The sequence below is a fragment of the Watersipora subatra genome, chromosome 5, assembly GCF_963576615.1.
Source record: "Watersipora subatra chromosome 5, tzWatSuba1.1, whole genome shotgun sequence".
NCBI classification, from domain to species: Eukaryota; Metazoa; Bryozoa; class Gymnolaemata; order Cheilostomatida; family Watersiporidae; genus Watersipora; species Watersipora subatra.
The window spans coordinates 58885194-58954053 of NC_088712.1; the positions used below are offsets into that span (position 1 = coordinate 58885194).

Consider the following 68860-nt stretch of genomic DNA (forward strand, 5'->3'; position numbering starts at 1 on the left):
CTGGCAGACTTTCGGTGTACGCACAGTACTTTTAATTCACATAATTCTGCACAGAAAATTGTGCACAAAAAACACGGTACAACAGTATAACCTGAGCAGTTGAAAAATACATAGTGATGCTGTTCTCATAAAACACCTCCGGCATACTTGGCAACTGACTCAAGTGCTCGTATCTCAAACATGGCTCGTATGTTAGGGCTAAAACTTGCTTGAAAGCTGGCTCGTATCTCAAGTTTCTCGTACGTTGGAGCACTCGTAAGTTGAAGTATTACTGTAATCTACCATGGCTTTACTTATCATCAGTTGGTAGAGAGCGCAGAACTTGCTTTGTAATTCAAGATGAGGAAGTACATGATGACATGGTTCTTAACATAACATATGTATATTTTTCGCTTGTATAAGAAAATCATTGAGAATACCTGTCCTCTAGCACCTCTCCTTAAGTTCCTGCGCCTTGTATCCTCATCCGCTGGCTCTAGTTGAAACCCTACCTGTACCTCGTCATTAGTTCTGTAAGTCATTAACACATTAAAATATTAACATATATCAATATATGTTAATATATTAACATATATTAATATATGTTAATATATTAACGTATATTAAATATTAGCATTTATTAACATACTATAATGTATCAATGTGTGTTAACATATACATGTATTGGTATAATAACATTGATTAACATATGTTAACATATATCAATATATGTTAGCGTAATATTATCCACATATTAGCATATATTAATATACTAATGTGTTAATATGTGTTAACATATGTTAATATGTTAACATATATATTAATATTTTAACACATTAATGTATTAACATATTAGTGTTATATTAAAATAAATATATTAGTATATAATATTTTAACACATTAATGTATTAACATATTAGTGTTATATTAAAATAAATATATTAGTATATCAATATATTTTTTAATAATATCATATTAATATATTAATACTATATCAATACATTACCATATTGTAGGAGAAATCGGATAAGAATTAGTATCAACAAGAGCAATACAAACCAGACAATAAGAACTCTGTCAATAGTCCCTAAGAAGGGGTAAAAATATACCCAGCAACTAGACGTAAAGCTTAGCTACAAATCTATAGTTTAAAAAAACAAAAGGCAATAATGAACAGCTAATGTTTACTAGAACTATTGGACTGTTTGAAGGCACAATTGGAGGTTGGAGTTAAATAAAGTTTGATATGGGATTTGAACTCAACCTTCAACTTGGTGGCTAGACACTTTATCCCCTTTGCTGATCAACCACCTTACAGATTGTATGAATGATTGAATGGACAATTATTGTCTATGCTTTATCGGTACACCTGAAAATCTCTCACAGCATACTACATAGACTGGCAGGGTACTATGTGCTATAAAAATATAAACTAAAGAAATGATAAAACGAAAACCTATAAATATTAATCTAACAGCTAACCCCAATATTTAAAAATAGCTTAAGCTATATATATATATATATATATATATATATATATATATATATATATATATATATATATAATATATATATATATATATATATCTCTGCATTCTGGCTATAGCTTTTAAAATCTTGGAATAAAGAATCTCTATTGAGGAAAATTTGATCTTGGGCCTTGCCCTTTGCCTGTTCGACGCTCTACCCAGTGGGCCACAGAGATTGAGTTTTCTGGTTGCCAATATAACTCGCTATATGGAAGCGCATACCCACCGGCTTTGTATACCGCGCAGAGTGATTGCGTAAATAAGTGATCGTCATTAGTTAGCTTACTAAAACTTTCCATAGGCAATCTGCCAGGCTAATAGCAAGTGGCAGGCAACTCTCATTACTTTTCATTGTTTATAAGCTGATCTATAATACCCAGGCAACGCCGGGTACCACAGGTAGTACATGTACATAGCTAAGCGCATTTATGATTTAATGTTCAAATAAAATGTGTTGTAAGGTTTCTGCTTGTGCACCAACTTTTCAAACTTACAGCTAAAACAAGTGTTTAACTTGATACCCTCAAATATCGGTACCGAGTTATATTGAATGTACCTGTGAAGAGGAATGAACGGGTACCAAGGCTCAAAGCTAGGTGCAGCATGGGCATGATCTGCAGAATTGGATCTGGAAGTAATTCTGCTGTTGAGTGGGGTTGTCTAAAGTAGAACATAAACACTTCACAAACATTCACTCAAAAATGGCAAATCAAAAGTTTTATTCCGTGTTGTTAAAAAGAAACAAATGTAGTTTTGTCTCTTTAACTCAGACTAAAGACTTTGTATTCTTGTTGATAAGTTGCCTGATTATTCTTCTGTATCGGCCGATTGCCAAGCCTAGAGCTGAGCAAGAGAAGAAGAGCAAATAACCTGGGACCGACACCAGGACTCAGTCGAGCCCCAACTGGGCAGAAGACAGTACCCTCGCTAGAGCCTAAGTCGGTCAGATGGTCAGTTACTGAATCAGCCCTATGACCAAGAGGCAGAGCTTGCCATTCAAGTAAAAACTATATTAGTGAGAGAAGCCAAGTCAAGAACTCGAGGTTAACATGCCAATCAAGTTGATGAAAGCGCGTGTGAATTGAAAAGCTTGTATTATCATAAACTACATATCTGTATCTATATAGTGATTAAAGCCTAAGAGCAAGCGGATTATTTATTATTCATGTTGTCCGTGTATTAACTTATAAAGGTAACGCATAAAATTAAAATGTATGATTAGGAATTATCTCCCTTTGATTCATAAAAATATCCTGAAGTAATCTAGACTAGAAGTTATCACCCTTGAGGAGCAGAGATATCCTGAAGCACTCTAGACTGGAAGTTATCACCTTTGAGTAGTAAAGATATAGAAAGCAGTCTAGAATGGGAGTTATCACCCTTGGACAGTAGACTTATTCAAAAGTAATCTAAACTGGAACAATTTGCGAGCCCTTTTTTAAGTTCTCTCATTATTGCTGTTAGACTTGAATGAATTTGAAGTTCAAACCAAAAGTGGCAGACAAGTTGTTTGTATTTATGAATAATATTTTTTGCTTAAATTTGCTGGTGCTTTTTTCAACCTGTAAGTAAATTGGAGAATTTGAAAGAAAAAGCAAACATTGGGTCAAAGCTCAAAAGCAAAAAAGAACATCTTTACTTTCTATTGCATCCTTCATAACAAAAACAAACTTGATTACCTTATTATACATAAGTGTGTTCCTATTGATCAACGCATATCCCCTATTGATAGGCAATGCATAGCCTTGTGATTACTATTACTATTATCAGCATTGTAGTTATTATTATTTCTTACAGTTATTATTGGAGAAGAAGCCCCACGTGGATGTTGTCGATGAGCTGTTGCATATTCCTCCTCTACACGTGCTGGCAGCGGCAACAGGCTGATCAGACCTGTGGCAGCCCTTACAGGTATAAGAAACTCGCTCTCTCCCTGAGGTCCTCCAGTACTCGGTCGCAAGCCAGTTACCAACTACAATATATCGGTAAGTGAACTTCGTCATTAGGCTAATCCCGGTGTTTATTTTCATACCTAATGTGAGTAGTAGCTCCTTGATCATCAATTATAATTTTGCTTTCGAAAATATTTTGGCAGAATTTTCTCCCGACTAAACACAAGCGAAGCGAATGTTTGGGAGCTTTATGATAAATGCATATGCGCACACAACTCCCGAAAAACTATCTGTCAACGACCGTTACAAACCCTTGTACAATAAAACAATCAAAATATTTAACCATTTTTGCGTAAAGTCGTTTAAGTATAATAATGGTACATAACATATATAAACATATTTAAATATGTTACCAAGTCTTTTAAAGGTTGCTGCAATATTCTAAAACTAACCCATCTGATCGGATTATATACATAAATAGACAGATCAATTCAGCCTAAAATCGAGATAAAAACTTGACGAGCCTTTTTTAATCAAAATCAAGACCGGCCAACAAAACGCCGATAAGGCCGTGCGACAAATAGTACAACCATTAAGTCGTGCACATTTCACGAGAAAAATGCGCACATATCACCAGGCTATGGCATTATCCAATTGCCGAAGGTTTCTGTAATTAACGTAAAAGTACAAAAAAATAATCGTTTTTTTTGCCGATTCTACCGGACTCTGACATTTTGGACACTTATAATGAGTACTTTGGTATTCCAACTGATGTCCAAAGCAGTGAAAGTAAAGGAAATGACAGTGATATTTTTCTAACGATTCTAACAATATTTAATTATAAGAATAATTATTCGGTTTTATAGGATTATTATAAGATTCAATTATAAGAATATTCATTCGAATTTACAAGATCGAAGTATATAGTGACCGATGGTGGGCAATATTTTACTGTTATTATTTTTCTAAAGATTTTGTTGAGGATACTGCGGCTGTGCCCAATGTCGCGGTATTGCCAAGCTGTTTTTAATATCTGCAAATATAAGTAATAGGCCTATATTTTCTTATAGATATACATCTATTTCTATGATGACCAGCTAAAATCTGTTTAGATTTTTAAGTTCAGCATAAATTTTTAGATATAACTAAATTTAGATAAATATCACAACTTCTTGATATTGGTTGCTATGACCAATGATATACAGCCCTCCCAGCCTGTGTATATATATTACACAGCAGCTTGCCATTTGACTTCTAATATTGCATTTCTCAACCGGCAGTACCCTTTCTTTTTCCATTATCACTTTGGTCGTGGGCTGTATGACAAGGGGATTTCTAGTATATTTTTTGTTGTTAGCCAGAATTTTACCAAATGTAGAAATTAATAAAACCCATTTTTTAATTCACACCAAGTAAAAAGCAATAAATTTCTAGTAGTCAGTATAGCCTAAATGTTTATTTGTTTCATGTTTGTGTGGGATAGCATGTGATTGTTTGAGGATTTTCCATGAAAGCCAGTGATACAACACTGGCTTTTATGGAAACTCAGGGCTTTTGAAAAACTAGCTTTTATTAAAAGCCAAACGACTAGCTAACTGGTCTCATTATATAAACAGGTATGAATCAGTGATTAGCTGGAAAAGCCTCGGTGAGGAGAGCGAAGGAAGTGAGCTGAGCTACTGCATTACCATGCCTTTGCTGACAAGGAACCCTCAGCGTGTGGTTGTCTGGGCATATGAGACCATTGTATAGCAATGAGCCTGCTGATTGGCTTTTGTACTTTGAGATATCCTAGGAAAAATCGGATTAGCATTTACACTCTGCATCAAGTGTCCTTAAAGATATATATATATATATATATAATTTACACACGATTTTAGTGAATTTTCATCAGAAAATATTGGTATTTTTTATAATTTGTGATTGTTTTTTATGTTTGAAGTGATCTGACTACCAGGATGTTTCAAGATTACAATCAACCCGATGGCGACTACAACACTCATAAATAATTCATGCAAAATGATGTCACTGATTGATATCCTTGCTATACATGTACAATGTAGTTAATATTGGCTATTGCGTTCAAGTTGCAATGCTATGCGTCTGTGTTCCTTTGATCTCTTTGCAACTATAAACGTCATAACCCACTTTGGCTTGATTTGATGCATTTTAACCGCGATCAAATTTTTTCAATTTTAAACATGAAACACCCTGGCAGTCAGATCCCACAAACACCAACAACAATCGCAAATGCTGATAGAAATGTGCCGACACTTTTTGATAAAATCTGCTAAAACTTTGTGCGAGTTCACCAAGTATGCACCTGGAATATACATCTAAGTTTCTATTGGTTAGTAGAAGCACCTGGAATATACATCTAAGTTTCTATTGGTTGGTAGAAGCACCTGGAATATACATCTAAGTTTTTATTGGTTGGTAAAAGCACCTGGAATATACATCTAAGTTTCTATTGGTTGGTAAAAGCACCTGGAATATACATCTAAGTTTCTATTGGTTGGTAGAAGCACCTGGAATATACATCTAAGTTTCTATTGGTTGGTAGAAGCACCTGGAATATACATCTAAGTTTCTATTGGTTGGTAGAAGCACCTGGAATATACATCTAAGTTTCTATTGGTTGGTAGAAGCACCTGGAATATACATCTAAGTTTCTATTGGTTGGTAGAAACAGTATGTACCCAGTCATTAAATTCCTCTTCGCTCATTAGTTAAACCTCTAATTGTTAAATAATAATCCACAGATTCAAACGAATCAAAGAGACTTATTTACCATGTTTACCATTAGGACTATTTACCATATTGTCTCGAGCGTCTCAAAATATCTTAGCAAATACCCAACATCTAAACTATTCATTGCTGGTTAATCATTCAATTATCTCGACACTCGCATAGTCATGAACATTCTGCCATTAAAGCAAATAGCTGGCTTTTCCAAAAAAAGTACAATGCTTTATTTTATTGTCACCAATAGAGTAGAGTACAATAAATTCTGTAATGGAATTGTGAACAAAAATACAAAATAAAATTTTTTTCAGTTTATCTGTGTTCCCTAACATAAGAATAAAAAGGGTGTTGATGAGCACTGAAATGAAGTCGGGTACGATGGCTAACACTCTGGTAACCTTCGGCTGCTTTTCAAGTAAGCAAAGTACGGATGCCAGTTTGTTGGTTACTGACCTTTCTTCTCTCATCTGAGTCTTCGCTCTTAGCAAAACATTCAATAAAATACTTATTTAAAGCAAATGTCATTAAGGAAAGTACAACAAAAAACAAACATCATACCAACAAAAAAGTGTAGACAAACTGCAACTATAAAGTGGTCTAATTATTTTTGTTTTTTGCACACATATTTTCTTTTGTGTCATGATTTACGTTTTTAGTTTGTAACGCAAACATCTGAGCTGGCTTCACGCTTTGCATCATATAGCTGTGAGTATACCCCTGGAATGTTTATGGTTTAAGTTACGATCGTGTCGACTAACGACTAACTGGTCATAACAAATCAAGATAGTAACACGGATAATTTTTGTATAATCAAGTTAGTGGTCTCTAGGCTACGCTAATGTCTGAGATCACGGCAGCTACAGGCAGTGACGAGAAGTTAAACGAGAAGTCGGTGACGCAATAGTGATAGCGTAGAGGAAAGGTTATAAAAGCAAATGCAAGACAGGTGGGTACCTTCTTCGATTCAGTTCATGTAATTCTACCTGTTCACACAACAATTATAATAGGTGTAATATTATGTTTTTTTTACTTTGTATATACAAACGCTCTTCATAAAATTTCACTATTCACAGATGTTTTACTGGTTTATAATTTATATGTGTAACGCTAAAAGAGGTTCGTTTACTAAAATGTTAGCAATGAATAAAAAATGCATGCAATTGGTTTTTTTAGCAGAGTTATTGCCTCTTACCTGATAAACATTCTGAGGTTCATGCTCAATGCTATGCCTGCTGATCTCCTCCTGCAAGTGATTATTACCCTGTGGTATCTGGGCTCCAGGAGTTGTTCTAAATATGGCAGTAAGTCTATTGATTAGTTTCAAAAAATATTGCTGTACCCAAGTTTTGAGTGACTTATGGACCAATAAGCCTTGACCTTGTTGGAAACACTGAAAGTGGCATATAACCTACCTCATCAAGCCTTTCATGCCAGAACATTTAACTTAAGTAAATAAAATTATTATAAATAATTAAAAAACAAAGGTTATACTTAAATCCAAAATGGAGGCATATATTGGTGTACATCGTAATTAGCGTATAACATGGTATAAACAAAAAACTGCTTTGAGTGTCCCAATAGACGTTCTGCTGTGATTTTTTACCACAACTTTTGCCACACTCCCGGAAACTGGCTCACTAAACACCTCGGGTTCAACATAACACTTTTCAAGATGAACTTACACAAAAATTCAGTAGATTTTATGAGAAATCGTTGATATTTTCTACCATTTGCAATCTTTTTTGATGATTGAGGTGATCTGACTGCCAGGATGTTTCAAGATTAAAATCGATAGAACTTGAACCCGGTTCAAACACTCAGAAGAAAAACATGTGCAAAAAAACGCCACTAGCTGTTATTGTTGCTATAGTTGATATCAGCTATTGTGTTCAAGTTGAAGCGTTTTACGTCTCTATATACACTCTCAAGCTATATGCTATATACACTTCCATGCTATATGCTATATACACTCTCAAGCTATATGCTATATAAAGTTCCATGCTATATGCTATATACACTCTCATGTTATATGCTATACACACTTTCATGCTATATGCTATATACATTCTCATGTTATATGCTATACACACTCTCATGCTATATGCTATATGCACTTCCATGCTATATGCTATATACACTCTCATGCTATATGCTATATACACTCTCATGTTATATGCTATACACACTTTCATGCTATATGCTATATACATTCTCATGTTATATGCTATACACACTCTCATGCTATATGCTATATGCACTCTCATGCTATATCTACTATATAAACGACAATCATTGTCTGTCCGCCATATAGAGTACCGTACTTTTTGTACTATTAGCGGCTACTAGGTATCTAGGGCGCATTAACGAGAATCTCCGGTTAGTGCGCCTCTATACATAACCTATTCATCATTTGCCGTTTTCACACAAAAATGACATAATAATTACAACTCTATGGCTTTCCTTTAGCTTAATGACATGCGATGCTTTTTTGTCCTCGACGTATTAGGGCTAATTTTTTTCGACAAAACGATATCGATAATAGACCCTCGCGATATTAGAATTTGGCGATTAAATTTTATTAACTCTATGAAACACGATGCCGTTTTTGTGAACCTCTATTTCTGGCTCAATTTCTAAATCGCTGTTAAGGTCACAATTTCTCACGCGGACAATTGTATTATCTCAAGCAGGAACAGCATCTACATGTAGATTCTCTCACCTTCGATCAGACAAAGACACTACATTATTTTATTTTTGCATAACATATCAACGTACCAGTATCGTCGTATTCAGAGTTTTGATGGATAGCTGTTGGTGGAACAGTAACTTTTTTATACGCACACGCACGCGCGCACACACGCACGCACACACACACTTCTATGCAAGAATTGTTATTATTAATTCAACATATCCACAAATTTTATTTTGTTTTCTCAGTTCGTATTAATTGTATCATTACCGAATCATCTCATATTGTAATCGTAGCAAAACAGACTCAATTTAGCTATTACGTGCTAATTATTTCACTGATACATCCAAGCCATTTTGTAGTCGTTTTATTTTTAAAATTTATTTGACCTGCACAAAACATTTTTCTCATGATATGAAGTTTAAAAGTTGTTTGACAAAGCAAGTTTGAAAACCTTTACAGTTGTTTTAGGTAGACTGGCAAATGTTGTTATATGTTAAATACAAATCAATTTTCTGTTCAGTTTTTTTATTACCTGGACAATGCTGAGTTGTACAGCTAAATACATTAGCTTACACATCTTTCCTGTTAAACCTAATCAGTTAGTTTTTCATAATTAATTTCACATTTTACAACAAACATTTGTAAGATTTATCATGTAAGATTGCAAGTATCAGTTATTCTCCACTCTCTTATATTTACATACATTTACATACTTTGAGAAATATATATATATATAGATATATATATAAATTTAAATTCTCTTATTACATTTATAAACTTCTTATGACTTTTGAAGTTTATAATATAAGTTTGTTTCATTGCTGTTATTATTTCAACTTGCATTCTTTTAAACATAAATTGAGTATCACGTTTGAAGTTTAAACATTATTCATTTTCCTATCACTGTTATTATTACTTGATTAGTTTCCATTCTTTATTATTAATATTATTCTTTGATTCAACCATTTTTGGCAGTCATTGTTTTAATAAAATTTGAACTACAAAATACTATGATATTCTGTCATATTTTTTAGTATCGCCGTATTCAAAGAATTTATGGGTAGTTTCTGGTGGGACAGTAACCTTTTTATACCCACACACTTTTATGCAAGAATTGCTACTATTAATTCAACATATTCATGATTTTTATTTTGTTTTTTCAGTTTGTATTAATTTTGTCATTACCGTATCATCCTTTATTGTAATTGTTGCAAAACCGACTTAATTTAGCTATTACTTGCTAATTATTTGAAATTTACATCTAATCCCTTTTACAATTGTTTTATTTTTTTTAATTTACTAGACTGGCAGAAAACTTTTTCCTCATGATATGAAGTTTGAAAGTTAGTTGTTTGACAAAGTTTGATAAACTTTACAGTTGTTTTTATTTTCTCTCAAATTATTTCAACTACACAAAACACTTTTCTCATGATACATGTAGGTTATCTATCATGTTTTCTCATGTTACCTATGTAGTTTGAATGTTAGAATGGCAAATGTTGTTATATATGTTAAAAATACAAATAGATTTTTTGTGCAAAGACTTTTTTATTACTCGGGTACAAGTACAGCTTATGGTGTAAAATGTTGAAAAAATACTTTACCGAAGTTGTTTTCTCGCCTTGAAATGGATTAAAATTTACATTATTTTATTTTAATGGGAAATATCGTTTCGGATCTCGAACTTCTAGAACTGATTATGTTCGAGAACTAAGGTTCCACTATACGTTATCAAAAGATATAGGTCGCTGAAAGTTATGAAATTTTAAATTTACATTGGTTTGAAAACCTTTACAGTTGTTTTGTTTATTTTTAAATCAGTTGTCCTGCACAAAACCTTTTCCTCATGATATGAAGTTTAAAAGTTGTAGTTGTTTGAAAAAGTTTGAAAACCTTTACAGTTGTTATATTTTCTCTCTTAATTTATTTCAACTACACAAAACACTTCTTTCATGATATGTAGTTTGAAAGTTAGAATAACAAATGTTATTATATGTTAAATACAAATCAATTTTCTGTGCAGACTCTTTTTACTACCCGGGCAACGCCGGGTAGCACAGCTAGGCTTGGGGCCGTGGCGTCAATTGGGTATGCGCGGGAGACCTTTTTCAGCCCGAGTACAGCGAGAGTCTCCAGGCGCGGCTTTCCGGATGAATGAGTTGGCGAGTGCGAGGCGATTGATTGCAAAGCGATTGAGTGCTAGGCGATTGATTGCGAGTGCGAGGCGATTGGTTGCGAGACGATTGGTTGCGAGTGCGAGGTGATTGATTGCAAGGCGAGTGCGAGAGGATTGATTGCTAGGCAAGTGCGAGGTGATTGATTGCGAGGCGATTGATTGAGAGGCGAGGTGATTGAGTGCGAAGCGGTTGATTGCGAGGCGAGTGGGAGGTGATTGCAAGGCGAGTGCGAGGCGATTGATTGCGAGGCGATTGATTGTGAGGAGAGTGCAAGGCGATTGATTGCGAGGCGGGTGCGGGCTGATTGATTACAAGGCGATTGATTGCGAGTGCGAAGTGATTGATTGCGAGGCAAGTGCAAGAGCGCAATTGTCAACTGCGAGGCGGGTAAAGACTGGTCAGCCGAGGCGGGGGCTCAGCGGCAGAAGTGAGCGATCGTCAACTGCAAATATAGACGGGTATGAACGGATGCGTGAATCTAGACACATGAATCTAGAATATTTATTAGATTTTACATGCATATAGCTGTAAAACACATTGCAGATTTCCATTGTTCTCCCCAACATTGACATGTATACGTGCATGCATACTCTGATCAAGACAACTTCAGTAGACTGCATATTTGGAGTTGTTTTGAAGTATGAAAGACAACTCTCAATAAACCTTATGCTGGACGTGAATCTGTTCCTGTAGGCGGGTAATGCAGATAGTGCAATATACACGCTCATGCTATATGCTATATACACTCTCATGCTATATGATATATACACTCTCATGCTATATGCCATATACACTCTCATGCTATATGCTATATACCCGCTCATGATATATGCTATATACATTATCATGCCATATGCTATATACACTCTCATGCTATATGCTATATACACTCTCATGCTATATGCTATATACCCGCTCATGATATATGCTATATACACTCTCATGCTATAATAATTATGCTATACACACTCTCATGCTATATGCTATATACACTCTCATGTTGTATGCTATACACCCGCTCATGATATATGCTATATACACTCTCATGCTATATGCTATACACACTCTCATGCTATATGCTATATACACTCTCATGCTATATGCTATACTGTATATACTGTCATGTAATGATGTAAGAGGTTAATATTTTAACACAGTTTATATAGGTCTGTCACATTAGAACTTGATGAAAATAGACCAAGTTGACTGTAAGTTTTACCTGCTGCGCATAATCCAGATTTTTTATGAAAAAAAAATATAATAGCTAAACATTAAAATGAGTAGCATAATAATAATAGCTTTTTGTAAAAAGCTTGTTTTTACATAATTGTCACAGTGTGCTCACACTGAAAGCTAATGACTTTAACCAGCCCTACAGTTAGCTGAGTCAGCTTATCCATAGATTATTATATTACTTATGCTAGCTATGCTTGTGCTAGCTATGTTGTATCTGTCACTTACACGCATCCTATGCATGCAGTTGACACTCAATATAACATTATTACACTGACAAATGCTGGCTTTATGATAATAATGTAATTATCAAACTTCTAAAAACAAGTTTATATCCCCAATTATTAAAGTTAATCACCTACAACCATCATTTTACAGTATTTACTGCATCAATAAAAATATTTTTCTGTGAGTCTTAGTGCATGGTTTTCAATAGCTCACATACCTTGTACGAGCAAATCGGGGTGAGCGTTGGTTTTCTGTAGACCGCTCCGGATGAAGCATAGACTCCATTGACCTTTGAGTATGTTCCAGCTCATGAACCATACCAACACGGTAGAGATTATCAGATCCTGGCATTTCCTTAGGCTACAGACATGCAGATGGTCTTTAAAATATGCAACATGCTTGCACTTGCCAATACGCTTGCACCTGTCAACATGCTTACACCTGTCAACCTGCCTGCACCTGTCAACATGCTTGTACCTATAAACATGCTTGCACCTGCCAACATGCTTGCACGTGTCAACACGCTCGTGCCTGTCAACATGCTTGCACCTGTCAACACGCTCATACCTGTCAACATGCTTGAACTTGTCAAGACTCTTGAGCCTCCCAACATGCTTGCTCTTGTCAATATGCCTAGGCTATCCAACAAAGATTACCTTAGAGGGCCTTTCACATGCTTTACGCATCTCATCCTTCTTATTAACAATAGCCTCAGCACCTTCACTCTCCAGCATGAGGTCTTTCAGTGTCATGTCATATAAGAGCTCTGGTGATGTCTGTGTAGTCCTTCTTATTCTCTTCAGTTTTTTAGACTTATTTGAATCAATTGAACTCGTTGTGAAAGGTTTCTGAGGCGGTGTTAGATAAACTTCACTGCTTGGAGTGTTTGCTAAAGCAGTATAGTCATTGCTCTTCACTCTTCCAGGCTTTGAGTGTTTATTTACCGTTTCAATAATTGTGTTCAGAGTTGCGTTCTCCCTCTCTTCATGAGACTCGCCAAGGATGCCCGAGCTTTCCATTTCACTCTCCTCTCCTTCCGTCTGGGCGGCACAGCTTTCCATAAATATTTGGTTTCTCTCGCAATTGCTGCTTTTTTTCTTCACTCCATTTTCTTCCAGGTTTGTCTTGTCTTTGACAATTTTAAGGCCGCTTTCATTAAGAATATCTTGCAACTGGTTGACGCAGCATCGTATGGAGCTCGGTGACATCATCGCTGCTTCGTGATAACACTTGGAGTCTGGTTCGCTTTCACAGGGTGCCATGTGATAGACTTGGTCTGACTCCTCATTCAAAATGGGCAGAGACATGTCCGTCCTTGAAAAAATACTGCTAACTAAACACTGTTTTCAATTTTAATGACCTAATTTGTTTCCATTTGCCGGTAAAATCTTTTTATATATTTCAACTTTGGGCTGAAAGCTGCTTGAGAATATTGGGATTTATCAAATCTTGCAATTAAATTTCAAGTTAGCTTAGCCAATCAGCTTTCATTGTACAAATATTAACAATACTTACTGCAGGTCCAATAGAGCATTGAACATGCAATAAGCTATTATTAACAACAATGAGGTTTGTTTTACAGACTCCGCAATTAGTTGGTCTAATGATCATATTTATAAAATTTAGTTTGAATAGGATATTGAGTAAAGTTAGAAAAGTTAGAAACATTCAATATGTTGAAATACTGGGAGTCAAACTGGATGATCCATGAAGGCAGTTGCGAATATCAATTATAGTAACACTGCAAAGTCATATTGATTATAACCTATCTTGGGTTATGATTAATTTACAATACAATCATTGGAAAATGTGAAAGGTCAGATCATTTTCGCTACAAATGAGGCATTTCATATAATGCACAATAGGCTCCCAAAGTGAAACTTGCCAACGTGGCTTAGATTTTTGTGAAGCCAATTCATACCCAAGATTCATAAAAATGTAATGTCTGTAGCGCGCACAAACAGTTTCGAAAACATTTTAAAAAAGCTGAAAAATTTACATAGGGCCAAAAAACAATTTTGTGATCAGACCTCATTTGTATTGAACATGATATGAACTGTCACAAATGTGGTAAAAGAGAAAAAGACAATATAGACTATATATCTGCTGCTCATTTGAAAGTAGAAAGTCTCTACCTTTTAGGAAAATGAATGATGTCATGGCTGCGAGAGGTCGCTGCTGAAGCAGCAGTTGGCCGATCAAAACAATCATTGCCATGACTAGAGCAGTATTCAGTGTTGCTCAATCTGTTCTCTACCTTTGCATCTTTTTGCAAGGGCAACCTGCGTACAAACACAACGTGTTTATTCAGCCAAAATTCATATTTGAGCTAAATTTGCCCAATGGATGCAAACAAGCTATCGCCATGGAAACGCTTGTTAGAAATCTTAGTAAATACTAGACTTTAGTAGCATCAAGTGTTTACAATCAAGTACAGTACCCCTACATATATGCCTTTGAGCAATGATATACATCCCCCAACGATAGGCGATGGCTACCATATGGGCGGGGTTTAATGATCGTGCTTTGTTAGGATTGTGCTAGCCTGGGTTTCAGAGCTAACACAATTCTCGTGGGGGGAGGGTCGGTCGCATTGCCTTGTTAGATTTTGGAAAACACGACTCGCTGTTATCGTGTCATTAGCTCATTCAGTCAGTAGACCCGCTGTTCACAATAGCAAACCTTGAATTTCTACAATGTAAGGGAAACACCTAACTAAAATGAATCCATGGAAAATAAAGCATTTCAAATTTTCTACTTTTACAAATTTTGAAATTAGTAGCTGTCGTAGTATATGCTTAAAGCTAAATATAATTTACCCAAAATCACCTGAACAACGGCCTTTTTTCCCTAGTTTTTGATTAATACTTTGCCACCCATCAGTAACATAAAATAACAAAGCCTTTCTTCATTGTCACATTGTTCTACCTGGCCAATAAAATGGAACAGCAGGTAAAGCTGTGGAATGTAGTTTTCATACTGAAAATCTACAGTCATGTGCAAAAGTATGGAGCCGCCCCTAAAGTATTTACAATTTCAAAATTCAAGCTGTTGTTACTCAGCTTAGGATATAGCTACAGCAAATATATTAGTATCATTTTAATGCTGAGAGTGTTCTCTATCTGATTATTTTAATTATTAACTTGCTAAATTAATAATTAAACCAACAGGCAGCCCTTTAATGTTTAATGCATGGATTTATGCAATCTACTAAATGATTTTCAAATGTGAACAACTTTTTAACAAGTTGGTGGCCCTGAAAAAGTCCAGTGGTGGTATAAATATTCTCTATAAGGATGTGGAAGTGATTTCTGAAATCTTGTAGCCTCAGTACTTGATTGGTCAGCCTTTGTGACAAGACAACAGCGGTTGGGCATTGATGCGACCGACTTTTCATGTTCTGATGGCTCAATTACGCTGTGCCAAGCTCTCACAAGGCCCTCCACCAGCTCGTTTTCAGTCTTGGGTTAAGTCTAGTTTAGTATAGCTGTTATATGCTGTCACACAGTTTCCAAGGGATTCAGATCTGGGCTCTGGGCTGGCCATGGCTTGGGCCGACTTTTTCTTATTGCAATCATTTTTTGACTTTCTTGACACAGTGGCAGAGGGCATTGTCATCTTGGAACCACCAGTCAGTAGAACCTTTACCAAACAACGCCGTAGAACTTGGTAGCACCTTACTTTGCATGGTTTTGATATATTTTTCTCTGTTCATCATGCCAAGTACAAAGTCGACCCGTCCAACCCCTGATGCCGACATTCTGGCCCAAACCATTACTGATGCAACGTGCTTTACCTTGGGAGAAATACACCATAGCTTGAAATCTTCTCCTGGTTTTCTTCTAACATACTGCAAACGAGAGTGGTTAGTAACAGAAAAGATTCATCAGAGAAAATCGCCCCCTTCCGCTGGTCCACACTCCATGTCTTGTGCTGGCATGCCCACGTTAACTGATTGTGCCGTTGTTTCTCTTTCACCATTGGCTTCTTTCTCGCTTTACAACCCTTCAACCTAGCAGCAATAAGGCGTCTTTTAACGATAGATGGTTGCACTCTGATATTGTTTGTGTCCTGCCAGTCTCTGATTAGTTCACTGCTAGACTTTTTGCGGTCTGTTAAGGTAATCTTCGCTGGAGTTCTGTCTTCTCTGCAAGTCCTATTTTTGGGCGATCAGAGCGTGGTTTATCTTCAGTATTGCTAGTCTTGTAGAATCTCTGAATGACACCAGACACTGTTTTTTTAACAACCAACTCTTTTGGCAATTTCTTGCATAGACATTCCTTCTTGATGAAGTCAAATAATGGTTGCTCGCTGTTCTGCAATGGTTTTCATAGTGAGGATGTTACTAATGAAAATATTTCACAACGAATGCACAGAATGGTAAAAATTCTCACTTTGATATCCTCATGTACACAAAAATAGCAAAACTACAAAGATTTTGAGACAATGGCTTTAAGAAATTGAATTATGATAATTACTTGTACTCGCTTCCTATTATTATTAAATACTGAACTTATTTGAGTGAGAGTGCCATGTTCTTTAAGAGATTACACAAGTGAAGTAAATTGTCTAATTATATTTAAACAGTACCATCTTGTAGAAGAGATTGTGAGGATTAAAATGATATCTTGTTTTGTTATGTTTGAAATTGTTCTCTTTATTCTATTTGAAATTGAACTTTGAGTACACGCAAATTCACAGGGCGGCTTCATACTTTTGCTCATGACTGTAAATATAAAACCGAATTTGCGCTGTTTTACAATTGTGACTATTAATATTGCAAATGCTTGTGTATGGCAACTGACTGGTCATACCGGTGACAATATCGGGCAACTATATTTGTTTGACAACAAAATGAAACAAACAGATCAGTAAAATAACCACTATTGTTCATAATATTTGTAAATTGACAAGGGGCGTTATTCAGCATTATTTGTTTGTTCGGGTGTCATGTTCGAGTTCATCCAAACAGAGCTCGATCATTAAGCCCCCCCACATGATGCCCGTTGCCTATCCTTGTGGGGGCTGTATATCATTGCTTTGAGGTAACTTTTAAGATGTATATTAGTTAATGATCTATCTGTCTGTTTGATTGTCTGGATAACATTTATGCTAGACTTTTGTCTTCAAAAAGTTTCAAAATATTTTTCTAGACTGTGTAGTTCAAAAGCTATGACGATTTATACGGGCCTCTCTCAAATATTAGGTTTTATATTAGGAATATCTTTCCAAAAATTTGACGAGCCATTTGAAAAATACACAGCCATCCTCTATTTAAACGCCGCCTTCAATTGACAGCCACTATAGAGAAAGGGTTGAAAATAGTACACCATTGCATTCACTTAAAGGTTTTGCGGTAGTTAGGTTTTTAGGCACTTGTATCACATTAAAAAGCTACTCGCTGAGTTTTGACTGCATCCTAAATCAAATTTAATAAACAAAAGTTAACAGATTAAAAGAACAATATAAATATAGACATAGACCAACATCGCGCCAGCAAACATGAACAGATATCAGATCTGTGTAATTATATTGGTTCGATTTGAAAGATCGATACAGTCAAAAATGTGGCTCTGCAAATCGACCTTATTGTGCCAAAAAAGTAAAGACTACGTAACAAAGTTATAAAATTGGCACACAATTTGTACGAATATAAGGCTGAGTTACCGACGATTGTCATCACTGTTACCGACCTTGACACATAGTTAGCAGTAATTGCTACTGTTATTACTTCAACATTTATTGATGCACAGAAAGAGACATCAGGAATTTCATTTGTCAAAAAATTGATTTTGTAAATTATCATAGACCTACTGACAAATCTCATAACTTGACATATTACAGTGACTGATCTTTCAGAAGATCAATAAAATATTAATCAAGGTTTTGACTGTGTCATGGAAGAAACAGAATTCTCTATTAACGATTGACTGTGTAATTTAAATCCTACAACACAACTGCTGGGTCTATTGTACGAGATTTACAAAAACTTAAAGAACTTAAATCCTTTACAGAACTTCAACTCAATTTTTTTAAGTTATTTACTTTTTTGGTTGCACGGTGTTATCTTCCCATTCTTCCTCATCAATCCTTATACTCATGTAATGCAGAGGCTCCTGCAGGCTGCTCATGCTAGAAGAGCCAGGTCGCAATTCTCTTGCCAGGTGAACGGCTGAGTTCGGTGTTGTAACAGAATTCCGCCGTTTATCTTTTTTGGTTGAAGGCTCTGCTACCTATTAAAAATAATTGCACGTGTTTCCTTGTTTAGGCATTGTTCAGATTTAAAACATCTTCGCAAGCGGAGCAAGCAGCAGTAAAACAGTGTGCATTTTTGAAATATTATCATCTTAAATGTAGTTATTTATTCAGATAGCCTAGCCCATATAATGCATTATTAAGATAAGATTTCAAGAGAAGTGTTATTCAGACGATTTACTCTCTGAATATAGGAAAGTGGTTAAAAATTTAGTGCCGCTCTCTAATTGAGTGCCACCCTTTATTTGAACACCACCTCTATTTGACCACCCCTATAGGATAGCGGTTAAAAGGTGAAGCGCGATCCTTTAATTGAATGCCATCTCTATTTGACCGTCAATTTTACATTTTTGATCTTTACGAAGCAATAGGAGCTGAAGGAGTGATCCTTAAAAAGTGTCCACAAAATCATATAAATAATGATTCAGCTAAAACAAAAACAAATAATTCTTTCATTGTTTCTGTTCATATCGAATTCTGCTTTCCAACTTCGAAGCTTGTCAGCTATTTCTTTAAAACTTTGAAAGCACTACCATTGAAATAACTAACAACTGTACCAGGCTAATAATAAGTCCTTGATCAACGCTGTTCTGATACTTTGACCGATGTATGTGAACAACCGTTTACATTTACGATGGTGTATAAATGACTAGTTTTAGGCTAAAACTTGTGCTTAGTGCCAAGTGGCTAAAAACAGTATACATATTACAAAAAACCTCACGATAGGAATTTCAATTTATTGGATCGATCAGTACAGTAGTTGTTAGAGTGTCAGTCTACCGAGCTGAATATCAGGAGTTGTGCTCTCATTAAAACCAGTTTTTTATTCTAACCTCTAACCCTGACTTTGGACAAGCGAACTACAGACAGACAGACATTGCTCCTACTATAGTAAATAATATGTTGTTGTGCTTTACTTTAGACATACACGTACTTTCCTTGCAACAGATCTTGCTGTCTCAAAAAACAGACAAATATTAATTAAAATTAACGTTGAGGGTGTGCTTATTTTAACATAAAATCACCATAAACCAAGCAAAAGTGATAGGAAAAAGAGAAAAGTTGTTAATAAAAGCCAATAATGTCACAGTTACTGACAGCCATTAAATTAAAAATTTACGTGTAGTTTTTTCTTTTTTGAAGGGCCAGAATAGTGAGTTTGAAAAGACCTTGGAACGGATCATGCTATTTACATGTATTCTACTGTTAGCATAACTCAAACTCTTAGCAAAATCGCTATTTCAAAAATGCTCTTGGAATGGGTTATTGACGCTGTAGGAGCGTCTACTGTATTATACAAAAATGTTATTAAACTTTCTTATTAAACAAAAGTGATAGCAATTATAATATGACAAACACATGATATATAGTTTATTTTATTTGCTGGGTGCATCAACCAGGGTCAGTTCCCCCAAAATAGCAGCTATCTCACATTTCAACACATGTAACCAAAAAAATTTAGTTCAGGTTTTGGATCGTAGTGGAAAAAATTCTGTACTGGTTTAGGCTAGATTTACTGAATTTGTATGAGCTGTCATTTTTTGCATAAGGATTTAGTTACAAAAAATATATTATTTAATAATATAATAAATATATAGTAAATAATATAAATAATATGTTTCTATATTATTAATATATAAACTTATATCTGTTATTATATAAATATTGTATTTATATAAATAGGTAAATATATTATACATAAATATTATATTTATACAATATTTAATAATATATATTAACTTATAAATATTATATTTATATATTGATATATAAAAATATAAATATATAGCAAATATATAATTTTGATTTATAAAAATATATAAACGTAATTTATTGTACACGCAATGCTAATGATATGAATGGGTTTTGTTAATATATGCCAAATAGTGGTATCACGTTATCATGTCTTGCCAGATATGAGAACTTACAAACCTATCAACACTAAAGCTATATTGTCACCTTTGGAGTTTCATGTACATTGTAGTCTGTTTTTAGAGAGAGACCAGACTTTGAGTGAGAATGGCACTTTGAGCAGCCAACTTCTTTGTGGATGACAAGACTCTCTACTGTTTGAAAGTTGGTTGTACAGAAAGGGCACCTGCAAAGATATCATGCCAATTGTCTATATATAATTGATAAAACAATTGCTTTTGTTACTTCTGCTCGTTTATTAATTAGGCGTTTTTTACCTGAGGCAAATCCCTCAGGTTATAACCTTCTCAAATTGGTTTGATTGCACATTTGATAAATTTTCTAGAGGGTTACTGAGGTTGTTTCCCATTCCTGCCTCAAATTTTCTGTCAGGGTTGTCGTTTCTAGCCGTGCAGAATAGGTTGGATGACCTTCCTGCTGCCACTAAAAGTGCATTTGTATTTAAACCATCAACCTAATGATCATATGTAGTGTTCTAATTGCAGAACCAGGCTGCCTAAGTACTGTAAAATTAATTTTCCTAAAACAAGGTGTAGGACTAAAAATATTTTTGAAAAAGTAAGAAGTTTGTTTTAGTGTTTATGTGTCAGTTTAGCTTATACATTAGAATCTTTTTGTTACTGGTAAAAAAGTACCAAGAGGTATTCTTTTTCATAAAATCTGTTGTCATAAAAATGTTCAGAATATGCAGAATGTTCACAATCAGAGTTCTGTTCAGATTATAGTGAAAAAACATATATATATATATATATATATATATCATCCCCACTGTCGGTTAAATATCGGATTGTGTAGTTTATATACCACTTACTGTCTGTATCATGGCACAAATATGCCTAAAATTGTATTGTTTAACAATCAAATTAGTCATGGTTGTTTTTAAGAAAGCTGGAACTAACTCTAAATCTCAAATCATTTTTGTTAGTGGAGATGGTGCTATTAAAAGTATGTTGGTTTTTTCCTTCCAAGGTTTTCATTTCAAACAAGCCTTGAAACTGGTCAGATTTACATTAGTGATCAACACAGGGAGAGATATGTGGGCTTCTATTTGCTGATTATTCAAATATAAACTCATGAGAAAGCTAGATAAAGTGTTTGAAGACAGCTTGAAGCGGTAATGTACCTTTGAGAATATTTACGTTGTAAAAGTTTTTGTAAAGATGTTCTGGACTCATTTGTGATTTGTGTACAACAACATGCCACACAGAGCACTTTCAGCAGTTGGATGAGTTTAGCATATATCTGGTCATTCAATGACCAGATATAAATAAATAAAATAATAACTAAAACAGACTATAATAATAACTTGGTATCCGTGAAGATCTCTGCTAAAGCTACTCAGCAACAATTAACTATAAATTGGAAAAATGGTTTTTAATTTCCTATATGACACGTCGATTAAAATTATGTTCATAAATAGTAAAACAGCAATGGGTAAGCCGATTAATAAATCTTTGATATTTGATCCTAATTTAATTTCACCAGCCAATGCCAATAAAATCAAGTAAGTCCATGTGTGCAAAAATGAACAAAATAAACAAACAAAATGATAAAATCTAATACAATAACATTTAAAATGGAACGAAGTTTAAACTTTGTCAAAAGTTTTAGCACAACCAAGCAGAATCGCTGTGTTAAATCAAATTTTTTGAGGTGATAATTGAGTTGTGATGGAATAATACATTTGCTGTTTCCATAGCAGTTTGTTTGCTTTAATAACCATAAGGTCTGAAAAAAGCTTTCTATTCACAAAATTTTCAAAAGTATGATTGCTTTTTCAACAAGTCCAGATTTTTATTTTACTTCAAAATGTTGTTGAAATATATTTAGGAAGTGCTTGATAAAGTAAAGGAAAAACTGTAACTAGCCATGATTGTGTGTAGTTTCCAAACAGGACAGTACATCTATATGGACCAGCGAGAAGATTAATAGTTAATTAGCTACTAACTGACGTAAAACAACCCTGATGGAACTGTAGCAGTTGCTAATCTAATGTGCAGGACATGTACTTTTGCAATGCCAACAACATCGTGTTTGGAAATAAAACAACTAGAACTTGTGCTCTAAATAACAATATTTTAATTAACACAGACCACCAACCATATGATCTGACTGATCAGGCCATCCTGGTTGACTGCCAGGTGTGCCAACAGTTTTAGTTATGATAAAATTCTTATAACAAATAATCCATGATGCGCTAGCACAAAGATTGACTGCATTTAAATCGCAACATGCCCTACAAAACAAAAGATAACCATGTTAAGTAAACCTGTGCCCCTTATAAAGATATGGCAGTGGCTCCAAAAAGGTGGGGAAAGAAACTGAGTTGCTATACTAATAGGCATCCCAGAACATCAATGCCTGAATTAGCAGCATGCCGAATGTGAACAAAATTGGAAATCTGCTACATGAACTACCTCGACAAATTTGGTTGAAAAGTGAGGCACAAACTGGTACTATCGAGTGACAGTGAAGATTAGCATGCAGTAGCTGTGATTGGGCAAGCAAGTGATAGTGTCAGCAGCCTCACCCCATCACCTACAGAGCTAGTTCATACAAACTAGTTAGTAAAAGCTGTATAGGCTTGTACAAACTAGTTAGATGTACTTACAGAACTGCTAAGTACAAGCTATGTACTTGCTTTACAAAACTGAGCAAAATACTCAAAAGAACTATGGTGAAGTTATCAACTCAGTGGTAGAAAATAAATGGTTAAACGTAAACTTCACGCATGAAAGCAAATAATTAATCATTAGAGACTACCAATTGATATTTTGCTTGTGATTATTAGTACTTGTACTTTTAACAATTGCTGTATTACTACACATGAGAGAAGGAACAAAAACAGTGCATTATAGGTAAACAAAAAAAACAAGAGTAGACAACTTCCATAAAAACTAAGGCTACGCTAGGTTGCGCAGTACATTTCTCACATATCTAGAATTAAAGGGCATTGCTACTATCTAGAAATTTATGTAATTATTTCAAACTTGTGTAGTTCAATACTTGTTGATGCAACAAAAATAATTGTAGCATATATAATATTTAGTGTTAACTTCACTACTTATAATTTTCTGATGGTTCTCAGCTAAATTGTATTCATGTATATTTTGTACTGCATTTGTTTCCTTCACTTAAATAATTTGTGTTGGATGTTAGTTGGCCCTCTGATGATGATGAATTGCATAAAACTCTTTCAAAAAATTAACTGACATTTAATCATAATGACCCAGCTTCCACCATATTGGTGTCATACTGGAATCAAAACTGCTTTTTATTAAACTAAGTGAATAGGCAGCTGCACTAGTATGTGTTATTTTCGTCATCATATTTTTTTACTCATGAAACCAATAGTGTCTGGTCGTTGTGTAGCCCACGTGATTTTTAAATTACACGGTCTTTTGGTTATTTATTGTTTCACTCGCTTTTACATCTATCGCTCTCGTCACTTGAGACCATTCCTGATTTAGCATTAGATCAAATGTACTTAGGTAGTACAATACAAGTGCATTATTTCTGTAGAACCACATTTATTCAGTGACGGTAGTAAAGTTTACTAGATAAAACTCTATATATAGCTATTAAAAAATCCTAGCTGTCTGTTATCCGAAACATTTAGAGAATATCAAAATCGTCGCATAACCAAAACAATTGCGACGTGCATCCAATTGCCATGTGACAAAAGCGAATAAACTCAATAGACTTTGAGCTAGTTCTTAGGTTTTTGATTATGTTAGTTCATGGCTTTTGCCGAGAAAAATTATCAAACTGAAATTAATCAGTCGCAATATTTGTCTGTGGGCGTTATTTTTATGCTACTTACAAATTATTTTTCATGGTAGCTAGTCACTCCACGGACAAGTTTTCTTAAACCAACATTTTTAACTACGCTAGTTTGTTTAGACATTAAAAAAATCATTTCACCTGAACCTCTCTAAAGTTAAAATTTGATATTTGTGAAGTGAAAAATAACTTATAGCGTTTTTAAGCAAGTTGCAATATATCTGTGTAATGCTAATATCTTTCACCCAATTTACATGTATGCTACCTATTAGCCAGCCATTAATAACATCTTAACACTATATTATACTATTTATATTGTGTGCAGCAGAAAGAAAAAAAACCATAAAGATTAGCTGATATAGTTAGATGCCTTGATAATCATCGACAACATTTCTTAAAGCTTCAGGACTGTGTAATGCCAGTCAAATGGTAGCATAAAATATATGAAACTTTTCCTAAATAGTTATTTTATAAAAAATTGTACCATGTTCATCATCAAATTTTTCCTGAGAAGCAGCAGAGAAAAATCTACCACACTTTTCCTTTTAAAATGTACATAGCTGCGAGCATGAAAATAGTTATGTAATGAGCTTTTGTTACACAATAGGGCGAAACATGAAAAATAATTTTAAAATGTGCCACTGCAACTGCAAAATGTGTAGCGCATGTCGATCATGTTTGTCTGTTTGTGATATAGTTGTAGTTGAAAAAGTAAACCTTACACTATTAGCTTTTATCAGGCGCTGTCTCTGTTTAATTCAACGTGCCCTTATTCCATTCACTTCTAGATGATCCCATCAATTTAGGCCTTTTGGCTGTTCATAGTTGTCACCTTTCAGTTCATTCACATGACAAGAAAAACTAATCAAGCAATATTTGGAACGACTTGTGAGCTATGCCCAAGGTCGCTATCACATTCCTTTGTGGTACAACCGGATACTACATGGTTCATGTTGATGCAATTGGCTTTTGAGTACTTTACCCTTTACATTTAGATAAGCAAATTGTAAAAACTCAATTGCAATAAGCTAGAGGTTAGCCGTTAGCATCTTACCTGAGGTGCGTTTTTGTATCAAGGAATCGAGTCATTTAGACGTTTAGTTCATTGACTTAGACATTGCGACTAGGCAACATTTAGTTGACGACAGTGCTTGCAGAACAGTGATTCATAGATTGCTCTCTAGTAAATGTTCTTTATGTCAGGAAACATTGTGTAGCGCGACTCTATACATGGAGAAACACCAGACCTAACAATGGGTGTGTCTAGACATTTTCATATCCTATATAAGAAAGATGTGGCACAGTGAAAAGGTCGCTGGCTGATGATCAATAGGTCAGTGGTTCGGTTCCCAAAAGGACCATTGGTGGTGTGAGAAGGGTATCCAACCACAATAGCTTCAGTGCCAAATCTGGTAGAGTTGCTGCACCCAAACCGGCTCCCCATCTGCGCTCCAGCGTGGATGAAGAGGATGGCTAACAACCCTACAGAACTAAAAACCTAACAGAAGGCGAAGGAGCTCCTCTGTGAGCCAACGGCCAGCTCGCTAGAGATGGTGTCTCAATAAAAGCACCCAACAGAAGAAAGTGGCAAGAAAGTGGCAATGGTTATAGGAAGAAAATAACCATCCTCGAATACATCCTCACAGGAGTTGTATTTATAGAGATATGGTAAGCTGTAAAAAGCAGATTATATTTACATCTAAATTCTAGTTTATTGTTATTTAGGTAAGTACTATAGTAATAAGTCTGGCGAGACCTTAGATTTCTTCCATTTTCAACTTGACAGCCCACAGGAGGGCGTTCATGAGGCTGGTTCTCAGGAACCAGATGGAGTTTTGAAACCATATATTTTACCCATCTGGCAGAAAGCATGAAGCATATGCGAGTGAAGTTTGGATGGAATCAGCTAAAAAATGGGGAAAGGCATAACGTGCATAACATAGCACGTTTATGCGTTTTAGCATATCAACACACATGCACAGTGACAAAGTAGGATTTATACATAGTAATTGTTTTATTTTTCCCAGAGCTGTAGAAGGATCTTTGCATTTTGCTATGATGTTTTAGTAGGAGGTTACAACAACATAATAATACAAGCCATATTCCTCTGAGCAAGCCATTTATTTAGTCATTAATTTATTTACCTATTTATATATTTTTTAAATTAATTAATTTATTTTCATTTATTTATTGCATCAATGATCTCTGTGAAGATCAAGTAAAAATGGATTAGGCTAATTAACCAACAATGAGCAGCAATGATTCTATGCGTAAAGGAAGCTGCTGGCTCCCTTTACTCTCCACAAGACAGTCAAGCGTCGAGTGTTAAACTCTAATGATATGTATATTTAATAAATAGATATACATAAGCGATATGTATGACAGGCAATGAAACACATTCGAACCTGCAGAGAGTGCGTGTGTGCAACTTTACCAAAACGATCAAATATTATTGTTCTTTATTTATGCATTCTTTTTTTTTAGGCTCCACCCACTTTGCTTTTTATTTTACCTTTGGCTTTTTAACCGGTTTCCTCGCTTGTTCCGGCGTCCTTAACGCTGACCAAGCCTTCTTCTGTGAACGGCTGGTTCGGATGGCTCGGCTGGTGACTCTGTTTACCCTGGTAACCAGTAACATAACCTGGCGCTCCCCAGTAACATATGTCTATTGTTAATAGTTCTAGAAAATGCATGATTGGTTGGTAATCTACCTGTATACAAACAAATCCCACTTTGTGTTTGCCTGTGTGCACGCGTGTGTGTCTTTGTTAGTCTGCGTAAAAGCCATGCACTTCCACGTCTATTTGCTGATTTCTTTTAAACTTCACATGCATTCTGCAGAATGCGCAGAGCATTCTGCAGAATGCATGTGAAGTTTAAAAGAAAGTTTGTGAAGTTTAAAAGCTTGTGAAGTGAAGTTTAAAAGAATGTGAAGTTTAAAAGCTCTGCGCATTCTGCAGAATGCGCAGAGCATTCTGCAGAATGCTCTGCGCATTCTGCTAAGTTGCTCAAAATATTTGGTTTATAAACTATTTGGATCTTGAGAACCAGCTTCTTAAACATCCACCTGCATCCTGCAGGCTATCTTATTGAAATGAAAGAAATCCCGGGCATCATCAAGCATCACTTACTGTTAATATTATGATAAGAGATAACTATAAAAAGTGAATAAGTAAATGCAAGAGTCTGTCTGTATTAAAACTAATATACAATAAAACTATTATATATTAAAACTATTAGATATTAAAACTATTATACAATAAAATTATTATATAATGAAACTATTATACAATAAAGCTATTATATATTAAAACTATTATATATGGAAACTATTCTATATTAAAACTATTATATATGGAGACTATTCTATATTAAAACTATTATATATTAAAACTATTATATATTAAAACTATTATATATTAAAACTATTATATATTAAAACTATTATATATGGAAACTATTCTATATTAAAACTATTATATATGGAGACTATTCTATATTAAAACTATTATATATTAAAACTATTATATATTAAAACTATTATATATTAAAACTATTATATATTAAAACTATTATATATGGAAACTATTCTATATCAAAGCTATTATATATGGAAACTATTCTATATTAAAACCATTATATATTAAAACTATTATATATTAAAACTATTCTATATTAAAACTATTATATATTAAAACTATTATATATTAAAACTATTATATATTAAAACTATTATATATGGAAACTATTCTATATTAAAACTATTAGATATTAAAACTATTATACAATAAAATTATGATATAATGAAACTATTATACAATAAAACTACTATATATTGAAATTCTTATACAATATAGTACAACCTAAATGGTAATAGTATCTATTTTACTATAATAAGAGCAGTGTCTGTTACCTATCTAGAGACATTATTGAGGATTGGGTGAATATATTCCATCACACACGGTTTGAACCCACCATGTTTGACTTAGCAGTCCGGCACACTGGCTCCTGCATCAATCATCCACGTTGCAAGCCTTTATAAGAAGGCTATTGTACGTATAGTTATTTTCTGTGCTTCAATGGCACACCTGATGATCTCTTATGTCATACTAGACTACTACCAGGATATTAATAGCCATAATTTTTGTATCCTTAGTGACTTGTTTTGTCAACTTAGGTACAAGGCTACGGCCATGATAACTCAGAAATCATTTGAGGACACATGGAGAGACGAAAACACCGACTCATCAGAGGAAATCATGGATTCTGCTGAGGCTAGCAGAAAGGATGAAGAAGACATAGAGCACCTGCTAGAGCAGCAAAAGTGACTAACAGTTTGAAAGGAGTATATGAGAAGCACCTGCTACCGATGCCTACATTGCATCATTTCAGGAATTCCATAATTCCTTTTCCAAGCTGGGGATTTCCCAGTGTATGGACTTGTTATTGGGCATTCATCTATGTACCGGTGTTTATCCATATGGATGCAATGCTATATTATTCAAAGCAACTAGGTTGGCTTGTTAACCGCCTCTTATTTGTTTAGAAACTTGAGCTTATCAATTTGCTTGTCAGCAAGGTGCAACCTTGCAACTTGTGTGCATTTAATCGGAAGCACTCCAAAGTTAAGGCTCAGCGTACATTCATTCTACCTGAGACCAGCATGTCTTTCCTCTCTCGACATGAAACCTTCAGTCGATATGACTCTGACAGCTCTCTTGACAGCATTGAGTTTCTAGATGAAAACAACAATAGTGTCTGCCCTTTCAACAGCTACTATGACTATTATAATAGGGGAGAAAAACAGGAAGGTTATAAAGTGGAGGAAGAAGATGATAGCGAATACGATATGTACGACAATTACCTCGAGGAAACATGGGGAGACGAAGACAGCGACTCATCAGAAGAAATGATGGATGCTGTCGAGGTCAGCAGAAAGGATGAAGAAGACATAGAGCACCTGCTAGAGCAGCAAAAGCGACTGACAGTTGGAAAAGAGTATACGAGAAGCACCTGCTACCGGTGCCTGCATTGCATGATACTCTTCTTCCGGGTTCCAATGCCCTGCATCTATCTGGGAAAGGAAAATGGTTTAGACGTGTTCAAGGTATGTCTTTGCACAACGCAAGTTGTTTGCATAATAATATTAAATCATATACGAAATGAAAAAAGTTTTATTTGAATGGTTTACAAATTTGCTTTAAAATAGCAAGCATAAACTTAGCTATAACATGAACACAGTGTTTGGCTTATTTAGTTTGTCTGGCTTGCCGGATGTGTTAGGCTTGCTTAGTTCTTTTGGTTTGTCACGTTTGTTAGTCATATCTAGTTTGTGTGGCTTTTCAGACATGTTGAGCTTGCCTAGTTCTTCTGGTATGTTAAGCTTGTCTAGTTTGTCTTGCATGTTAGGCTTGTTTAGTTTGTCTGGCGTGTTAGGTTTGTCTAGTTTGTCTGGCGTGTCAGGCTTGTTAGTTTGTCTGGCGTGTTAGGTTTGTCTAGTTCGCCTAGCATATCAGGCTTGTCTAGTTTGTCTGGCTTTCATACATGTTGAGCTTCCTAGTTTTTCTGGTTTGTCATGCGTATTAGGCTTGTCTAGTTTGTTTTGTGTGTCCTGCTGAATTTGTGCATTTGAACCAGAGACTTATATCAGAAAAGTGCCGAAACAGATTATGATGAGACCTCGATAAAAAGGTTTGCTGTAGTTGCATAGGGTGAATAATAAACATATGGCCTCCAGTTAGGTGGGTACTGCTAAGTGTTTTAGATTGATAGACAATTCCAACAGATATTCAGTATCAGCCATCGTCAAAGACTTTTATTTCTAAACCTAGCTAGCAAGATCTTTCAACCATTCGCCAACATAAATATTGACAAACAAGATATTAGCAGAGATCTTAGATCATGGAAGAACAAGATATTAGTTTGAATTCAGCTACCATAATCAAGCAACGAGCATTATTAATGTGATATACATGTAATTGCATTATTTTAGCCGAGGAGAGTGGCGAGATGTGGCTTTTGCAGAGGCAACATTCTACATTTAAAGAACAGAAAGAGGCGGCGAAGCAGAGCCGCTTACCTCAGTGCAGATTGTGCTCCAGGTGCCCCTTGCAAATGGCTGCTCTCGGGAATGAGCTGTCGATGCGCAAATGAGGCTAGGCAGTCATAACTCTTTCCAAAAAAGCGAAAGGCCAAAACTGATAACGAGTGTCATATCCGCATACTTCAAACATTTGTTAAAGTCTAAAAGTTTTTTTTAAAAAAACCAGTAAAAGAGTAGCTTTGCAGAAGCTACAACAAAGATGAACATTGTTCAAAAAAATCTTATATACGCACATGATTGTTTGGAGACTAGGGCTATACGATAAGAGCTGTGGGCTATTACTCTAGTATGTGACGTAGGTTTGTTGTGTAAATTTGAAATTTTTTTTAGTTTTGTTATTATTTCGCTAAAAGAATTAATTTTACTAGATATATATTTTATTAAATTTAGGCGCTTCCTTTCTTTATCCTTGCATACAATTCAGAATCTTACAGCTACGATCATTGATTTTCATATTATATATACTAAAAAATATTCTAAATATATTATTATATCTCTAGTTATCTCGAATTATAAAACTGTGCTTTTAGATGCTAAGCTAACTGTACTGAGGGTTTTAAATAAAATGCAGCAATGTTATGTTCTTTGTCATAGATGTGTAGATAGCTTGATCAATATCTCACACTATGTACACACTGCGGTCAGAATGATAGATGTATTTTATCAACATACTGCTAAAAAGGGGAGAAGAACATATCTGAATCAATCACTTATGGATTGCCAAGTGTTAAAAATAAAAGATTTGTCAAATAATAAGATTTTAGAATCAAAATTGACTCAAATAGAGCATGCAGATGGTCAAACGCCTAGATATGATTGGCTAGTTGACCAGATATGACCATCTCTCATCCAATCAGTCTATTGCACTTGGACCATGCTGATAGTTACGTCTCCTTCAATGAACAAATGGTCAATGCTGTGCAGAGGATGGATCCTATGACGAAACTCAAACATGTGCTGATTGTTGACGGCAATCTACAACAAGCATTTTCTGATTGTTAACGACAATTTATAACAAACATTTGCTGATTGTTAACAGCAATTTATAACAAACATTTGCTGATTGTTAACAGCAATGTATAACAAGCATTTGCTGATTGTTAATAGCAATGTATAACAAGCATTTGCTGACTGTTAATAGCAATGTATAACAAACATTTACATGAAGCGATAAGTGGTTGACTAAGGATAATTCGAAAAATCTAGCAAGAAAAACGTTTAGCATCTATTGTTATACAGAAACACCTTGGTATAAAAATGAGATAATTTATGCAAGTACTGATGGAAAGTTAAATTGTAACGTATGCTTAATACTATTTTACATTACATAAAGATGATTGCAAAGAAAATATTTCACAGCAATTGAGCATTTATCAGTGTTCTCTTATATTAATCGTTTATATTTTGTTTGTGTATTTCTTGTTAATCGGCTGAATGAGATGATAACAGAATTTAACAATTTTACTAATTTGGTTGTAAACATTATTTAGTTTTTAATAAATGCTACAATTAAATTCTGGCCAACCAAGGATGACTTGAAGCATACAGAACTATTATTAAAAGCATGAAGTACATATGTACATTTGAGAATGAAGAATTCTGTCACTAGAGCAGTTAGCAATGCGGTATCACTATATTTCCTGAATGTACGGTTCTCACAATATTCGCATGTTCTGAAGAACAATATAAATGGCAGTTTCAGTTCGTTATTGTTAATAACGAGCTATTGATCAACTGCTGATTGATTGACTACACTTGATTAGCTGATTAACTAAATTTTTTTGATCATAGCAATTTAATAGTGATATAAAATGACGAGTAGAGAAGTTTTTAACATTTAAAATAATACAGAACTCGGCGACAATAATGAAAAGATTATTTCTCCGTTAACAACCCATTTCGTTCAATTTGTTAAACCAACATTGAATAACATTCAATGAATAACATTCAAAGTCAGCTGCATTCTTCAAATGAAGGAGAACAATACGTTATGGATTACATACAATGTCATAATCTAAAACGATAGATACTAATTTTGCTTAAACTATTTGAGCAATGAGCTGTAAGGTCATGAAATGTCAAGGTCATGTTTATGAATGATATGGAGTTTTGAGAAAATATGTAGTCGGTTTATCATAACAACACTCTAGCAAGTGTATTGATGCATCTGAGGACTGTCTTTATATTGCAGTAGGGTTTTGCATTTAAAATTTTACTACAAATGCACGTGATAATTGAATTTTTTCCTATGCTTTTTATTGACGCTTCACAAAAGTGCTTTTACAAATATTAAAAAAATTGTTATATCAAGTCTGTTGGCATTCAAGCAATTAGAGCAAAGCTTGCTAAAATTATGACCATTTTTCTACTTTGATTAATATACTTTGATTCCAATGCAATGCTTTGCTGGCCTCGCTCAATAAAAAATAAGTTGGAATTTGTTCTGCACAGTAACTGTTGCTACTACACTCTAGCACAGTGATGTTTTGAGCCCTCGCTTGGTGTTTATTTACTAGTAAGTAACAGAATCTGGTTACTTAATTTATTGGCTAAACCATGCCGATGGCTAGCAGCTCTCTTCGTTGAAGTTTTTAGAGCATTTTTCACAGCCTACAGTTTTGACTCAAGCTCATGGAGTCAAAAACAGTTCAACTATAACGGATCGGCTCACATCGCACTTCATTCTGTTATAAAAGTAAATCATGTTATTAAGTAGACAGCTAATTGTTTGTAAAACAAACTTATATTTTTAGCAGAGTTGAGCCTGCTAAGATCTAATTATCTTTTTGTCACGTATCAATTGTTGATCAATCAATTTGTATCAGTCTATTGATTGATTTATCTTAGACGAGATTAATCAGCCAGCATGCAGCAGAGTAGAAGGCACACAATGGACTCTAAGTAACTACTTTGTGACTGGCTGTTTTCATTTGTTTAGTATCAAAACAACTGCTTTGTCAACCAACTGTAACTAGAGGCTGGTTTACACCGCATTGCCATATGTCGGAGTTGTCTTCTCAGTAATTATTTGTCGACTGTGTGTACCGTAAACCGATGTCATCATCGAGGCGACCGGAATACGTTGGGAAATATTGTAGCTGTCAAACTTTTGTGATATTGCGTGACAGCCTGTGAAATGTGCCCAACTTCGGCGATGATGATTGGCTGTCGAGGAATCCTTGATCTATATTATTTCCCTTCATGATAGTTACTGTGGGGCTAATATTTCATCATATCCTCGATTGCGTTGTACTATACACTGATGTAAACACAGATGGATTTGTGATAGTGTGAACATTGTTATCACAGACGATCACTGAAGTATTGTGGGATTAACACCAACATACGGTAATATAATGTAAACCAACGTTTAAGCGAGAAGTCTTTCTATTTCATATTCCATAGTATCATCAGTACTGTACACTAGATATTATCACTGTAACCTTCACATTCAAATTAAAGCCACCTGTTAGTCACTATCATATCTACTCACCATGTACTTATCATGCTCGGCCCTCACGATTATCTCAAACGGCTGGCCTGGCACAAAAGGGAAAAAGGTGGCATGTTTCTCTTCTTGACCAAAGCCGCCATTTTGTCGATGAGTTCGAATGACAACATTTCGGGAGTCTCCGAAGTTAAACCTGAATAGAAACAGTATGTCAACAATTGTCTCACCAATTACGGTCTTTCTATGTTTTCATGTTTCTATGCCTCATTGTGCATGGTTTATGTATGACCTTTTTACTAGTTTCTGTGGAACTAATCACTAAATAATGTGATGAGAAAATGTCGTACCTGACATCACAGTGCATGGCAATGTCCGCATTACTCTTGAAGCCTGGACCTCGTACCATGTTCACATTAAACCTGTAATATATTGAACATGTAACTGCCATCACACAGTTGTCTTCCCAATGCCATACTCAAGGTAAAGTAACTTGTGTAGATAAACCTAATGCAATACTTCATGCACAAATTTTTGGTATGACATTTCTCTTTAATGATTTCAGTCTACCAAGTTGTTTTTAGAAGATAGCATTATCAGGAAAAGCATCATCAGGACATCAACATTATCCGGATATCAGCATTATCATAATATCAGCATTATTAGGACATCATCATTATCAGGATATCAGTATTCTGATAATGCAAGGCTCTTAGTATTTTACATGTATATTGTCTCATATTTTTATGAAAGTTCCACAATCATTTTATTAGAGTTGGAGTTATCCGCACCATCTAGAGCATAGTATTTTATAGCCATGCAATTGTCTAATCAAGAACTTTATTTGAAGCTTACACTCCTTAAAGATATAGCCTAGTTTCCTACAAAGAACCTTTTAGGATAATAGAATGGTCTTGGAATGTCTAACTTTACACAAATCTCACATGACTCACTTATTCAGTTGGGTAAGTAGATAATGATTAAACACTATTTATTTGAACACTTATTGTTTGAATCAAACCTATTTATTTGACTACAAGACTTCTGCTATGTAAACAGTACTACCTCAAATTCATTTTTAATGTATGTGCATTTTCCTAGCTAAGCTGTATCAAGATTCTAAAATAAAAAAACATTAACAACCTATTGTTCAAAGCTAAACCAGCTGACTTACTAGTAGTCAATTTAAGCACCTGCAAGTACCTGCTAGGGTTGTAGCTACTCTGACCATTGATTCGAATCATCTTGCCTGGATGCATACCTCCTGGTATGTGCATGTTTACTGGCAACGGCTGGAGAATATACAAAACGTTAAACCAGAACCATGTTCTTAGATAGCGTACTAACTACTGAGGAATACAGAGTATGAGGGAAGTAAACTTTACTGTGTTTCGATTGCTCAAGGAGCCTTCTACTGTATGTTTGCATGATTCCATAGCCTAAAAATGCATTTACTTCTCAAAACTTATTGATTCATTCATTTCCAACTATGAACTTCTCAACTCGGCGCGCAGTGAGCTAAGGAGTGATAAAAAATGACTAAAAAGGACTGTTGGATTATCTCTGCTACTATTGTGAGTCAGTGATATCGACTAAGTCAATCGGGGTTTAAAAGTAAAAATGTGTTTGTTCACCCTGACTTGTATTCAATAGAAAAGTTGCTCACCCTTCAAAGAAATCGTGCAGTGATATTTTGATTAGATTGAATGTAACAAGACTTTTATGTGATTGTCACAACAACAATGAAGTCGAGGCGAAGGCATGTTACAAAGACAGCAAATTTGCCTTATTGGGTCACAGGCTGTAACCTAAAGCTACAACACTTCATTGCCCTTTCCAAGCTATTTTATTTAGCTATTTAGTTATAAACAATTGTTGTGATGTCAGCATGTCAGCATTATTCCACAATCAAGAATTGACCTCTGATTGCATAAAGAATTAGAGGTCATGCTAGACCTCTAATTCCTTACAGACATCTGAGCAGTGCCTGAAGCTAAAAATGTTAGGGGTACTTACTGGATTGTAGAGAGGACTCTAAAAAAGACAAACATCAAGTTACAAGTAGTATTTCCTTTAACGATAGTTGTCTGATATTATAGTAAAAGCTCCATTAAGTGTAGTTTGTATTTTTCTGCTCAAATTGCTGATACCATCTTGTTTCAACTAAGTATTGCTTCAATCAAGTTAAATTTGTAAGGCTAAACTAAAAGACATTTCTGTTAACACTCCGTCTTGCTTTGATGTAACAAGACGTCTTATTTAAAAAGCCTATACATACATTCCTCCTCCAACAGTACCTAATTTTGTTTGTTAAAAGTTGATTTTGTATGAATAGTCAAGCATATAAACCATGTCCAAAAACAGATTAAATACGTTATGAGCACAGAAATTGCCAAAATAATACTTTTAAAATTTTACAGAAAACATAAGTTAGAGTTTTCTGCTTCTTACATTTCCTCCAACAAATCTGATTTGTTGGACCTGAACATTTCCCTCGATAGACAAATGCCTCACATAGTCCTTTGGAATTCTGTGTCGATAGTCACAAAAGTGGTTCCCATTCACCTTTATCTAAAACAAAGCAATAAAGTCAAAGAGGTAATTGTTTCAAGTTCTGACAAGTGGGAAACAACAACTATTGTCACTTCTCAATCACCGCTACATTTACAATGCTAAACAAAACATTACATCGTAACTTTGGTGTACTACGTTACATACTATAATATATGCGTTTCTACCAATGACATTATTGACAATATGACATGCTGTAATATTTTAAAGCATAATCAATAAGTTACAGAAAGTTGAGCAATCATTCTTTATTGTCAAAAAATCCAAAAAGGCACCCTAAAATAAAATATTGGAAATTCAGTAGTGCTATCCGTTTCTTACTCGACATAAGAAAAGCCGATAATCAATCGAAAAGTCCAAAACAGCTTTACACAAGCAGCTCTTTATCTGAATGTATCATACTATTTTGGGCTTTGTAAAAACGTGCATAGAAGCTATAGACAAGCAAACAAGCAAGTTAGGTTCTCACTAGAGCACCAAGAGCTGGACAAGGCCAAATAGAGAATATGTGCCAACATGAAATGTACATATAATTGGTACCTGATGTGATTAGAGTAAAACACTCAGCAGTTTGTTTTACTGCAGGTGCAAAATAGTCAGCATGCTGCCTCATAGAGAGTTCATTTTAGTCAGCATGCTGCCTTACGGAGAGTGCAGTCTAGTCCGCATAGTTATCATGTTTGTTGCCACATTGTCATTGTAATAACAGTAGGTGTTGTTTGTTTGCTGACATGTATTCGACTGGTCACATAAAACTGATGACATAAAGATTACACCGGAATGTGCCTCTGACCATAGCCATATCCGGCCATAAACATAGGCAGTAATACTGCAGCACGATATAATGGTATTCATATCATGACAATCATTATTTTTATCTATGGGCATTGTGAAAGAATTTTGCAGTAATTAGTGGAAAATCTTCTCTTTTAATCCCAAGTTTAACACGTTTGATTTATCTACTATATACAACTGAATGTGATGTGTGATGCATTGAGTTGAACAGGAAGTAAAGTCATTAGCATGTTTCATTTACTACTAAGGTATTATATGTACCTTATAGTGAAGATCCTCAATGGTGATGTTGACTTCGAAAGGTTGTCCCATAGCAAAGGGGAAATAACCTTGCTTCTCTTCGCCACCCCATGAGCCTCCTTGGCAGGTGTTACGTATAACAGCATTCATCCCTTCAAACCTCGGGTTAAAGTGCATTGCTATGTCTCCACTGTCAGTCTCCAAGTTGAAACTGAACCTAAAACGCATTAGGCCTATCAGTTTTTTGAGTTAATCTTTCTCCCAAACCTTTGAACATGCGTTCGTGTTTTGAAGAAGTCCGCATCAAATAGGGGTGTAAAATACAGTAACTGTTCGGAGAACAGACTGCTAGTTGGGTTCTAAACATTTTTTATTTATTAAACTAAACAGGTGAACAACCGGTTTTTATATCTTTTGCCACTTTACTACAATGGCCACATTTTTCCAATCTGTTTAAATTCTAGCCTTCCTTTTTTCTACCACATTATTGACTTAGGTAATTTCCACTCCATTATGTATTTTCGCTGTTTTTTTAGCTATTGGTCAATAAATTATTTCATAAACCTGAGAATTTCTCTTAGCAGTATTGAAACTTCCTAGAGCTGCTTCAGACTATATTGAAGTATGTCGACAATATTCTCACAATACATCAGTAATCACCAGTAATAACATTGTTCACACTATCATAAACCCATCCGCGTTCAAATTGGTGAACACTAATTTCTTTACGCAATGTGGTTGCAGAACCAGTAAAACACTAGTCCAACAGCAACCATCATGAAGGGAAATATAAATTCAGCTATCCGCGACAGCCAATCACCATCACCGAAGTAGTACACAGACCGTCATATATGCTCGGCAAAGTATCAGGGAAGTTTAACAGCTGTAATGTTTGCCAACGTTTCTGCATTGCCTCGGCGGTGTCATCGATTTACAGCGCGCATAGTTGACGAATAATTATCGAGTGAACAACTCCGACATATGATGATACAGTGTGGACCAGCCTTAAGATGAACTTAAACAAAAGTGGACAACTCCGACATATGATGATACAGTGTGGACCAGCCTTAAAATGAACTTATACAAGATTTAGTATATTGTATCAAAAAGTATCCGGTATTTTCTATCATTTGTGATTGTTTTTGATGTTTGATGTGATCTGACTGCCAGGATGTTTCAAGATTAAAATCGACAAAACTCGATCGCCGTTAAATGCTCACAATAGAATTATGTGCCAAAATGATGTCACTAATTGCTATGGTTCATATTGGCTATTGCGTTCAAGTTGCAGCGTTACGCGTCTTTATTCTGTCAGTTTATTTGCAACTAGAGACCTCATAATCACACTTTCACTTGATCTGAGCATTTTTTAATCTTGAAACATCCTGAATGTCAGATAATCTCAAACATCAAAAACAATCTGAAATGATACAAAAATATCAATACTTTTTGATGAAATTTACTAAAATTTTGTACCGTTCATCTTTAAACTTTGCTAGCAAATCTAACAAATGGAATAGCTAGATCAGGATACACACAAGCGGCTCAACACCTGAAATTACTCGCTAGCCTCTGAGCTATAACTAACCTCAGCTGTGAATGGCTAATAATTGTGTAACCTGATAATTGTATAGCTCTACTAATTAGTCTAACGTCGAAATAATGACTGCCAGTTAGTCCAAATGAGGCAATGCTTTATGAGTCTATGATTATTAGAGCGGCATAAATACAGGCTAGCTAGTAGGTCACTTCAACCAGGAACTAAATTGCAAATAGTTACTGTTTCAACAAAGTTTCACATTGTATCACATACTCTAATATCTGCATAAAGATAGTTGTCACGGACTAGAGTTTAGCACTGAGCACGCATAGCTATCAACTTATTTTTGACAGTCAATCACAATGAGTGATTGCTTTGTAACTTTTTGTCACTTTTAGTGATTGCTCAATTGAACAGAGACAGGCCTGCAAATGGATTTAATAACAACGTGTTTAGCATTTCTTGAACCTGTCTTTATATTTCAAAAACTACTGTAAAACCTCTAGTTAATCGTCACCTTCATTTGAATGACACCTCTATTTGACCGCCACTATAGAAGAAGGATTGAAAAATAGAGTCCACCCCTTAATTGAACACAACCTATTGAATAGCAAAAATTCAACAAAATTCAAAGCATTCCACTGGCTGTAGAATCATCGCAGGTTAATTGCAAGCAATAGATATCAACTGGTAGAGATATTTCTCGGCTTCTCAATGCATATTCATTAAGAGATATTTGACAAGTTGAAGGTAAGTTAGCAGATTTATTGTATCTAAAATGGTTAATGTTGCTCCTCCGGAAGGAGAGGGCAAAATATAGGCAACTTTTGCCTCGACAGTAAAAGACTTAAATTTATCTTCCCAAAATTTGGACGAACCGTTTGATAAGTACAACGCCGACCTCTATTTGAACGCCGCCTCTATTTGACAGCCACTGAAAGAGAAGAGTTGAAAAATAGAGTTTCATGGCGTTCAAATAGAGGTTTTACAGTATATCAAACAGGCTGGTAATTGAGGTAGGTATCTTACTATTGTTCCTTTCAAAATATATAATTATTTATAAGGGTGGTTGACTCTGTAACGAAGTTATGTTTTCACAATAGCCATAAATTTTATATTTTTTATATTTTCGAACGGTGTGCAGATGTCACTGCAAAGAATCTAAATTGGTTTTGACCTAACCACATAGGCTTTCTGTACTTGCGCTTTTCAGTAATAGTCTTTTAGCATTTTTACCGATTAGTTTTTCCAAAAAAGTATTGCATGCTAGCACAACTTAATATCATAGAGTATTGTAAACTTATACTACTAAAACTCAAGAACAAGCTTTTCTAAAAAATATTTAAAGAAAAATTATTTCCTGTTTAGATGACAATAAAATAAGAATTGTTGAACACAGATGGTTTTTTTGTAATTTTTGGCTAAAACTCACCTGTTGCAGTTGTAAGGAATCATGCCATTGATGGTGACCGAAGAGCCATTCGCTGGGGGCATGGGAAGGTAACCTTTAAAGGGAACAGGCTAAAACAGGAAACAACAGGAAATTGATCTTGTCAATCAACTAAAATTCTTGAACAACTAACACGGCAGCCATTATGCTTCCCTTAAGGTCAGCAAATGTTTATTAGATGCCTTCTTGAGAAACGGCTATCATATTTCTATGCGTGTGTGTGTATGGCATCAGTGTTCTATTTAACAAGTTGCCTTCTACACCTTGGTATATTTTGTTAGCAATGAGCAAGTCTATTTTTTGTTTTGGAAAGTTAAAGCACTGATAAGTTGGTTTTTTGGCAACTATTGTATGTGTTAAGATAGATCAGGGAAAATATTCTTGTAGACACAACTTCATTGAGCAATATGTAAGAAACATGTGCTTTGTTAAAAATATGTAATTTATATAACATTGATACAATTCCCTTTGCTGACCAACAGTAACTTAAAACATCAACTACCTATCTACCCCTTTTGTCAAATTTGGTAGAATGATAGAAGAATGGTTCTAAGTGGTGAATGTTGAATTTTCAAAGTAGACTGCTGTACCATACATCCTCACATCTCAACTTTGCTCAGACTCTATTGTAAAAGTATTCGAACTGTCAATCTGCTATAATAAAGACCAGCAAAACTTTGCTGAATGTCACATGTTGATTTATTATAAAATCAACATGTAATGGTATAAACACACGAGCATAAAAAGGCAAAAAGTGAAACGATATCTCTAGCTATGAGCTCAGCTTTTTTCTCTGACATCAGAACTATGAGCTTTTACTTGTTCATATTTCGAACTATGTTTCGTTCTGAAAACATCTGTTTTTTTTCTGGTACATGTGCTGAGAGGCTCGCATTCTTTGGTCAGATTGTACCCCATTGGCTGGCACAAAAAGCTTTCAGTAATTAAAACTTCACCTTTGTTTGATCAGTTTATCGCACCTCCAAATATTGCCATTACGAATTTCAGTGTCTGTGTGCTTTGATGCGGTAATGTGGATTTTATCATCACCTAAGGCTGTCATTGAATTGAATTCTATTCTTTTCATCGAGTGAATTATTAAAAAATATACCATAACAATTCATTGATGAAAGCTCCATGTGCACAATAGCTTGGATGATCAAGGAAAAGAGCTCAGTTGGCAGGCAATGAGCAGGGTGTGGCTCGCATGGGTGAAAAATCTCTGCAAATTCAAGAAAACCAAAAAACCAACCCATTGACGCAAAGACTACTCCATCTTTGACAGCGGGTATGTCTTCATGACCATCCTAAATAGATTAGTGTAGCCTTGTGAACTCTTCTAAGGTAGCTCATATGGCGCAACGTAAACAGTATGAATAGTTCCTTATCGTGACAAAGTGAGCCGTGGCATCACATGATTAGATATATTTGGCCTATTCAGCTTTCTCAGATGACGTGTCAAGCTGACCAATAGCTGGAATATCAGGAGCGAGATACAGAGCAACAAGCTGTATAGTACTAGGAGTGACTAGCGCTTATCTCCAACACCTTGCTAATACAGATTATAAAACAACATTATGCAGAGAGCCTGCTTTGCCAATACGCATGATGTTACTTTACTATTCGTGAGTATTTTTGTCTCAAGGTCAAATTTGCTTTAGACAGCCTTGACCAATGGTAGTAAAGTTCATATCTAGTTAGTTGGCCTACTGATTGTAGTGAGTATATTTTGAAAACAAACCCAAAGAGAACAGTTTGGTTGATAACCGCAACCCTAGTCACTCGATTATAATAAAATAGCATATTTACTAAAATATAAGATACTTCAGAGCTATAATAGAATTTGTATGTCTAGGGATGTCAAGGACAAAGTCTTATGTCCATGATGTGTAGCGTAATGTACCTAGCGTTTTTGAAAAAAGGATGCTTGTGCTAGCATCTCCCTACACCTCTTATTCTGCTCTCTACAGAGCTGTAGCGTGTGTCAATTGTTTTAAGTTATGTTGCTAGGAAACAGAGTGCGCTTAAAGATGAGCTTGCATAAAATTTTAAGTGTTTTATCAGAAAGTATTGGTATTTCTCTATCATTTGTGATTGTTTTGATGTTTGAGAGTATCTGACTGAAAATGTTTCAAGACTAAAATCGACAAAGCTTGATCCTGGTTAAAAGACTCAGACCAAACAAAGGTGCAATTATGACATCTATAGTTGCAAGAAAAACGACCTAACAAAGGTGCGCAACCCAGCAACTTGAACAATCGCAACCCAGCAACTTGAACACAATAACCGATTTGAACTGTAGAAACGATAGCAACTAGTGACGTCATTTCATCTTCGGAGCGTTTTAACCAGAAACAATTTTTATCGTCAAACATTATGGCAGTCAGATCACCTCAAATATTAAAAACAATAGCAGATGATGGAAAAACGTTGATACTTTCTGATAAAATCTAATACAATTTCGTATAAGTTCATCATAACAAGCCATTCCAATTCTGTTTATTGTAAAAGCTACTAGAGTTGAGCAAGAAATACACTCATGTAAAACCTCCAACATTATTGAAAAAACGTTTGTTACCTTCATCAAGTCATGCGGAGTACTCAAGGGTGCCCTTCATCCTCTCAACTGTAAAAACTTAGGCTAGTCAATGAAGCTAAGGACTTCCAGTTAGTTGAAGGACAACCATTGTTAAAATTTGGCTGAGCAGATGAAGCTAGCATGCTGAGGGAGAAGCTGAATGTCTCTAGCAGAAGATAAATTGTCTAGCTACCCAAATATGTGTTGGGATATTCAAGGAATGACATGTAGTTCAACTACCAAGCATAGTTTAGCTAGAAGGAAGACTGTTCTTCATGACGCACAGTTTTATCACGGTTGTTAGAAAGATATCCACAGCTAAATGAGGCATATTATTATACTTACAGGGTTATAGATAGGAGCGAACGCCATGCTTCCTGGTTGATTGCCCATTTGACTAAAAGCAAGTTACTGCAGCGTTAGTGCTATTACAGTGAGTGCGTGTGCATTCATCACTCGTCAAGCATAAACCTCTTATCAGTGTATTGCCAAATCCAATCTAACATTCATCGCCTACTGTGGCTGGAGCAGTGTATGGCCCGTACAGCAAAAGTTTTAGTAGAACTTAGTCTAAATCACACCCCCTTGTTTATCTAAAAAATCTTGTGACAAGCAATGGCAGGTAATTTCAAGGCTGAATTCGCATGCGAAAGCAGTGATCTTTCACATAGTATACCTAATCTTAGTCTGTGTCACGTTTGCTTTATGTACTTGGTGTTTGCTTTTATGCCTCTGGGTTAAGAGCTTCCTCCCATTCGTCCTTTCTCTAATCACTCCCCCACTCGGCTACCACACTCTCCCTTATCTCTCCAACTCTGTACACATTCCCTCTATTATTATCTCTCCACCCCTTTGGTCGTTTTTTCGTTCCTACTATTTGTTTCTCTATTCCTATCATTCAGTCCCTCCTTTCCTTTCATTCTCCTCATTCTTGATGACTTTCCTCTCACATCTTCTATATTCTCTCCTCTTTTTTGCAGGTCTACAGTCTCTTAACTAATTTTCGTCTTGCCTCGCCTTCTCCTTTTCACTCCTTTTCCTCCCTTCTTTGGTATCCTCCCTTTCCTTTTGCTCTTCCTTCTTCTTTGCTCTTTCTTCTCCTTTTGCTCTTTCCTCTCCCTCCCTCTTTCACTCGCCCTCTATCTATCACTCTATGTCTATCTATCATTATCTCAAACTATTAACCTGTTTCTATCTATCAGTCTTTCGCCATCTACCAATTTTTCCATCTCTCTATATATTTCTATTTTCTTCTCTCCCCATTCTTTTACTTTTTTCTTCTTCTTACCCTCCTTCTCCCCTCTCTTTCTCTCTCACTGCTCTCTCCATCTTTCTGCCCCTCCCTCTCCTCACACTCCCTCTTCCTTCTCCCTTCATCTCCCTGCTTTTTTCTTCTCTCCTCTCTATCTCTCTTTTTCCTTTTTTTTGGACCTCTGCTGATGAAAACATGGCTATAAATAGTTAACCAATAACCTTCCATAACTGTCATCAACAAGCTCTGCTGTATAATAAGATATTCTATTGATTATTCTATTACTGTATTATTTTATTCATCTATATATATATACAGTATATATATACAGTATATATATACAGTATATATATATCTATATATATACAGTATATATATACAGTATATATATATCTATATCTTTATCTATATCTTTATCTATATATATATATATATATATATATATATATATATATATATACCTATATCTATCTATATACATATATATACCTATATCTATATATCTCCAAGTTTGTCATCATCTGTCATCCTCTGTAAGGATGTCTGCCTGTCCAGCTATAGCTATAAAATCTTGGAATTAAAATCTCGCTGCTCACCAGATTTGAACTCACAGTGATTGCAACCACAGGTTGGTACTCCAATTGTTTAGCCACAAGTCCACAAAGGCTTTCACGATTCATAGCTCTTACTATATACATGTACTGTATACACCCTTTTTTCGATTGTCCACACAAAATGACGTAATAATTGAAACTCTATGAACTCTATCAACTCTATGAAACATGATGCTTTTTCTTCCCCGCCGTACTCGGGCTAATTTGTTTTCTGCAACAAAATATCAACAAGCATTTCTCTCAAAATTAAAACTTGGCGATTATATCTCAGTTCAGCGTCATCCATTATGGTAAAAACGCGTTCGCAAACATATTAATGATAAAATCTTAGTAAAAAGATTACCAAAATGCATACTAAAACTTCCTTCAAGTATGTTTTAGTAAGCTAAATTCATATACTGTAAAACCTCTAATTGAACGCCGCCTCTATTTGAACCGCCACCTCTATTTGAATGCTACCTCTATTTAAATGCCACCTCTACTTGAACGTCACCTCTATTTGAACGACACCTCTATTTGAACGCCACCTCTCTTTGACCGCCACTATGAGAAAAGGGCTGAAAATAGAGCACCACCCTCTATTTGAACGCCACTTCCATTTGACTATCTTTGATCTTTATAAACCCATAATATGGAGTGATCAGTAGAAGCGTCCACAAAATTTTATTAATAATGAATCATTTCTATTAATAACAATCATTTCTCTCATTGTCCAACTCCAAAGCTTTTAGCTTTTTTTCATTAAAACTTTGAAAGCAACACCATAGAAATAATCAATAGCGGTCTCAGGCTAATAGTAGTTCCTTTTTTAACGCGGTCATGATACTTTGAAGTACACGTACCTATATAAATGGTTAAAATTTATGTTGTTAGATGAAATTTGAAAGCAACACCATACAAATAATTAATATCTGTCTCAGGCTAGTAGTAGTTTTTTGCCAATAGTAGTTCTTTGTCTCTCTACTTCAAATAACCTACATATATAAAAAACGGTTTAATTTTACGATGGTAGATGAACTTTCAAAGCAACGCCATAGAAATAATTACTAACTGCCCCAGGCTAATAGTAGTTACTTGCTTAACGCGGTCTAAATACTTTGATGAGCATGCATATAAAAACGGTTTGCAAGTTTTGGGCCAAAGGTTACGTTTAGTGAGCAAACTTTTACTCATTGCATTTGGGCTAAATACAAAGCATAAAAGTTTTGCCCTGCCAAAAAGTTGTTTGGACACTAATATCAACTAGTTCAGCAGTGCAGAAAAAGAGTTGAGGTCAGAAGAATTGTGGAAGGTATTGGACAACTAGAAGGTGTTCATTCCATCGAAAGCAACAATCAGAACGCAGCTATCCGAGCAAACTATGAAAATATTTTTGGTTTACAAACGTTAATTTTTGTTTCTGCATGTAATATACGTATGATTCGTTCATGTAACTTGTTCATGAATATATATCTGAATCATTCGATATATTATCATTATACATGTATACCTTATAAATATGCAGATTTACAGCATGTTAGTTAATAGCATCGTTGCAGCTATCTTAACACGCTATACAATGGATAAATGCTCATAACTCCCCTTTTATTGCACATAAAAACGTTAGGTTTGGCTGCAAACTGTAGCAAACATATCAATGAGTGCAATAAGCTTTTATGCAACATTGTTAAATATAGATATAAAATGAAAATGTCTTCAAATCTAGAATGAAATAAAAGTTGAAAATGCCAACAAATTGCAAAGAAGGAAATAGGCTATAATATCATCGCAGGTCATTTGCAAGCAATAGATATTAACTGGTAGAAATAATTCTCAGTTTCTCGATGCACATTTATTAGGAGATCTTTGACAAGTTAGAGGTAAGTTAGCAGATTTAATATCGATCCACCAGAAAAAGAGAGCAAAATATAGGCAACATTCGCTTCACCCGTAATGGGGCTAAATTTATCTTCCGAAAATTCTGATGCGCCATTCGAAAAATGCATCGCCATTCTCTATTTGAATGCCGCCTCCAATTGACTGCTACTATAGAATAGGGATAAACGATGAACACTCGGATGCTAATATTGTATCTTTGGGAGTTGCCTTCTTGATATATCGAGTTACCAATAACTCCCGGATATTGGTGATGCAATATACTACCTACCGAAATAAAATAACTACCGACCTATCAGTCAAATAAAACATTGATTTGACAAAAAAATCTCAATAATTATCAAGGGAACAAGGATTGTCATGGCCTAAGATTTACTGAAATGATAAGATTGTGTGTGTCCAAAATAAGTTTTCAAAAGATTCAGTTGGGTGCTCAGGCTTCAGTCAGCATTTATTAGGATAAAGAAAATACCTTTTTCAGCAACAAAACCCTAGCCACAACAATCGTGATATCGCGATCTATGAATAAAAAAGATGAACTGCAGAAAAAACAAACAATCTGCAGCAAAAGAAATTGACAAACAATATATGGAGGTGTGACCTATCGATGAGAAAAAGAAACTACCTGTAAGATCAATAACACAATAGGCCAGTTTCACTTCGATTTATAAAATCGAGAAGACAACTACCGAATATCACTATCGTTATCTTGTCCATCCCTACTATAGATGAAGGGTTGAAAAATAGAGCTTCATGACGTTCAATTAGAGATTTTTCAGTAAGTTAGATTCTGTGTTTATGTTACACGTCTATCTTGAAGGTAAAAACTTTCCACGTAGAACATTGTGATGTTACATTTTTTTTGCAGATCATGCCTACAAAATGCACTAAAGTGATTGTAGTTAACTAAAGTTACTAAGGTTAAAATATTGGTTTGTTACCATTTTTAATAATGATGATTTTGATTATTTTGAATATGCAGTTATTGCATTCATTCTATACATTTATACAATATTTTCGCTTCAAGGTGCGCACACACTACAGTGAATGTGATACGAAAGTGAAGCGATGCGACAAAGCGGCAGCTGCAGCAGCAAGATTATGAAGCTTTCAGTGCGTTCATATGTGTTTGATTTTGGGTGCAACCTCTTGCACGCTATTGGCTGTTCCAAGATCATAGACCGCAAAAACTGCAAGCGTGGTCAATAATAGTAGCATGATCAGATATGGAAGAGCAACACATTGCGCTAGTAAGAAAGAGGCCATATCTCTATAATCAGAGACACCAAAATTATAAAAGAGAAGATATAACGAGGAATAACTGGCGAGAAATCACAAAAAAGTTAAAGCTAGCTGGTAAGTAAATAAATCATAATAATAATTAATATATTTTAACTCAATTTTAAATTAATGCAATTAGCATCACTATATCGCTATCACTACATCACTAACGCTCTAATGGATGCGAATGATATCGCACCAAGTGTGCTTTGAGGTGACATTCGTTTGACGCCTCAGTCGCTACAGTCTCGCTTAACTCGCTTTCAGTGCGCTCACACCTTTCGATGCCAACAATGAAATGGATTAAAGTCATATAATTGCACACCTAATAATTTTTTAGGTTAATCATAGAAACTGAGACTATATTTAGCCATTACTTGTTAAATAATAGTCATGTGACCATAACAGAGAATAACTCCTCCATATAAGTATACTAGCTGTACTACCCGGTGTTGCTCGAGAAATGATAATTTTTTAATATTTTTTGGACATGAGTCATTTCCACACCACCCAGGAGGTAGACAAATAGCGCATTACCAATTTTTTAAGGTGGCGGGTTCCCCGGTAGGCATATAAACCACCGAACATGTATACAATATTTAATATCTCAAGACTTTTATTGTTGTACACAAAGTTGATTACATGACAATAAAAATAAAAATTCTCAAAAACATTTCATGAGCAACACAGTTTGTGCCAATCCAAAAAACACCGAATTACAGAAAAAATAAGACATCAGTAAAAATGCTTAAATGTAAAATAATTAGCAAGCAATGGTTAAATGTAGTCTGTTTTGAAGTAGTTTGGTGTAGTCTGATGAATCATTGCAGGATCTTTTCTTTGGAGGCATTAGATAATGTGTAACTTCTGAAAATACATGTACTTATTAAATTATTGAAAAAGATATGACAGAGTATGGTAGTATTTTGTGGTTGAAATTTTGTTAAAACAGTGTCGGCAAAAAATGGTTAGATGAAAAATTAATAATAACAATTGGAAACTAACTAACTAAGTAATAATAATAATAATAATAATAACAGTGGTAGAAAGATGAATAATGTTTGAACTTAAAACACAGTATTGAAATTATCTTAAAAAAAATGCCAATTGAAATGATAACGATAACGAAACAAACTTTAAAAAACATATTATAAACTTCAAAAGTTATAACAAATTTATAAATGTAATAAAATAATGTAAATATGTATCTATAAATGTAAATATAAGAGAGTGAGGAATAACTCATACTTGTAATCTTACACAATAGTACAGTAAATCTTACAGATAATCTTAAAGATATTTGCTGTAAAATGTGATAGGAAAATGAATGTTTGAACTTAAAACACAATATTCAAATTATCTTTAAAAAATGAAAATTGAAATAATAACGATACCGAAAGAAACTTTAAAAATTTATATTATAACTTTAAAAGTTATAACAAATTTATAAATGTAATAAGATAATGTAAATAAGTATCTATAAATGTAAATATAAAAGAGTGAGGAATAACTGATACTTGTAATCTTACACGATAGTACAGTAAAATTTAACAAAGAAACTTATAGTAATTTTACAAATGTTGGCTGTAAAACGTGAAGCTATTCACAAATTACTAATTGGTTAGGTTTAAATGGAAAGATGTGTAAGGAAATACACAAAGCGAGCACTGATAAGAACTTTCGTGAAACACGTGTGTAACAACTTAATATTCGTCTGTTGAGGAGTGGAAATTGCCCTTGTTAATATACTATATCGCTATTAAAATAAACATTAAATAGCAAATTGAAAAATAGTCATATACGTAAAGAGGTTTTAAATAGATCTAATAGAAATAAAGTAAAATACGTAAATAAATTAAAGAAAAAGATTTTGTTCGTAACAAATGAATGTGGAACGCAAGGGACCAAATGAAAATCAAGGAAAATATTTCTTTCGAGAGAAACGTTTGTTGTACGGTTTGACGAAAAACATCGTGTTTTATAACCCGTGTACGAGTGTATGCATGGAGGTTCTCCCAAGTTTTGTGACAATTGTGACGACCCGATGACAAGGATATTTGAAAAGCGACAGACGAGACGACCATTTATCACTGTAGGTGATGTTTGTGAACTAAAGCTATTCTAGTTTAGTGGGTCCTTAACAAGTCGTTACTTAACAGGAGGCAAAACAAACACGCCCTTACTCACTGAGCTTCTAGCCGTAAGAGAGCGATGAGAGATTTCCTCCCAGGGGTCTCGCGCCTTTCTTACTTCCGGTCAAGCCGGAGTTATAGCGAGTCGATGATATCACAACGTTGACGAGGCGACTATGTGTAAGTAGGCTTATTGAAGGAAGGTAGACGGTACAGCTATACGTAATGAATTTTTCGCTGGTTCTGAGTTCTGACCAAAAAAACACAGAATCATTCGATCGAAATTTACAGAATTATCTGAGGTGTGCATGCCCACCGAACTTGTCGACGAAACGCTTTTAACTAGCTAAACAAATTATTATCGAGCACGATTCTAGCAGCTTTAGCAATTAATCCAAGACACGTATTACGACACACAATAAAATTACCGATGCAATTCAACGTACTACACACGATGTAACTGCTTAGATTGCGCTATTATTAGTTAGCGAGCACGATTCTAGCAACTTTTAAAGTTTATGTAGTCCGAAGCGCATAACGTGACGCGCAAGAAAAATATCAAGGCAATTCACTATAGTAAATACGATGCAACTAACTTGATTGCACTAAAGACAGTAACACTTTTTACCACGAAAGTTTTGCTTCTAAAAAGGAATTTTTATTACTAAATAATAAAGGGTTTGTAGCAATGGTGTATAAACGATAAATACTAACAATAGCGCAATCTAAGCAGTTGCATCAGATGTACTATGTTGAAGTGCACTCCTACTTTTATTGTGTGTCATCATACATGTCTTGGACTATACTAATTGCAAAAGCTGCCAGAATCGTGCTCGCTAGCACGTTCATAGCAGCACGGAATAACTCTGTGCGTTTCGTTCATTTCGTGATTTCAGTCAGAACCAACGAAAAATTTGTTAGGTGTAGCCATACTTTTACTAACTTATTATTTGTCCATAAATCAACACGATCAAACGAAACTTCACTAGTTTTGGCTTAAAGTATCTGGCTCCACATTTATACACTGCCATGTAATTTAAGTAAACAGCAATGAAATGTCACGGCACACTGACAGCAAATAAGTTTCCAATTCTGTGACTGACAGTGATTATTAAAGACAATCTCGGTCTATTTTCAGTTGAAGATGTGTAGCCCTAAAAACCTAAAACGCCTGTCACTCTTTGCGGAATAATCAGCAACGCTCTTAAATATCACTAATAAATTTGTGAAGGTTGCTGGTTGAGCCATGCTTTTGATTAGCAGAAGTTAAAGCTGAGCAAGTTTCAGGCTTTCAACGCAACCCAGTGCCGCCAGAATGGATATTCGCATTAAAATAATGAGTGTGAAGAAAGAGGTTGTTTTGGTTACCAACTTGAAAAATGCGACGACAGTGATTTTCAAAGTGACGACAGTAATTTTAAAAGTGACTATTCTGAAGACAACTTTGTGTGGTAGAACCCCCACGCATTGTACAGGTATTAACGTATATGTCATTTAGCTGAAATTTTATGCTTGCGAAACTGTTTTTACCGTAACGAATAACGCAGAACTCGTCATGGTGAGAAACTGATATCTCTTAAGAATGTATACAAATAGTACATAAGTCGCCAAATTTTGAGTTCATAGATAAATTATTGTCGATTTCGTGGGGCTAAACAAATTAGCCCTAACGAAATAAAAATGAAAAAGCATCGTGCTGCATATACATAAGCACTGAATTATACTACCCTTACAATGGGCAAAGTCATTTATCCACGTAACAATTTGAGCACCATCTTGGCCTATGCTACATAGTCAAGCTCCCTTTCATAGTAACCTAGCAACATTGTACAACATTTAATCGCAATGAGCTTGTGGGTGCTTTTATCCATCCCCAATCTTAATCAACCTATATATCAGAGTCAAGATAAAGATCTACATATTCATTCAACCTATATATCAAAAACAAGCTAGCTAAAGATCTACAGATTCTAGGCTATAAGTTTTTGTTGTAGATGGCTATTGGCATGGTTTCAACAATAGGCAGACAACTCTATATGGGCTCTATAAAAATTGGAATTTCTTATCAACAGATGTTTCCACTAGATTTAAGGGTATCATTGGCATTGCTCGCCTTACCAGCCCAGTGAACTTTAACTTTAAAACTTATTGACTATCTAATAAGGGATCACAATAGTTGTTTACATCACCAAAAGTAGAAAACTGGTCAAAACTGTTGTATACATTTGACTAAAATCTTGCAACCTACATCAATTTGTTCGAAAAGTGGTTGGATTGGCCTCAAGCCTAGATTAGCTTTAGCTATTGCGCCAGTAGGCCCTAACACTCAATATATCTTGATTTGTGTTATATTTATGTGTTATTCGTTTATATAGACCAAAAGCAAACTATAAATCTTAACTACAGTATGCTGGACCACAAAATTTATTTGTGGTTTAGAAAATAGGTGATCTATGCATAGAAAATGAGCCAGATGCTCGGATGCTAATACAATGTCTAATAGCATTATATATAAATAGTATATAATAAATTAAACAACTAAATGCCTTCGAACTGTACAAATTGTATGCATATATAAAGCAAACTGTAAATCTTAATTACATTACACTTGACTATCAAACTTTTTTGTGATTCAAAAATAAATTATCTATGCATAAAAAATTAATGAGTCAGATGCTCTGATGATCCTAATATAACGTCTAATAGCATTATAATATATATAAATTATATAATAAATTGAACTACTACATGCCTGCAAACTGTAAAATTTGTATGCATATATATATATATATATATATATATATATATATATATATATATATATATATATATATATATATATAATAGATAAGTTGTCAGGCCTACTGCTAACAGCACTCTACGCTCTAAAAAGTGCGGAGTGTTATAACTAACTAGAGTGTGGAATAGGTTAATTTTACTTATCTTTGTTCCAGATTGATGTTTTATTCTGGGGTCACGACAGGTCTGTTTCGTGCTGGTGCACTCTTCAGGTGACTTGTGTTGAAGTATATATATATATATATATATACATATATATATATATATATGTATATATATATATATGTATATATATATATATGTGTATATATATATATATATATACATTCATATATATATAGAGAAGTCTTAAAAATTAATACTAACTCAAACCGGCTATAGACAATTTATGTCACAGCGACATAACAGTTCACTGTCCTCTAAACAATATGTTTTTGTAGCGTTATGTCTGGTGTTCACTTTATGTAAATCTAGGTTTCTTAAGTTGGCAAAGTAGTGCTGTCTTAAATCAAAGGGTGTTTCAACCATTAAAGCTAGTAGTGAGGAGGGATGATTATTAATTCCTACAGAAGTGTGAGTACAATGTTGCTTTGATTCAAATATATCATAGCGTGCAATCTCTTCTTTTACACACTTCATGCAGAACCGTGGGATATTTCAAACATTGATTTGCTGATGTAGCCACCTTCATATACTTTTTGGTGCATAGGACAGTTGTTACAATACCACCAGAAGGAGAAATCAAGTCACCATTGTTCTTAACTCTTAACAGAACATGAATATCATCGTATTTGCTAAATTCCTTAAACTGAATTAGGGCGAGTCTACGTGGCTCACAACGCAACTTTTTAAGCAGTATTCTGACAAGCCAACCAGATAAATATACAGCAATGTTACCAAGAACAGGATGTGATATAATGTTTATGATATAATGTTTAGCATTCCTTCAGGAAGCATAGTTTGTCTGTCAATAACATCTTCAATATAATCTTCACTACCAACAGTTGGTGGCACATAGGTAGTAGAAGCTTGTAACAATTGAAGAAAACTCGCAAAAGTGGCGTGGGGACAACCCCTAGCTCTAATTCTCTGCACTTTAACCAACGTTACAACCTGCTGAACCCAACAGGAGGGAGCTGAAACCAACTCATTTATGCTCTGCTAAACCCAACAGAGTGCGCTGAACCCAATGCTGCTGACTGTACAACCTGCTGAAACCAACAGGAAGGAGCTGAACCCAACTCACTTGTGCTCTGCTGAAACCAACAGAGTGCGCTGAAACCAACGCTGCCAACTGTACAACCTGCCGAACCAACAGGAGAGAACACAACTCTTGTAAGGATAATTATTTAATTATCCGATTTAGTTGTAGTAATTTTGTGTGGGCTTGCTGTTAGTGACGATAATAAACAATATTTCTCCAACAATAGCAACTTTGTTATAGTAATACTAATCATGTGTTTAATTCAAGAGTCAAACCCAAGCTGAACTGCCTAAAAATTAATGGCAGTATGTATATTACATAAGCGATTGGCCTAGAGATTGATGGTCACCGTTCAAACCGACCAATCATATAGTCTTGCTGACTGCCGAGTTTCTAAGAATTTTCACATACAGAACAATAAAAAATTATTGCTAGACAATGAGCCATTGTACCGTAACAATCTAAACACTAACAAAAAGCCCAGAAATTTCTACATATACTGGGTAGCGAACAGTAATTGTAAAACAACAATAAGACATATTTTGATAACGAAAAGGGCTAATTACAAAATCTTATCTCGAGAAAACGTAGAACAAAAGCGGAAACAATATTGTTTAAGTAATCTTAAACCACTAACAATTAATTATAACAGAAACTTAGAATATTTTGACATGTAACCATGAACATAAAAAATGTCTTCCTATGAGTGAACGGTAAGAAATAAATTATAGAAGATTGTTCACTGCGTAAAAGCCTTAATAAATGGCGTCTGTTATCTTTTCTAGGTCAACCACTATCTCAGAAGTTTCTTCTCTATATATATATACTGACTACGTCACCTTTTCCCTTTGATCAGTTCACCATGTTTTTCTGCGCCGGGTGTCCGGAGCGCCTTGATGAGCCTGACGTCCATGGGACCGATAGCATCCAAATAAGACAACTCTTCGGAATTATTCCCCCCACGGTCTTTTTCATGGCCACCACTCCTTTCATAGAGTTTGTTCTTTAGAATATCTTGCTTTAATTTTACGTTTACAATACAATGCAGTGACATCCATAGATCTGACATTACCAGTAGCTCCTGGTGTAACACCACATCTTGTAACCAAGCACCTAAAGATATGTTAGAACTGTTGGGTTGTTGGTCCAGCCTCCTGAAATAATAACAGTTATCATTTGATGCAATTGGAAATAAAATGGTAATAGTTCTAAAATATGTACTGAATAATAATGATTTATCAGTTTTATCAATCATAGACTCATTGAAGTGGGCACTACATAGAATTTCATTTTTGCTAGAGATCTCCTGCCGCCTGGAAAGAGTCCACCAAGTATACCATTTTTCTGGCTTTTTCTCTTCACTCGGAAATCTGATGATAAGAAACTAGGTAATCAAATTATTAAAAAACATGCAGATTAGGATTTGTGGTCTTATAGTCAGTTATAATTAGGGGAAACCTTTATTGACAAAGAAAAAACTGAAATATTGACTTTCAACCTTTTAAAACAATGTACCTTTGATTTTCAGGATGTTTTTTGTGTTTCAAAACGTTCTTATCAACTAACAGAAGTTTACTTTATTAAAAAAAATTGCTCTAGTGATAATGATAAAGATTACGGTTACTAACAAAGTTTGTTCCGTGTAACTGGCACTCCTGATCTAGGAGAACAGCGACTATCGTTATTTGAGTTTAGCAGCACCAGTACTGACCTACTTTGTCTTCAAAACCAGCCAAGATGAATCAACCAGCAGCACAAATTAATCCTAGTAAAAACAGTCAACGATAGTGATGTGTAAAATAATAAAATTCAGGTAAAGATTCGCTAAAGGCTGGCTGCGAGTAGTAACAGAAGCATGCTACTAACCAGCTATTAGCAAGCTACTACTAACCAGTTGCTAGCAAGCTACTACTAACCAGCTACTAGCAAGCTTATAACCAGCTACTACTAAAAGCTACTAATCAGCTACTAGCAGATACTAACCAGCTACTACTAGCGAGCTACTACTAACCAGCTATTAGCAAGCTACTACTAACTAGTTGCTAGCAAGCTACTACTAACCAGCTACGAGCAAGCTTCTAACCATCTGCTATTAGCAAGCTACCACTAACCAGCTACTAGCAAGCTTCTTCTAAAAAGCTACTGCTGTACTAGTGCTACTAATGCAGGAATAAAACTCCAAACTCACCTGTGAAATGATATATCATTAACCCTCCGTGTTTCAGGGTTTTCATTGTAGTAGCAATTAATGGCAACACAGATTTCCAGCAGATAAATGAGTTTTGTTTAGAATAACTATGATCCGCCATTTCACTAATTACAGCCAGTGGACCATGTAGCAGTAACCAAGATGGTGCTCAAATCATTGCACGGAAGTTCATTGGTTTAGATAGACCAATGCCATTTCAGGGGTAGCATAATTCAGTGTACATAAGTCCCAAAATATTTCTTCCTCGGAGCTTCGTAACTTGTGGGCGCTTTGCTAAAACAATTAGCATGTGGTTATGATATATCAAATATGATAACGCCATAGATCGAAATTTCCTAATCAGGTGTTTGTAACGTGTGGGCGCAGTGCTAAAATAATTGCTATCGTCCGACAATCAATCTTACAAATACACATACGACGACAAACTTTGAGAAATATATATATGAATATATATATAAATATATATATATATATATATATACATGTAGGTAGATATATATATATATATATATACTAGCTGTGCTACCCGGCGTTGCCCGGGTAATAAAAAAGTCTGGACAGGAAATTGATTTGTATTTAATATATAACAACATTTACTATTCTAACTTTCAAATTACATATCACGGGAGAAGTGTTTTGTGCAGTTTAAATATTAAGAGAAAATTGAAAACAACTGTAAAAGTTGTTTGTAAACTTTGTCAAACCACTGTAACTTTCAAGCTATTAGCCTGGCACATTGCCAATGGAAAATTGCAGTAAGCTGCTAGGCTTCTAATGACGGTGGTCTATGACATTGCGTCAGCATTGTTGTCCAGCTGCAGTTATTCTAATAATAGCTATAACCGGAATGCAGACAGACATACATCATACACACGGACATACTTTGAGAAATATATATATAGATGTATAGATAGATACATAAATCGTATTAGAGTTACTTTACTGAACACTACACATAGATCAATCCACTAAGATATTATTATTAGTTTTGATCTGATTATAATGCCTCAATGATTTTTGTTTCAGCATCCATGTTGTTAGCCTTGACCTTAGTTTATATAGCCAAGGATATGAATCAGAGAGTGATGAAATTTCTATTTTTTGATCAAAGAGAGATAATTTTGCCGGTCATGTTAGATATCCGTTTAGCACTGCATACTATACAATTTAGTTTATTGCTTGTTTCAGGGTGAACTTCCGTATTTATTTTTACAGTTTAGGTATTCAGTTTTACAGCATGTCGATTTTTTGATTGAAAAAAGCTTAGGAGCAAGTTTTGTACTAAACACAGGCATTCTAGCAAATTCTGCATTTATAGGCACAACCAAACCTCCAAGATGCTAAATTTAGTGGTTGTACAGAACATGTTACTAAGGTTTAGCAATGGAAAAAAAAGCAACTCCACATGCAAAGATTGCAAAAGATATTGCATCATTTTTTTCAATTTGATAGTTATAATCGACAAGATTTTACACGGGACAATGATAAAGTTTGCAGGTTTATTTCTTTTACTATTGTTTCTATTACTAATTTTTTCTGTTATTATATTTTCTAGTGAGGCTTAACTTAATGCAAATAAAAACTTTTATAGGTAAGACTGCTGTAAGGTAAACACTTACCCTCAACTGGAGTTGTGCTATCATGGTGTTCTCTGAAACAAAAACTGTAAAATCTTTGCATTAAGTTAATTTATTTTGTGAAATCTAGTTTATTTGTTAACTCAGTAGTCGGTGAAATAGTTTAATCTTGTATTTTGTTTAATTTGTTTTCTTTTGTTACTTTATTAGCAATACAGTAATAAAAACCCAAAAAAGACAAGCTAAACAAAATAGGTGTTTTACTACCCAAATACTTTTCATGACTGCTTAATTAGTACTAAAAGCAGTTGAACAAAAATTTAAAAGTATAAAAAAACATAGAAGAAAATCCTGTAAAGAATTAATTAGAAAAACTGAATTAATAAAGTAAAGATTGATAAAAAGAAGCTTTATTGTTATATTAAAAATATATGTAAATAACAGACATGTGAATGGAAGTTTGGACTTGACAATATTTACTTTTAAAACTAGACCTGCTAATAGAGATGTGCTCCAATTTGGACTACAGAAATTTTAAACTAAAATAGCTGACATTTTTTTATTGTCATTTCATTTTTATGATTACATTTTGTGACCTGTTCTTATTTTTTTACAAAACCACAATGCTTCAAAAACCTTGAGCCTCTTACGTTAGCAATTACTTCAAATGAAGAATTCGATTTCTTTTAAACTTTCACTTTCCAGATTGAAAAATTTGTTCGCTGGTTCAAAAGGATAGCACGTGATTGATGACGCTGTACTATGCCTAGAACTGAGCAGTAGTATAGGAGAGTGTATACCACAAACCACCAACCAGGTGCAATAATGGTTTTATTAATCCTTTATCAGAATCGGTGTGTTAATTGATTTCAATGAAATTGACGTTATTTTGCGTTCACTATTTCGGTCAACTCATAATACTATTTTTTTTTTACTTGAATTAACTAATCGAATGGACCAGTAAAATTCTCTACAAATTAATACTAATAATGACTAGATAACGTAGACTATACATGACTTTTTGGGATGCAGTTGGTTTTGACATATATTCGGACATATTATTTCCAAAGATGGCGGCGTGCGTACTTTTTTTAGTAGCTAGTTTCCGGTGTGTGTGTGTAGCAACTGAAAACTTAGCTGATACAAAGGCTGTGATGAAATAAGCTAACTCGACGACCTAATTACTGTAGACCGGTAGATTTGGTAGTCGGTACTCAAATTTTTACACAGCATTTAGAGGAAGTTACTATGACAAGTTTTCAATTTCCCTTATTTGAGATGTTTGAAACATTCATAATAATGTATCTGTAGCTGAATTTGAAATTTTATTCTAGCCAACATGAGCAAATACAAAATAAAATATATTCCAATAGAGCCGTGTAGGACTAGACTTTTATCACATTAGCTGATGTTAATACGAGAGATAGAGACAGGTTGTATCACACGTTACATCATTTTGGGCAAGTCTGGGCATGTTTTTTTGGCCTGAGCATTTTTACCGTGATCAGTTCTTTCCGATTTTAATCTTCAGATATCTTGACAATGAGATTGACTAACACAGCAAACAACATATCAACTGATAGACAAAATAAAATACTTTCTTTTAAAATCAACTCAAATTTGATGCAACCACATCTTTAAGCCTAGATTGGCCTGTGCTTGTGCATTGTATTGTATAAAAAAGTTTTATGTTAGCGACTCACTTTGTGTTTTCATAGATAAGTGCAAAATAACTATGGTTGTATATAATTGGTAAGAAAGTGTTGCTTATAATATTTATTTTTTAGTAAATTAAATGGTAGTAACTTGCTATGTTAATGTTATATATTAAACAATACAAAGTAACCACATCATGATCATCACATCGGTTGCATTTTATTTGAAGATTAATTGGCTCAACTCACTTAATCGTGTATTTGTATTAATCGTGTTAATCGTTTAATTAACACGATCATTGTGCAGCTCTAGTTTTCACTCATAACAGAATTTAGTTCTCCAATCGAACAGAACAGCTTCTGGAGAACTTTAAACACTGCCTCTGATGAGGTTGAATCAACCAACTCATGCGCTGTGATAAATTTGCTGAAGTAGTCCACTACCACTAATTATGACCGGAACTCATCATGTCTACAGCCAACCTCCACCATGGTCTCTCGGGCAGTTCTGAGCATATCAATGGTTCTCTGGGTCGTCTATGAAACTCAACACATTCAGGACATGTATTTACCAGTTGCCGTATCTCAGTGGTCATTCCTGGCCACCAGACTAATTTCACAGCCCGACATATACACATCGTTTTATTCTGATGGCCCATGTGCACTGAGACCAGTACTGACTGTCTTTCCAGCTCCGGGATAAGCACCCTGCTGTTGTTACAAAACACAACCCCTTGTACCACTGTGAAGAAGTCCTTGAAAGTGTAAAAGTTGCGAACAGCTCGGTCCACATCCTTGTATTGCGGCCAACCTTCAGCATTGTATTTCAACAGTCTCATCACCACAACATCCTCCAGAAGAGATGCCTTGATCCTTTCAAGTCTATTAGGAGATATAGTCAGTGAACCAACCAACTCACACACAAGAGATTCAACCGACTCTGTGTCCCCCTCCACTTCAGCAACTTCCAATGGAGACCTAGACAGTGCATCCACCCAAACTAGCTTTGCCTCTAGTGTATACATAATTTTGTAGCTTTAAGCCATCATTTGGAGTCTAAACCTCTGAACACGCAATGGCAGCTTAGATAGTTCCTTATCTCCAAGGATTGATATGAGAGACTTGTGGTCTGTTTCTACCTCAAATTTACGCCCGCCAATTAGTAATGGATCTTCTCACATTCCCAACAGATTGCCAGCGCCTCCTTTTCTATTTGAGTATATCTTTACTAATTAGTTTGAAACCCAGCAGTGCATAAATAAATAATGCATTCTCTGAATTGAGAAAGAACCACACTAACTAGTATTAATATATATATATATATATATATATATATATATATATATATATATATATATATATATATAGGACAGATAGCGCAGTTGGTAAGGTATCGGGACAGTGATCATTAGGTTCTAGGTTCAAACCCCAACAACTGCACCTTTCTGGTGGTCCTTAGACAACACCCGAAGAGCGCAACACCCGAGGAGCCAAACATCAGTTACTGGTGGATCGGACGGTCTGTCAAGACAGCAGGAGAAGGCATACCAATCTTGCCATGGCTTGGATCAACTACAAAAAGGCCTATGACTCAATTCCCCATAGTTGGATACTTGAGTGTCTCAGTATGTACAATGTTTACCCTGCTCTTGTGGCATTCATCAAGATGTCAATGACCAAATGGAAGACGGAACTGGAGGCTAATGGCAAAAAGCTGGCGAGTGTAAAAATTAAGTGAGGCATCTATCAAGGTGACTCCTTATCACCGCTGCTCTTCTGCATATGCCTAAACCCTCTAAGCTACATGCTGGAGAAGACTCACTATGGGTACCAGTTTAAGATTGGCACCAAGATAAGCCACCTCTTCTACATGGATGACATCAAGTTGTATGCTAACAAAGAAAGGGATATTGATTCGCTAATACACCTCACTCAGGTATACAGCAAGGACATCGGAATGACCTTCGGTATTGAGAAATGTGAAAGGCTAGTTCTTAAGAAAAACCATTCTATGCTCACAGATGGCCTAAGAATGCCAAATGGTACCATCAAAGATATAGAAGAAGGGTACAAGTACTTGGGGATTATGCAAAGCAACATCAACCACGAAGCCGAGGTATGTCACAAAGCCATTACTGAATACAAGAAACGCCTTCGTCAGGTCTTACAGAGCTCGCTCAATGCCAAGAACCAAGTCATGGCAATAAATACCTACGCACCGCCAGTAATAAGATATCTAGCAGGCATAATAAAGCGGACTGAGGAAGCCATCAAGGAAACAGATATAGCAACTCGTAAACTGCTGACCATGCATGGAGCACTCCACCCAAAATCTGGTACTACTAGATTGTATCTCTATAGGAAAGATGGTGGTAGGGGACTCAAAAGTGTACAGCAGACAGTGAAGGAAGAAGAGCAAAGCATCAAAGCCTATGCAGCCTCTATGGCCACTTCAGATAAGTTGCTAGCTGAATTTCAATCGGCTGCTCTTACAATGGACCTTCGCCCTGATGATGAGGAAATTGACTGGCACACGAAACCTCTTCATGGTGCTTACCACCGACAAATATCTAAGGTTGAGGATCTTCACCAGACATATATGTGGCTGAACAAAGGAAACCTAATGGCCAATACAGAGTCGCTAATCATGGCAGCCCAGGAGCAAGTGCTCTCAACAAGGCAACTCCAAACAAAAATCTATCACACTAGAGACAATCCTAGATACAGACTGTGCAAAGATGCACCTGAGACCATCCAACACATCATCAGTGAATGCAAGCAGCTAGCAGGAAATGCATACACTGAGCGGCATAATCATGTCGCAGGTGTTGTGTATAGAAGTCTATGTGACGAGTATGGCCTTAATAAACCGCAACACTGGTGGGAAACTCCTGGTAAGGTCAATGAAAATGATTGCGCTAAGATCCTCTGGGACTTCTACATCCGAACTGACAAGCATGTCCTGGCAAACCAACCAGATATAGTCGTGGTAGACAAGGAGAACAAGAGAGCTACTATAATAGATATAGCAGTACCCAATGACTACAATATAGACAGCAAAGAAAAAGAAAAGGTAGAGAAATATCTCCCTCTTGGAGAAGAGATTGAAAAATGCTGGGATTTAAGAACAACCGTAATCCCAGTAGTCATTGGGACACTGATCACAATAACACCGGCGCATAAAATGTGGCTTGCCCAAATACCAACAGCAATCAACTCAGGTGAGTTGCAGAAAAGTGTGCTACTGGGAACAGCTAAGATCTTAAGGCGAGTGCTCAAACTTCCAGGTCTCTGGTAGGAGACCCGAGTCAGAGCAGAAACTACCACCCATACGGGTTAACCGGGGTGAGACAACAATTTATATATATATATATATATCTTATATCTATATTTCTCAAAGTCCGTGTGTCATCTGTTGGAAATCCGGCTATAGCTATTATTAGAACAGCTGAGCTGGACAACAATACGGACTCATGGCTTACTGTCATTGGAAGCCTAACCTTATTAACTAGCTTAGTGGAGTTTTCTATTGGCAATATGCCAGGCTACTAACTTGAAAGGTACAGTTGTTTGACAAAGTTTTAAAACTTCTACATTTGTTTTTATTTTTCTCTTATTTTATTTCAACTACACGACACACTTCTCTCATGATATTTAGTTTGAAAGTTAGAAAGGGAAATGTTGTTATATGTTAAATACAAATCAATTTTCTGTCCAAAGACTCTTCTATTACACGGGCAACGCCAAGTGGCACAGCTAGTATATATATATATATTTATATATATATATATATATATATATATATACCGCACAAAACTTTAAGTAATAAAATGTTTTAACTACACTTGTAGTTTTTTAGTACACATAGTTTTATATATATTTATATATATAGTACATACATGTATATATATTGTTATGTTTCTGCACAGAAGCAATTAAATAGAGTATTAAATTAGAGAAATGGTTTATTGCACACTCCAGAGACAACTGATTTGATAACAGAAAACCCAAGTATTTATATGTTTGGTCATAGAAAAGCTTTGTAAAAAGCTACAAGCATTATTAATAGCTATAATGAGACAGTACTATATAATATTAGCTTGTATAAAGCTTTAGCTAATAAGCATAATGTTTGTTTGCAAAGTACCAAATACTTGGCACTTGCATGACACCTCCTCACTAAGCTAAAGGTTCTTTCTGGTTCTCTTAGACCTTCGGGGTTTGTCTCTGCTATACTCATCTCCATCAGGTAGACGAGGGTTGCGTGGTCTTCTTCTAGACGGAGGTTGCTCTGTTACAGTTGTAGGGGCTGGTAGTTGCAGTTTTGTCTCCTCTGTTATATCAGGTTTATCTCCAGGGTCTTGATCTTCTTCTGTTAAGTATCTTGGTCTGAGTTGTTCAACATGTCTTCTCCAAGTAGGTCCCTTTGGTACCACTTTGACATTGAGACTACGAGTTCCATATATCTTAGTAACAATGGCTGGAACCCATCTAGGTTGTCTGTTGCGTCTAGGTCCATGATACAAGGCATAGCATGGTGCTCCAAGATTGTAGCTGTGTATCTTGCTAACTGTCTTTTCTGCAGATCGGTTGACTTCTCTGGATTGATGAAACTGTGCTATGTGTGCGGGTGATGGCAATAGGGTGTCAATCTTGCTTCTCATCTGTCTTCCATTCAGCAGCTGACTGGGAGAGTATCCTGTAGGAAGTGGTGTCCTTCTATAGTGCATCAGGAACTGTTGTAGTGCAGATTTAGGTGGGAGTGACGATTTCTTCATGGCTTGTTTGAAGGATTGTACTAGTCTTTCAGCTGCGCCATTTGTAGCTGGATGGTAGGGTGCTCCAGTGAGGTGAACAATGCTTCTCTCTTGACACCACTGCTGAAACTCTCCTGAGGTGAAGCTGGTAGCATTGTCAGTGACTATGGCGTGAGGGTATCCAAAGTGTGCGAATATCTCCTCTAAGATGTCTGTGGTAGCTCTGGTAGAAGTAGATGAAGTCCTGTGTATGCATGGATACTTTGAGTAGGCATCTATCATCACTAGCCATTGGCTGCCCATGAAGTTTACTGCATGATCTACGTGAAGACGACTCCATGGCTTCTCAGGTAGCATCCAGGGATGTATAGGATACTTCTGTGGAAGCTTCTGGTGTTCCGCACAGGCAGTGCACTGTCGGCTTGTCTCCTCTATATCAGAGTCAATGCGAGGCCAATAGACAGCAGTTCGAGCTAGCTTCTTCATTCTTTCCATTCCAAAGTGTCCAAGGTGAAGGATCTTTAATACTTCCTGTTGTAACTTGACAGGAATGACTACTCTGTTGCCATATAAAAGACAAACTTCAGTGATAGAAAGTGAATCAGAGATCTTGTGGAAGAGTGACAGCTGAGTCTCCTTCATCTCTTTGTTACCAGGCCATCCTTCTGCTGTGTAGCGCATTACTGTGGCTAGTGTTGGGTCTTTCTTTGTCTCCTTTGCTAGAACATTGTAGTCTGTAGCGTTGAGCTGTTGTCCAATAGTGTGAATAGTGCATAAAGTATCAACATCATCCTCATCTTCTCTTGCATCAAACTCTTTATCAGGTCCAACTGGCAGTCTTGAGAGGACATCTGCATTTTGATGATGCTGGGTAGATCTGTATTCTATGGTGTAGTCATACTGATTTAGTACCAGTGCCCATCTTGCTAGTCTGTTGGCTGCTAGAGCTGGAACTCCTTTGGTAGGTCCTAGAAGTGTGAGAAGAGGTCTGTGGTCAGTTACCAAGATAAACCGTCGACCATACAGGTACTGGTGATACTTCTTTAGAGCAAATATGATTGAGAGAGCTTCTTTTTGTATTTGTCCATATTTCCTCTGTGTGCTGGTCAGTGTTTTTGAAACATTGGCTATTGGTCTCTCACTTCCATCAGGATAACGATGAAATAGTACAGCTCCCAGTCCAGTTTCTGAAGCATCACATGAGATTCCAATGTCAAGATCTGCGTTGAAGTGTGCTAAGACACTATCAGTTGATAGCATATCTTTCAGTTTGTTGAAGCTCTTTTCTTGTTCAGTGCCCCACTTCCAGGTCTCTCCTTTGCGTGTCAGTTTATGCAATGGTCCTGTGAGTTGTGACAGATTGGGTATGAACTTGCTGTAGAATTGTGTAGCTCCTAAGAAAGATCTTAGCTGAGTTAAGTCTGTTGGGACTGGCATCTGTTGTACTGCATCTGCCTTCTTTCCTTTAGTGATTCCCTTTGAAGTGAGTTTGTGTCCCAGATACTCTACTGTCGGTTGAGCAAAACAGCACTTGTCTTTTCTACATCTGAGCCCTCTTTCTTCTAATCTTTGAAGAAGTCGACGTAAGTTTTGTAGATGGCTCTCTGCATTGGCTCCACTCACTAGTATATCATCTAGGTATACTGCTACTCCTGGGAGGTCTTGTGTCAGTTGCTCCATGATTTCTTGAAAATACCCTGGTGCTGAGCTTATGCCAAAGGGCAACCTCTTCTGTAGTAGTACTCCTCGGTGTGTTGATAGTGCTAGTCGTCGTTGACTTTCTGGTGCCAACAATATTTGATTGTAGGCATCTGCTAAATCAATCTTTGTGTAGCAATAGCCTCCACCTAGTTTTCTGATTAGATCTTCTGGTAGTGGGATAGGTTTCCTATGTGTTTCTAGCTGATTATTGATAGTTTTGGAGTAGTCTCCACATACTCTGATCTTCCCTGCAGCTTGACCTGTTGTAGATTTGCGTACAGGTACAACTGGTGTTCCATACTGGTTGAATTGAGTTGGTTCCCATATGCCTTTAGCTACACCTGCTTCATATGCTTGGTTGAGCTCTTCTGTCAAGGCAATAGGAACTGGTCTGGGTCGGCAGAAGACTGGCTTTGTTGAAGGTTTGAAGTTTATCTCTAGTTCAAAGTTCTTGAGACATCCTAGCTCGTCTTTGAATATTTCTGGAAATTCTTTGCACATCTCCTTACACTTGATTTGTAACCTCCCATCTGGCTGGTTCTCTGTGATTGTTGATACAAGGTTCTGTTGTAGCTTGTCATCAATAGAGATGCCTAGTTGCTGTATAGCAGTTCTTCCTAGTAGGTTGAGATCTTGTACAGCACTAATCACAAATGGTAGTCTGACTTCTTTCTGTGCATCCAATTGGGCAGTTAGCTCACATCTGCCAAGCGTCTCTATGAGATGTCCTGAGGCTGATTTGTAGTTAACTGTAGTAGGTTTTAGGTTTGGCTTTCCTAGCTTCTCCCATATTGATTTACAGATGAAGTTGTCACAAGCTCCAGTGTCCAGTTCAAGTGTAAAGTTGTCTCCCTCCAGTTTGATGTTTTCAGCAAGTTTCACCATCTTGGTTGATGTGCATTCTATCATCTTTACTGGTTTTCCTGCTGCAGATGATTTCTTTTTCTTGCATGCTCTTTCTATGTGACCTTGTTTAGAACAAAAGTTGCAGGTGGCTGCTTTGAATCTGCAGTCATCCGCTGTATGGTTAGTTCGGTCACATCTGTAGCATAGCTTTCCTTCCTTCTGCTTGTCAGGTGTAGAGTTGTTTTTCTGGAGTGGTTTGTATCTTGATTTCTGTTGAGCAACCTTGTTGACTTTAGACGAGTTTCCATAAACTGTCTCTTTGGCAACTTTAGCTGCTTCTTCTGTTTCCTGTGCTACCTGTATAGCTTTGTTGAAGTTGAGTTCATTGTCCTTGACCTTGAAGAGAGATTTGAGAACTGCTTCATTGTTTACAGAGCATATAAATCTTGTTCTGAGAGCCTCATCTAATGGATCTGTAATGTCTATGAAGGCACATGTAGTTGCATCTTGACGAATTCTGGCAGCTAACTCTTGAATAGTTTCTCCAGGTTTCCTCTGCATGTCACTCCAATACTTGTAACGCTCTCTAACAATGAAGCGCTTAGGGTCATACTGGTCTTTGAGAAATTCCAGTATTTCATCCATGTTGAGGTCGTTGATCTGCTTGGGTGTTGAAAGCTGAGCTGCCATATTACTAAGCTGCTTGTAGAGTGTAGGCTGTTGGTTGGTGAGAAAAGTGCCAGCAATCTTGTCTTGATGAATAGAATTTGCTGCAATGAAGGTGTTGAATCTGTCTATGTAATCTGTTAGTAGCTCTGCTGTTGGGTCAAAACCTGGGAAGGCTGGAACAGCGGTTGCAGCTGTTTCTTGTTTCCGTTGTAGGTTTTGTAGTAGTAGCTCCATCAGTTTCTTATTCTCCTCCATTCTTTCATCTTGCTGATGTCTGTATTCCTCTTGTTGCTGCTTGAACTCCTCATGCTGTTGTTGTCTATGCTCTTCTTGCTGACGTCTGTATTCCTCTTGTTGCTGCTTGAACTCCTCATGCTGTTGTTGTCTATGCTCTTCTTGCTGACGTCTGTATTCCTCTTGCTGCTGTCTCTGGTCCTCCTGCTGCTTCTGCATTAGCTTGATCAGGTCTGCTACTTCTGCCATTGTAGTGGTGCAATTTTGCAATGCAAATCTGAACAAAACTCTTTGTAACTGTTCAAAAGAGAAATCCTTGTTGCCAATTAGCTTCTGTTATGTTTCTGCACAGAAGCAATTAAATAGAGTATTAAATTAGAGAAATGGTTTATTGCACACTCCAGAGACAACTGATTTGATAACAGAAAACCCAAGTATTTATATGTTTGGTCATAGAAAAGCTTTGTAAAAAGCTACAAGCATTATTAATAGCTATAATGAGACAGTACTATATAATATTAGCTTGTATAAAGCTTTAGCTAATAAGCATAATGTTTGTTTGCAAAGTACCAAATACTTGGCACTTGCATGACATATATATTATTGTTTACTCTTTAACCTAAACGCTAATACTATTGTTTGATCTATTTATATACTTGATTTCATTTTGAATTTAATGAAATTACATCTATAGCTGTTCAAAAAATGTTCAACCAAACTTCGGGTGAGTTTTTTTTACACATAGATACTGAAGTCCGCTATCTGGCACCGTGTACTATACCTGGGTAGTAAGTAGTAGTATAGCAGAGTGGAGCAGAAGCGTTAGTCAAGGCACGCCCTTCTTGGTCGCTAGCAGATCAAAGAGCCCGAGCTGGAGCATCTTGA

General features: G+C 35.6%; 2 protein-coding genes and 1 long non-coding RNA gene across 3 annotated transcripts; 1 reads left to right on the forward strand and 2 right to left on the reverse strand.

Annotated features, from left to right (window-relative positions):
* Nucleotides 1–29068: 29068 nt before the first annotated feature.
* LOC137396872 (uncharacterized) lies at nucleotides 29069–31107 on the forward strand. The gene is made up of 2 exons (XM_068083176.1): nucleotides 29069–29552; nucleotides 30438–31107. Exons 1-2 carry the CDS (start codon nucleotides 29109–29111, stop codon nucleotides 30612–30614), a joined length of 621 nt encoding a protein of 206 aa, XP_067939277.1. The 5' UTR covers nucleotides 29069–29108; the 3' UTR covers nucleotides 30615–31107.
* Nucleotides 31108–31184: 77 nt separating this feature from the next.
* LOC137396230 (galectin-4-like) lies at nucleotides 31185–43641 on the reverse strand. Its single transcript, XM_068082415.1, has 9 exons — nucleotides 43516–43641; nucleotides 40575–40663; nucleotides 37624–37819; nucleotides 36448–36567; nucleotides 36013–36030; nucleotides 35200–35288; nucleotides 34347–34418; nucleotides 34042–34192; nucleotides 31185–31523 (listed from the first exon to the last, which is right to left on the reverse strand). Exons 1-9 carry the CDS (start codon nucleotides 43561–43563, stop codon nucleotides 31407–31409), a joined length of 900 nt encoding a protein of 299 aa, XP_067938516.1. The 5' UTR covers nucleotides 43564–43641; the 3' UTR covers nucleotides 31185–31406.
* An 11705-nt stretch (nucleotides 43642–55346) lies between these two features.
* On the reverse strand, nucleotides 55347–58286 carry LOC137396232 (uncharacterized). The gene is made up of 3 exons (XR_010978499.1): nucleotides 58156–58286; nucleotides 56516–56809; nucleotides 55347–55481 (listed from the first exon to the last, which is right to left on the reverse strand). It is a non-coding gene; the product is annotated as an uncharacterized lncRNA (long non-coding RNA).
* Between the last annotated feature and the right edge of the window lie 10574 nt (nucleotides 58287–68860).

What these genes read in the sequence shown, in the direction of transcription:
- LOC137396230 (XM_068082415.1), bottom strand. Translation starts at nt 43,563, where the DNA reads ATGGGCAATCAACCAGGAAGCATGGCGTTCGCTCCTATCTATAACCCT. An exon ending in TCGCTCCTATCTATAACCCT is followed by an intron (nt 40,664 to 43,515) that starts GTAAGTATAATA and finishes TTCCTGTTTTAG; the next exon opens with CCTGTTCCCTTTAAAGGTTA. An exon ending in AGTAGCTACAACCCTAGCAG is followed by an intron (nt 34,419 to 35,199) that starts GTACTTGCAGGT and finishes AATATATTACAG; the next exon opens with GTTTAATGTGAACATGGTAC.
- LOC137396872 (XM_068083176.1), top strand. Translation starts at nt 29,109, where the DNA reads ATGTCTTTCCTCTCTCGACATGAAACCTTCAGTCGATATGACTCTGAC. An exon ending in ATGGTTTAGACGTGTTCAAG is followed by an intron (nt 29,553 to 30,437) that starts GTATGTCTTTGC and finishes GCATTATTTTAG; the next exon opens with CCGAGGAGAGTGGCGAGATG.